We start from the raw sequence: 70,558 nt of genomic DNA, 5'->3' as shown, positions 1-70,558 counted from the left end.
CGGCTTCACTATTTTAAATTTTCGGTTTTTAGTTCTTAATTTTTTTTATATTCTTATTGATTTAACCTTTTATTTGTTTTAGATTGAGCGCCATTTCTTAGTCTTATCTAGACGAAACGTATATTATAATATACTGCATGTTCTGGTCACGGCGTCTTGCAAAATGCCAGAACTATATTGTTTTTTTTTTATCAGAATAAACAATTATTATATGTAAATTTCATTTATAAGTCAGTATTTATTTCCTATTTATAAACTTAAGCTACCCTGATCATTAAAATGATATTTCTACAGTATGTCAACCTAAAGTTAACAAAAATCCATATTATCTCACTATAAATGTCATAAATATTACACAAAAATGTTCAATGACTTGAAACAAAATATTAGAAAAATGAGATAACTTAAAGGTGTCATCATCGTCCTCTTTGCACCGGATGACCTCAATATGCTACAGTTAGGATCTGATAAATTTTCTGAACACATTAACATCTGGACATCTCTGAAAAATAGAGTGAACATATCTTCATTACGAATATGATACTCAGCTTGATATAAGTAAATTCTAACCCAACATCCTTTGAAAGGTAAAGTATTAGAATACCAATGACATTTTATCATTTGTTCTATAACGTAAATAGATCACTAAAATACCTTATATATATAAGCGTTTGGCCTATAAATTCGGCCATATTGACATATTTGTAGATCTTAACTTGCTGATATGGAAGTACACCACTAATTAATGGCCCCATTGCTTTCTATGTTAAATTCCTCAATTTCGAGTGGTCACAGCTCTTTCATCTTAAGTTCAAATAAAGTGACAATCATTGCATGTCAAAGCAACACCTTCTGGTGTCCTGTACTGAAAAAATCAACATACCTTACATGGCATATAAGAAAGAACTGGGTCCCGGAACTTCGGATGTACCAAAACAGGTACTTCCAATCTGACAAAAAGGCAAAATGTACCCTCCTTTTTAAATTTCATGCCATTTTTTTATTATTCAAATTTATCAGTCAAAAATTGTTCTGCAATAATCACCAGTCATGCAGCTTTCATTTGATACCAAAATTAATAAAATATTCTAAATATTTTGAAAGTTATGTCCATGCGTAGGAACTATTTTGTGTTAAATATGTACTACTTTCTGGTATGTGCTTTCTGGCCGGGCCTGAATTAGTGGTGTTACACCATATGTTTCGTATTAATAAAAAAATGAAAACATGAACTAAATCAAAGTACTGACGTTCTGAATATGGGGCGACCGCAACTTAAGTATGATGATGAATAAATGACTGGTGGTAATGTGATACCTGCCAGACAGATTTATACACATTACAATTATTCAATACACATATTATTAGTTACACAGTGTGCTAGTGACCTAATACGGTATATATATATGGGGTTAGTAAATTACATATGGGGTGAGAGCGAAGTTGCCAACAATAACAACTTGTTAGGTTTAAATGTGTTTTATGAATTTATTTTCATCTTAATCATCAATTTCTTCGTCTGCTGAAGATTTTTTCTCAGTACCGTTTTGTTTTTATAAAGGGACGTAACACCACTACTAACCGTGTATGAAATAAGCCCCGCCTCCCTTCTTACCTTTGTATGGAATACAAAGGGACGTACCACCACTACTAACCGTGTATGAAATAAGCCCCGCCTCCCTACTAACCTAATATGAAATATACATGGTTTCCACGCGGGGGCTTTTAACCAATCATATTCCTAGAAATGTATCGGAGGTAAGATAAAAATGACTGATTGTTTTTACTTTATATATATTAAATATATATTTCTCACGACAAAAATTTTTCATATCATTCATTTATGTTCTTTAAAAATATGTTCGTGAGTATTCATTGAAAAACTATATTTATAACAATCGATATGTAATGTTATTTTACACACGATAAAATCCGCGTATTTATACGAACAACGTTCGGTTAGGAAAAACATAAGGGACGGGTGCAAAAATTTCAGCGGCAACATAACACCGGTATGACCTATTAAGGTCAATATCGCTGAAAATATGGATAATATTAAAAAGAAGTTGTGGTATGAGTGTCAATATGACAACTCTCCACAAGAGACTAAATGAAACAGAAATTAACAACTAAAGGTCATATTACGGCCTTCAACAGTGAGCAAGGCCCATACCGAAGAGTCAGCTATAAAATGCCCCGAAATGACAAACTAAGGTAAAACGAGAAAACTAGAATATCTTAATTTGTTGTTTAAACGTTCTTTCTTTGCACCTTTGTTTGCACTAAAATAAGGGTACACATTGACTTTAACGATTAACAATTTCTACGTGGACTTGACGATTTCAACCAACTGACTAATTTGTAGATCTGGCCTAGCTGATTTGTAGAAGACAATAAAGTCTATCTTTATCTATAATGGTTTGGAAATAGTTGAATCGTCTTAAACTATATATCCAAATTATGCATGCAGCTAAGTTGGGTTCATTTTGGCCCAGTAGTTCTAGATGAGATAATTTGCGTATAAGCTCAATACTAATTTTTTACTATATGATTTTCAATAAAAAATAAAGGCAACAGTAGTATACCGCTGTTCAAACTCATAAATCCATGGACAAAAAACAAAATCGGGGTAACAAACTAAAACTGACGGAAACGCATAAATATAAGAGGAGAACAACGACACAACACTACAATGTAACTAACACACACAGAAACGGACCAAGCATCAGACAAAATCCCACGAGAACAACAAATATAACATCAAAACCAAATACATGAATTTGGGATAGACAAGTACCGTGACACGTCTTATCGCAATGTCAATTTACACTCAAAAATAAGAGAAAACAAACGACGCAACGTTAAATTGTAACACACACAGAAACGAACTATAATATAACAATGGCCATATTCCTGACTTGGTACAGGACATTTTTAAAGGAAAAAATGGTGGGTTGAACCTGGTTTTGTGGCATGCCAAACCTCGCACTTTAATGGCAATGTTAAATATAACATAGAAATGACAACATAATATTACAGGACTACAATACAAATTTATAGGAAAACGTATTAGACAAAGAAACACATGATTAATGAATAACAAAAAGCATCAGGTTTAAAATTTAATACGCCAAAAACGCGCCTCGTCCACACAAGACTTACCAGTGACGCCCAGATATAAAAGATCGAAAGCGAAAAAAAGTTATGAAGAAAATAACGCTATAAATCCTTCTTACCTCGGATTATCTATGCAAGATGGGGATATTCCCTTTGCTGTAAAACGCACCATCAGATTCTTAATTGATTCACTGGAACATGTTTCTCTGAAAAATGATCAAAAATAATGTAACACTCATTAATGTAAGAATATGCTGTTGTTTCAACTTGTTACTGTTGTCGTGGTTTGAATAGTTGTTGCCTTACTAGCGACACAGGAGTGATCACCTAAGATTGTTTACACTGATACATATTCGGGTACATACTTTTGAGCTTTAGTTCTAGTTTTTAATGTATATCGATAATTCCGTCGAACTGATCTGCAAAGCACTAGAATTATAGTTCTGAAATCTATCGACCTACATAAAGAACCCTGTACAAATAACGAATTTACTAACTTACAATACATGAAAATCAAACATGTCTTTTTTCAATTGGTTTCACGAGATTACAAAAATATACAAGAGATATTCTTTGGCGAGTACGAGGCCACAATAATAAAATGTTTGAAAATTGGTGTAAAGGTTAACTGATGTTTCTGATATCAATGTTTACCTATATGTGTCATTAAAAATTTGCTGCGATATTCCCACACCACGAAAAACGTATGAACCAATCGACATTTCGGATCATTAATACATGGACCAAGACCACAATTAATGACCCCGCTTTTCGTTGTCCATATAGTTCCTTTTAATTAGAGTGTATTTTTCCTTAATTTTTTTTCTTTCCCTTCCTCACTCATTTCTTAGATTTTTTTTTGGTGGAAATGAAAGAAGAGAGGTGAAATAAATTTTTGGATATTGTATTTTAACTTATTTTGATTTGGAATGAGTGATTAGGCCAAGTGCAAAAAGGTAATATTTACAGTTTTCGGAACATCTCTTGACTTGTCAATAGGGGTATGGATGTGTATTGGCTAAATTTGTAAAATTGATTGTTACAATCTTTCTGAATTTTGGATATATATTTGGACTAGGACTATACATTACACACACAAAAAATTGGACAAAAGTGCATGGTGCAATTTTTTGAATGATGCAAAAGGTTATAAAGAACTGATAGAGGAATTAATTGTGGTCTGTGGCCACATACTCTCATGTTTTTGTTACCACGACTTCAATACTGATACAGTTAATAATTGTGAAATACTTTGCAGTTTGATATAGGTAGTATTTACTTACAGTACAGGGTCGTCCAGAGAATGAACCATTAGGATCGTTGCTTTTTTTACTTTTGAACCATTTATATTGGGAAGTTCATTATTTCCAAAGTATCTACATAAAACAAAAGAAAGCTGTTATAGAATGAAAGATTTGGAGATGATTTAGGGAGGAGGCAGTTCGGAACCACTGTGGTGAATAATAAGTAACAGTCTTAAGTTAAGGTTATGGGATATAGCGTTTTTTTTAATTACACCTTATGTAAGAATGGTGAACACAAAATATTCAGGGAATGTTAGATCATTTAGCGACAAAAATATCATTAAGATAACGGTCAAAGTCTGCTGGAAACTAAACATTGTCAATTTAGTCGACACTTACGAGTCCTTTGGAAATGCTGGAGATATACTTGCATTCAACATCACATGGACATCTCCATGGGCACTTCTTGCATACTGCAAAGAGTTTTAAAAACTAAGTATCTAAAAATATAGATTACAACACGATTTGTATAAAAGATGAGATGCGATGTGTATTTTTATTATACATTTTAGTTTTATTTGAATGAATTAGTAAAAACAAATAATAGACATTATTTTGATTGGATAAAGCATTTCAAGACGTTAGACATTATTGATTTGTACCTGCTTATAAAGAGGGGCGAAAGGTACAAAAGTGACAGTCAAACTCATTGATCGAAAATAAACTGACAACGCCATGGCTAAAAAAGACAAAGACAAACAGACAAATAATAATACACAATGCACAACTTAGAAAACTGAAGACTGAGTAACACGAACCCCACCAAAAAAATGGGGGTGAGCTCAAATGCTCCGGAAAAGTAAGCAGATTCTGCTACACATGTGAAACCTGTCGAGTTGCTCATGTAATTAAAAAAAAATAGTCGATAGGTCACACTCATGAAAAGGGAACGGAATTGAAAGTTATGACATAGGGAATATATCCGATATCACCTCTGAAACGGATATTCCATAATGGTTAATAAACTCGTGATGGCGTCAGTAAAACGTACGAACGGATGATTTACACTTGACCTTTTGAAACTCTTGGTTTAATAGCTTCCTTTTAAGCAGCAACCCTCTATCAATGAAATCATGATAGGAAATATAAGCCGTAAAATATCGTATCAATTGGGAATATATACTCCGTATACAGGCGCTGGAAAGTTCACAATTGGGAAACTAAAAATCATCTTTTTTGTTGTAAAGTTTTGTTTTCCACTGACCTTCATTGTCAATTTCTAAATGTAAGTCAAGATATGAATAAGATTTATCTGTATCTGTTGTTTAAGGATGTATTACTCTGTGTTGTAATCTCATTGAAATCTTGTTCTGGAATAATTTTCAAAACATGTCAAAGAAGTGGAAAATATCAATGAATTTAAACATTAATTTTAATCAAACTAAACTCCGTGGAAAAATAGTTAACTAACAATAAGCATTGTTTTTGAGAAATCATATTTTCAAATTGCATAGCCGATCCGGTCAGTGTCATCCGCCATAATGGACAGAACATGGGAAAGGGGTACAAAGAAATGATTGTGTGCAACAATATGTACATCACATCTCATTTGTTTTCCCAAATGTCTTAGATATGTATTTTTTCAATCATTTATAACAAAGAAGATGAAATAATATACCTTTTGTTCTAAAAAAGAGAAAAATCCCAAAATGACAAAATTGACAGCACGGTCAATTTTACACGAAAAAAATACAACGTTTTATAAAAAATTCTAATATTAAAACTAATCTATAGTTTTTTAAACTAAATTTATTAATATTGGTCCATTTCATTTTTACTAAGATAATTAAAAGTTCAATTGTGAAAATGTTTTTTTCATGATAATTGACGAAAAATGAGAAAGGTTTGTTCACAGTACCATATACAGATAAATATGACACTTTTATATTCACCTGTATGTACATACTAACAATAGAAAACATTAGAGAATAATTTAAGTCTACATCTTTTGGTAAAATATATGGTGTAGACTTTTTAACAGTTGGCATAATAATATAAACGTAAAAAGTTTAAACTCGGGGTTATTTCGTAATTAAAACTTGTAATTACAAGTATTATTTACATAAAATAATAATAGAAATGTTATATTCTTATTCTGAAAGAATCACGATCCTGCAGTGTTAGGTGTGTCCTGTTTTTTCTGGTGATTGTAATGAAAAATCAATTACTGTTATTGTTAAGTCCTTTTTTTCAGTACGTTTTTGATCGCTTTAGTTTTCTAAGTTCTCGCATAAAGACTGTTGAAAGTCTGGAATGGTCGTTTGTGGTCTTGTTTTCTTCTAGGAATTTGAAAGACTTTCGTATATCGTTTATAGCAGGTTAAATAGAGGTAAGATTATGACTAGAAATACATACGAATTTAGATGCCGTTTCCCAAAATACAGACTGAGCAGACTTCTGGCAATCCGGACCTACTTCATACCCTGGACAAGTGCTCGGATACTTTTCTATTCCATCAGTTTCTGTTGAGTTTCCACACCATTCAATGTTGTCAAATAAATAACCTGGAATTAAAGAAAATAAAGAAAAATAAATATCTAAAAATAAGACCATTAATTGCACAATCTTAATATGAACACACTATCAGCTTCAGGTCTGTGTATATATCATAAAAGATCACTATTAAGCTGGAGTGTCAAGTACATCGAATAATAAAAAAAAACTTTAATATATATCTAGCGAATACGTTTTAGGTATTTGTATGCAAACGTGAGTAAAAAGTAGAATAAAAAAAATACTGAACTCTTAGGAAAATTCAAAACGGAAAGTCCCTAATCAAATGGCAAAATCAAAAGCTCAAACACATCAAACGAATGGATAACCACTGTCATATTCCTGACTTGGTACAGGCATTTTCTATGTAGAAAACATCAAATTCCATTATATTGACAACGTGAACAAAACAAATAGACACAATAGGTAAAAATGGCAATAATACAAGTCAACATTGTTCTATAATCCTAATCACTACAAAAAAAAAAACAACATGTAAAACGGCTGTTCATACAATCCACTCATCTCTTGTTTATATTTGATCCAAAATATGTTCTTTTTACACTCATAGTGTTATAAATGGGGTTTTTTTATCGTCGTTTTTCTATAAGTCTTAGACTAAGTGATTTCATTGTTTTCTTGGTAGTTTTGCACTTTGTTTTGTACCCTTACATTGAAAATTAGCAGACGCCTACACCCTGAAATAAGCACTGTTTCAAGCACACATCTTATGGAGCAAAATACAAGACATGCATTGGTGAGTGGCTTTTAAGTGTTAGAATTTTTCAGTAACAAGCTATGAAATGATTAAATATTTACAGTTGTTCTCATTTAAGGAAGAAGAGCCGAAATTAAGATTGTTTTCTATTAAAGAAAGCAACACCACTGAGGACATTAATTTTATAAACTTTGTTGAAGTGTGAATGAGGCAGTAATCAGGCAAACAGATGATACTCAGTGCTTTTAAATAAATGGTTTCTACAGAAGATTTTCACACTGGCATGGTAATTCTATTGTAACACTACTATACACTTTTAATTTGTTATTTGTTATTTATTGTCGTATGTATAGTGTCTTTGACCATCGATGGTTATCAATGGTCAAACGTCACAAAGATTACTTAAAATAATTAAAATGATTAAGTTAATTCATACTACTGTGGATTCATTTATTTTTGTGCGAATCAATTTTCGTGGATTAAGGAAAACTTTCATGTTCGTGGATATTTAATTTAGTGGTTTTGCTGAAGTCTGCATACAAGCCTATACAAAATTTGTCATTCGTTGAAGATTTCATTTCGTAGTTCCCCTGTACCTACGAATTCCACGAAAATTGGTATCCAACAAATACTAATGAATCTACAGTAATATGAAAAACAAATGATTTGTTATTATAACATTTATTTTAAGGCAATTCCAAGTTACCTACCTGCAAAATGTAACAACAACTATCATCAATTTGATATACAAAGATGTAAATAATAAAACAAACATCACAGATACTTTTTTTTATATTAATCAAAATAAAGGATTTTGGAAAATAAAAATGCATTAGTTTCAAATAATACCCTTCCCTTTCATGAATGTGAACTACCGAATTAGACTATTTACCGGATTTGTAATCACATAAGCAACACGACGGATGCCACATGTGGAGCAGTATCTGCTTACCCTTCCGGAGCACCCGAGATCACCCCTAGTTTTTGGTGGGGTTCGTGTTGTTTATTTAGTTTTCTATGTTGTGTCATGTGTACTATTGTTTTTCTGTTTGTCTTTTTCATTTTAGCCATGGCGTTGTCAGTTTGTTTTAGATTTTGAGTTTTATGAGTTTGACTGTCCCTTTGGTATCTTTCGTCCCTCTTTTAAGCTGAGATAACACATTCACGATTTTACAGCCGGCGTTGATATGACAATTCCCGATTATAATTTTTTAAAAGTCTGATCAAGATCCTGTGAATCGTGGCTGGCAATTCAAACTTTAATTAAATTTTTAAATTTTGTAAAAACAATTATTTCATCACAACAATTAGATATTAATCATAGAGCGTTCTAATTCAGCCGTTTCCAGCACAACTTGACCCGATTATCCACTTTCTCAATCCCATTCTAATTGGTTTTTTTTTTATCTTTCACGTGGTTGAAAACGACAGAGTCCGTCCCAACAGCGTCCCGACATCGTCCAAAATCACCAGATCGAAACCCATAAAAGAAACGACGCTGACGGAAATATCCGTTTGAAAACTATCGCCATATTTGGGATTATCAGGAACTGTCGGAACGCAATCCTATCACAGCATGCTGTACCGCATAGCAAATGGATTTTTCTGGACTCAACAATATTGTGTTCGGTAATTGTCTGGACTCTGGCGTGGGTATCATTGCCGAAATTTCGTATTGATAACGGAACTTTTTCAGAAAACATTCGGCAAAGACGGTTCGCATTCGGTAAGATCTGGATTACATATGAATTCAGTTGCAAAAAAAAATCCAGCAATGACAAATTTCTCAAGATCATGCCTGTTCTATAGGACACTGTCCAGAAAACAAAAAAATATTACGATGTTACGATTTCGATCCGATATAGCAGAATCTGTAACGACATAGTCACGATTTCAATCCGACTAGACAAAATGGGCTGAGTTTCCCCGAATGTTAAGCTAGTTTTACACTGCCGATCAGACCAACTCTATCAATCTCGATCAAGACAAATTAAGCAATCGGGAGACTGGTCTGTCTCAATCGACAAGAACGTTCGGGGTGGTCTACCTTGGTCGTTATTGATCTGAATTTCTACCCGAGAGTTTTTGACATGTCAAAAACATTCGAGTAAGGATCGAGAAACCAGCCACTCGAGAAGAGATCGAGAATTCGTCGAGTAGCGGTCGAATTGAACGGGAAAGGATCGTGTAGAGATCGAGTTTGGTCGGAATACAAATTGTTTACCGATCACTACTCGATCATTTCGATCTTTGCCCGACTAATATCCGATCATTTCCCGATCAACGACAACCTGTACGATATGTGGTTAAGATTACCTCGTCCAATTCCAGATCGCTGTAACTTCTATCTTTTTTTCATTTCAGACCAAATTGACCAATACCCGATCTCTACGCGAACACATTCTACCACTCTTTGATCTCTTCTCGGCCATACATGATTATACATGAGTGCTACCGGATTCTCTAAAAATGTGTGTAGCTGTGATTAACTCTCATGACTTTGCTTCTGCACTTGATCTGTGTTTTATGGTATTGCTTTTCATAAAATTTGGTTGAGGGAAAATAAAATTAGAGAACGGAAACTAATTGTTTGGACGTACGTATACGTACTTACGGACGGACAAAGGTGACACTTAATGCCTCCTCCGCTGCAGAGATCAGGCTGAGACCGAGTATAGTTGATTTGGTTTAGCTATTTGAGTAAAGATCGTGTAGAGATCGTGAATTGGTCGGGATTATCGATTATGTATTCAATTAGTGGTCGAGTTTGAGTCGTGATGGGGTCGTGAATGATCGGGTTAAGGTCGTGTTCAATCGGATAGCAGTCGAGTAGAAGTCGTAAACAAGCCCGATCTTGAATTTGGTCACGCTTGTTCGTGGAAATTTGGATAATCGGGATCATCGAGTTGATCTGATCGGCAGTGTGAAACTAGCTTTACGGGACGCACCTAACAGTCGGGATGCGGAGTCAACCGTTCCGGACCATTCCCGATCCGTAGCGTTCAAACAATGATAGGTCATTTCAGATCATTCAGGATAGTAATCCGACGTTTTCACTTTTCGTGTCCTATCGCAGTTTGATCTCAAACGGAAGCCATGATCGGTACTTTCTGAACGGCGCTCTAAAGAGGCACTAGGTGTCAAATTTGTGTTCACCGATTTGACTCAAATTCTATTATTTGTTCTATAACAATGAACTTTTTTTATCCCCATTATAAAAAGTATAATAAACAATTTATAGGGCATGGACACGAGAATATGTACTTCGTTTCTTGTGTTTTTTTAATCTAGACACCCTCTTATTAACAATCGAGTTGACCTCCAGATACCTCAGATGGTCATATAATCGATATAAACATAAATGTAGATATAAATAGAATGAACTTGCAATTGAACATTCTAGGTCTCTTTAATTTCATGTTATAGGTTAAAAGAATATGTTTATCATCATAATTTACCCGTATAATGAGGGGTTCACACATTGCCAATTATTGCTCCCGTTTGAGATCAGACAGCGATACGACACGAAAAGTGAAAAAGTCGGATTACTATCCTCAATTATCTGGAATGTCCTATCATTGTCTGAACGCAGTCGTTTAAGTTCTTAACAGATTCCTACGGGTCGGGAAGGGTCCGAATAGTTCGGCGAAGCACCCGACAGTTAGGTGCGTCCCGTAACATTCGGGGAATCTCAGCCGATTTTGTCTGGTCGGATTACAATCGTGCCTATGTCGTGACAGATTCTGCTGTATCGGATCAAAATCCTAACAATGTTCTGTGTATTCTGGACGGTGTCCTGTGAAACGGGAATGATCTTGAGAAATTTTTCATTGCCGTTTTTCTGCCTATTGAGTCCAGATTGCATCCAGATCTTGTCGATTGCGAACCGTTTCTGCCGAAACCGTTCCGGAACAGTCCCGTTATTAATACGAAATTCGTCAATGATACCCACGTCTGACTTCCGACAATTACAGAATACAATACGACTGAGACCAGACAAAGACGTTTGCAATGCGATAGAGCGGACCGTGATAGGATTACGTTCCGACAGTACCTGATCATCCCGAGTTTGCCGACAGTTTTCGAACGGATAACTTTTATCAGCGTCGGTTAACTGTCTGGCCACTGTCTTGTATCTGTCGAATTACATTCTGTAGAATCGGGACGCAGTCGTGACAGACTCGGCCGAATTTCACCAGGCGAAATATACAAATTGGATTAGAAGCGGATTGAGAACGGGATTATCGGGATAAATTCGCTTGGAAACGGTTGAATATCGACGCTTCCTGAACAATATCTGATTGTTGTCTTGATTAAATTATTTGTTTTACAAATTTTAATTAAAGTTTGAATTTCCATCCACGATTCACAGGATCTCGATCAGACTTTTGACAAATTTTAATCGGGAATAGTCCTGTCAAGGACGGCAGTAAAAATCGTGAATGTGTGACCCCAGCTTAAAAATTATATTTTGTGGATCGACTCATCAGTTAATCAAATGATTTACTTTTGTTTCACTATCAATGTTGACATTCTTTTCCTTCAAAAAACTTTACACGCGAAATGCATGCGTTATCTTTCTCTAGCTAAGGAGTTAAATTAAAGTTCACATGAATGCGGATTCGGCGAAGTTGAATCATTCACTTGCAAGAGAATAATTCATCATCAATGTTTCTTAGTTTAATTTGACAAATTTAACCATAATGATCACTTAAAGCGAATTATTATTTCAATATGTCAATTTCATTATAAATGATTGAACAAAAAACAATCATATTTTAGAATTTTTAAATACAAATGGATCTCGTATCTTCTGCCCCTATTACACTTTGTAGGTTTTAAAACTGTTTAGGGTTACCTGTTAATGTATCTGATATTGTATAATATTTGTGTCCGCTGTTACTGTACCACATGACAAAGGGATATACATTTTCCCAAAAAAGGAACTGCAACGAAAAAAATCAAAACAAATCAGTTGAATCATTTAAATATCCAACTTTTTTGTTTGGTATGCTATTCTGATATGTATTATGTATTATTATTATAATAGTTAGTTAATGAGAAAAAATTAAATGAAAAAAAAACCTGTAAAAACGCGAAGAACAGATCACGAATACTTCAAAGAAAAAGCATATACAAGACAGGGAAAGTCCACAAAACATGATGCCGAAAAATTAGCACTCGAAAGGTCTATCAAAATATTCCTCAGAAATGATATTAAGGTAGTATTTTGTATGACAAGCTTTAACAATGTCTAGAGTCATACAAGCATCCAAGCCTGGTCAGTATTTACAGTTATGGGATATCATTTGAAAACAAAAATAACTTTTACCTTGTTTTCCGGTACAAAATGCTGACTAGCTGTGACCAAGTCTTCATAAGCACTGTTGTTGAAATTACATTTTGGTTGATATTCTACTGCCAATTTCACCTTTGACCACAACTGACTACAAACTATAGTGCTGTAAATAAACTCATCATAGATACCAGGACTAAATTTTGTATAAACGCCAGACGCATTTTTCGTCTACAACAGACTCATCAGTGACGCTCGAATCCAAAAAAGTAAAAAAAAAAAGCAAAATAAAGTACAAAGTTGAAGAGCATTGAAAGACACATGTATTTCATTGTCTTTTCGGAAGAAAAAAACCCATTTATACTCAAAATATAGGTAGAATAATATGGTGATGATTATAATCATTAAAATGGGTATAGATATTATATATTGTCTCATTTTCTATTTTAACCAAAATTGACAGACAACTTTTTACCTGATATTTTGCTTTTACATGACGTTTGTTATAAGAAAGAAAAGCTTGACTTGTATATTGAATACTATGTTAAATAAAGAAATACGTTTTAAAGAACAAATAAAAAAAAACCCTCATAACATATACAGTTGCACACTGTTGACGGGGAAACAACAAATACCAATTTAAAGTCTATGGACTGATCAAGCCAGGGATCGAATACAAACCCTAGACTATGCTAACACTATGTGTTATAGTCTCAGTACAAACCAAAGACCCAAAGCACTCGTTGAATTAGACATGTACATTAACTGTTAGATTTGTGCAGTAATACATATTACCAGTCCTATGATATAATTCATAATATCATTTGTTTAAAACGCGTTTCGATGTTCAGTTTATGGTATTTAAAGTTTCTCTTTATATAACTAAAATTTTAAATCAGAGTGCAAAAATATGTAAACGTCATCATGTCAAGGCAACAACACCTTAAGGATGACGACTGTCAAAATGAAATCAAATTAGTACACAACAAAACTTACATGTTACACAGTAACCTTGATCCATAAACTTGTTTATATAATAAGCATTTCCCAACAAATAAATCTCGCCATTCTGCCGTTTCTCTGCGAGGAGAACGCTGATCACATGCAAATGAAGACGCATACAAAATTGCTATTAATAAAATGAACTTGAAAACGACAGCCATTATACTCAAGAATGTAAAGATATAGCAATAATACGTAAGGATGTACAAATTAAGCCGGAGTACTCAAGCATGTAAACATATAGTTATAAGGTAGAAAATTATATTTGTTATCCACGCTCATCTTCACAACTTTGGTATTCATTTGTCTGTTAATCTATAGATAATGTATGTAATGTCATTGCTGTGTCGGAAATATATGTGTGATAAAAACGTATGCCGGTATATTTCTTATTTAGTGCACACAATAGATGTTATAAAAGCTATCAAGGCTACCTTTTTAAAAATAAAGTATTAGCCATAGTCTCTTTAAATACTGTGCTAAAATTGTTTAATTTTGATTGAATTTATTCTTATATGAATACGTGTACTTTCAAAAATATAATTGCGTTTCTTTCAGTGATTGAGTTTTAAAACTGTTTTTGTTTATTTGAATGCATTTAACGGGTATTAGCTGTCAATTTCATGTTCAAATTTTCATATTTGATTTGTAACATACTAAAACGTATATTCAACTTAAAAAATGTCTAAAATAAACAATTTACAATGCACAGGGCTCGATAATAAATATCAAAATTTCATGTGTATTTTGGTCTATACGTCACCTACGTAACCATCGCCATGACCTCCGAATGATAACCGATATAAGCATAAATGTAGGTATAAATAGATAGATAACTCGTGCAATTTGATTTTTCAATGTCTAGATTATAATAATAAACATATATTTTAAGTTTTTACCTGTATTACAATGAGTTTTTGAGGATCTAATCATTCAATCAAATGATTTACCCATAATTAAACACGCCTAATTCGTGCGTTATTCATCTCTAACGAAGTGGTTATGAGGAAGGTCATATGAAAATGGGCTCAATAAGGTAAAAAATAATCACTTGAACGTGAATAATTCACCATGTTTCTAATCTTATTTTTGACAAAATTGAACCAAACTAGATGCTTAAAGTGAATTCGTATTTCCCTATTTCACTTTCATTAATGATTCATCAAAACAAATCGTTTTTTTTTTATATTTCGTAGCTATTAGAAATAAAGTTTAAAAATCAAAGAAGATTCAGTCGATTTGTGGTTCTATTGTAATGTTATATAAATTTACTGCCAGAAGTTAAAGTAATCTCAGCATCTCACAAGCTATAACTGGAATACTGTTATCCAGAGTTCATGGCACTGAAATATCATATAAAATCAACAACTGGTGTTTTAAACTTAGAGTAAAATTTGTTTCATTGAAAGCTTGTAGTATTTTTTTCTATTTGTATTTTAAGTTTGACAGTTTACTGATGCATGTCGCTACTGCTCATAGCATGCGAAGCGTTGCAGGTTTTTTACTTTTTATTACACATAACATTATCTTTCAGTCTATCGACTTCCATTAACTATTAAATCTAATTATCTTGACACATAATACAAAATACATTTTCTTTTTTACATTTATTCGTAAAAGTAAACCATCATAGACCGAATTACGGTCTTCAACACGGAGCATTGGCTCACACTGAACAACAAACTATAAAGGTCCCCAAAAACGATATCCAAGTTACTACTAGTATATATATTACAAAGAAAATTAAGTAAATTGAGGTTATACCTAAGAAAAAAATCAACCCTGCTAATATAGCTATAACCGAATATAAATATACTTCCAAAGTAAGCTCTCGTTTGAGAACTGTGTAAAGTAGGTTAGATTCAAACAAGCTACCCTTTGGCAATAAATGTATAGAATGAAGATGTTTTATTAATAAAATTATGTTCTCTCTATTCAAATTGCTACCCAAGCATCTTAAAAATACTTCATTATATTGAAATGAAAATTCAATGACTTTCTATCAAAAAATCTTGATCATATTCTGAGATTTAAAAAAAATGTTTTCTTATTAATAATTCCTTTTAAAGCAGAAAGATCATTTTGTCTATTTGACTTAGAGGTTTCACAATTGTATGGCATTATTTTTTATCTTTCAATTTTAATATGACTATATACTAAACTATATCTATTTTCTTGTTAAATTATATACTTTTCTGATGCACAAATCAGTCTTAATTTACACAGGCACTTGTTTCTATCCATAGGAAGGTCGACTATCCATATAAATAGAAGAAGGTGGCTAACGAATTTTTTAGGTCACGACAGTCTCCGCTTCGGACGCTTTTTCTACCCTTCAACTTAACGCTAAAAATCCCTACCTTATATGAATCGATTCAGTGAATATTTTCCTTTAATACTAAACTAATTTCATAATCCCCACAGTGTTCCTCTTCACGGTAATCTACTCTCAATTCATTAAATCATGTCGAAAACTTGAACTACCATCTTTTCAATGTATCTACTTCCGGTTGACATCGCAGTAAATTTATTTTGTTTTCATTGACTCAGTTTCTTTCCCCTAATTCTTATAGATCTGAATACGTTTTTTACCTCCAAAATAAAAGATCGATGAAAATCTTTAGAGTTACCATATACATTCGGAATTCTCTAGTATTATCGAATTAATTCAAATTAGTTTCTGACTTTCTGATTTTTTTAATAACAACCATAAATGTACTTATTTCGGTGAAATTCCATCTTTAAAAATATATTGATAATGAAAATACTAACCTGGTAATTTTACAGAATCATTTCGTTTTTAAAAAGATCGCATTCTGCCCACAACCGGAAGTAGATACATTGAAAAGATGGTAGTTCAAGTTTTCGACATGGTTTAGTGAATTGAGAGTAGATTACCGTGAAGAGGAACACTGTGGGGATTATGAAATTAGTTTAGTGTTAAAGGAAAATATTCACTGAATCGATTCATATAAGGTAGGGATTGTTAGCATTAAGTTGAAGGGTAGAAAAAGCGTCCGAAGCGGAGACTGTCGTGACCTAAAAAAAAATTTCGTTAGCAACCTTCTTCTATGTGTATGGATAGTCGACCTTCCTATGGATAGAAACAAGTGCCTGTGTTAATTTATGTATAATTGCACTTTAATTATTCCATTATTCCTATGCATATTTATTATAATGATTTGGCCTTGTATGTATGTTTCTTTTTTTATCTACTAGTAAATCACATCCGAAATGAATGACAGACGGACATATATACAAAACTTAATGAATAATTGAAATCAAGAGGTTTGCGTTATAACGCAAGAGGTTTGCGTTATAACGCAAAGGTTTGCGTTATAACGCAAACATAGAAAGAAAATAAAAAAAAAATGTGTGGCGCTAATACGCTTCCGTAATATAATCCCAATGAGTCACACAAACATATTACTTTGTGACAGCTTTATAAATACAAAAAAATATAGGGTACCATGGCTTATCTTCTCGAAATTTGTACCTTTTTTCTTGCTTATGTACACCGGACTTACAAATACGTGTATTGTCACAGTGTAGAACAGACTTCTCATGCCCTTTTAAGCCTTTTTCACCTCTTTTTTCATCTGTGTACAAGCTTTAGTAACCATGTAACCTCAAGTTTCAAAATTATTCTATAGAAACCACAAATAAAAAAAATAATGATGTTTTAAATACTGCAATAAAATGTAGGATTACTTACCTACAATTGTCAAATTCGAGGGAATATTTTTTCGACCTATTTTTTGTATGCAACCGGATGTGACGTACTATAATTTGGTTGAATTACACCTAAAACATTTAACAAAAAATGCTCTGACATTTGTAGTGACATATGTGCGTGAATATATATACGCTTATGGGTGACGCCCGAATTTCGGATGATTCTTTTGTAGACCAGACGCGTGTCTGGCGCACATACGTTTAAGTCTGGTATCCATGATGACTTTCCGATTGGATTCTCCTCTGAGTTCAGTATTTTTGTGATTTTACTTTTTATATCTAACACCTAAAGCTTAACTAAAGATATATACAAACTAACAGAATTTAAAAAAAAATCAAATATAATACGTTGTGTACATAAACAATAAACGAACCCTCCATAGTATCCTTTTTATTATCTAGATAATACTCAATAGATTTGCCATCCAGCAAATGTTGATCTTCCATAAGTATCGCTCCATATGTCGCCAGAATGCGTATCCAATTTGATACGTATGTACACATCATCACCCTTGTTTGCATGAATCACAACAATCGCTGAATTATGCTCGTCGTCGCCATCATGAACATACGATAACAATGAAGAATACACATCATTGTTAACTATAAGTTCAGTGGAAATACTTGTACCCGTTCTAATTCGAAGACTCCAAGCCATGACATAAATACCAGAATATGGTGGATTGAAAACTCCAGTGTATTGATGGTAGGCATTTCCCACATTTATCTTAACAACATCAAATTTGAGTATATGTTGTCCACCAGGCTTAGTCAAGGGTTGTGACATGTAGGCAAAAAATGCAACTTCGGACATTGTAGTTGTTGATATCGGTGTAGGTTGTGGCATCAAAAGTCTTCCTAAAGAGAAAGCATTTTATAAGAACCGTTTGTAATGTCACAAATTATAACATCCTGTGTACTGTAACATGTGTAGTATGCAAATATGATTATGAAATAAAACCTGGAACCAATTTTATAAAATACATCTGAAGATTCTAGTCCACGCATATAAAGTTTAAATTCCCACTTCTTTGAAGTTCATGTTTATTGTTTCACTTTAGGGTATCTTTAAGCTACAATTAAGGTAAATAAGACCACAGCAATAGTGAACTTCATGTTAAAGACAACAAAAATAGAAATAAAAAGCTGAGACCTGATATCGTTATATAAAGTCACAAAATGTCATGCTGACTTTAAAATTTTGATATATTGCATGGGCTTCCTACTAAACTGTAACCTGGTAATGTCTTGTTAATGTATAATAAAATTCCAGCCTTTGGATAAATCCTCGTAAAGACCTTACACAAAGGATACACTAGTTATTTTAGTTGTACCAATTCATTTCGTTGGTTGTTTCGATTGTGTCTGATATTTAAAAATATCCGTGCAATATCATTTTTCGATCTGCTGTTTTCAGTCTTTCTGTTATAGGTGAACATGAATCAAATCAATAAGAAAAAAGAAAAATAACAAAAGATAACGAACTTGAAGGAAAATTGAAAACCAAAAGCCTTTGTATCAAATGGCAAAATTAAAAGCCTAAACACATGAAACGAATGCAAAACAACTGTCATATTCCTGACTTGATACATTTATTATGTAGAAAATGTTGGATTAAACCTGGTTTTATAGCTAGCTAAAGCTATAATTACGTGTATGACAGGCGCAGACAATGTCATTTTATTGACAATGAGTGAGCAAAACAAACAAACAGATAAGATAGGTACAGAAGTCAAGAATTGGGGTTCAGCAGTCAACATTGTGTTATAATCTAAATCTCGGTAAATACAAATAACTATTTCAATAAAGAAAAACATATTTCATATTATAGATTAATCATCGTTTTTACCTGTATAAGAACGATTTTTTTTGTGGATCGAATCAGTCAATCAAATGATTTACCTTTGTTTCACTTTCAATGTTGACATTCTTTTCCTTTAAATAACCGAACACGCACAATTCATGCGTTATCCATCTCTAGCTAATGATTTAAATTGAAGTTCACATGAATACGGATTCAATGAGGTCAAATTGTGCACTTGTAAGTGAATTTTAAGCTTAATTTGACAAAATTGAACCATACTTGCTGCTAAATGCGAAAAATTATTTCCTTATTTCACTTTTCTGAATGATTGAACAAAAGAAATAATACTTTTATATTTAAAAAAATATCCCATAGCCTAGTGCCACTTTTAAAAGATAACCGTCTAATACAGATTTTTCAGGAAAAGTACTCAGCGAGATTCGCCCTTGATAGAAATTATGAAATCTTAGACATAACTGTTGCACTATTGAAATTTTCCAGCTTCTCATCTTATTGGAAGTAAATATCAACAAAATGATGAGTTTTGTATTTTCAGTACCTGTACTGACTGTAAACAAATTACATTAAATTTCATAATTGCGGACTTTTTTCAGTACAGTGCTTGAAAAAACTTACCTTTCCTGATTTTCGAAAGGGACCTTCGCTCTTTTCTTTCTTTATCTTTCGGCACTTTACATAATCGACAGCCATTTCCCAGAAACACTTCATTAGACCGACGACTTTGACCTATCCTTTTGCACTTTTTAAGATCTGATTGTATATTTGAGAGTCGTAGTTCCAGTTCTTTTCTTTGCTGTTCGGAGTGTTTATGTTTAGAGAACAATCGTGAAATTCGGTTAATAGCTAAAGATAATGATTTCTCAAGATTTTGTATACGCATATTTTGTTGTTTAATTGCATTTTGCATTTCGAGCATTCCATTTTTCAAAGACAAACCATCTTCATCATCAGTAATTTTACTACATGAAACATCCAACACTAATAAAACAACTACTAAAACCAAAAACTTAAACAAATGCATTGTATTGCAATGTTCGACACTGTAGGCACTAGATTATTTACCAAGTTCGTGTCATCTTATCGTTATAACTGGTATCTTTATATGTATATATTCCTTATCATATCCATTTAAACTAAATTTTGAAATGTTTATGTTAGTTTACCTATATAAGTAGATGAATTGTTTATATGTACATGCATACATTAGATGTAAGATTTTGTTTGAATAATATACTGAGAGTTTATTGGACAAGAGACCATAGTAGCCCAATACATTACCTCTTTAACAATCAGACAAACTATCGAAGGAAAACACTAATTAACAACACATGATCCAGATAACCTGACCTGAAACAAACACAACATTAGGTTGGGTTAAAGCAGTTGTACAAGCATACAAAACGACAAAAGAAACTTGGTCTCTGAAAATTATTCGCTATTACTATACATCGGATTTCTTTTAAACTGAGTTTTATTGTGCGTATTGCTGTGTGTCTGTTTAATCTCATTGGTTAGAGGTATAGGGAGGATTGAGATCTCACAAATCATGTTTAACCCCGACGCATATTTGAGCCTGTCCTAAGTCAGGAGCCTTTCGCCTTTGTTAGTCATAGATGTTTTTTTTTAAAATTTAGTTCATTTATATATTTTGGAGTTAGGTATGACATTCAATTTCACTGAACTAATACACATTTTTGTTAAGGGGCCAGCGGAATTGCTTGCTATGTTGAAAACCCTTTGGTGACCTTCGGCAGAGTTTTTGCTCTTTGGTCGGGTTTTTGTTGTCTCTTTGAAACATTCCCCATTTCCTTCTCAAATTTATATCTTTTTAACAAATGGGTTTCATTTTCAGATCTAGTCATTTATATCTAGATATAAGCAACAGCTTCACTCAAACATATAATTTGCTACATAATGCGTGTTATAAACACGCTAATGAGTGTAAAATATCTTATTTAGTATTAAAAGCTGTTGCTTATATATATATTCTAACCAAAAACTGTGCGCAAATTGTCCATTTTAAGAAAAATAAGTGAGGGTTGTAATGTTATAGAGACATCACAAGTGACTTAATGTTCTAAAATGTTAAAAAAAAAAGAGGGACGAAAGATACCAGAGGGACAGTCAAACTCATAAATCGACAATAAACTGACAACGCCATGGATAAAAATGAAAAGGAGAAACAGACAAACAATAGTGCACATAACACAACATAGAAAACTAAAGAATAAACAACACGAACCCCACCAAAAACTAGGGGTGATCTCTAGTGCTCCGGAAGGGTAAACAGATCCTGCTCCACATGTGGTACCCGTCGTGTTGCTTATGAGATAACAAATCCGGTAAATAGTCTAATTTGGTAGGTCACATTTATGAAAGGGAAGGGGACAGTAGTTACGACGTAAGGAACATATTCGATATCATTTGTGAAACGGTTATTCCATAACGGTCAACCGACTCGTGATAGCGTCCGTAAAATTTACGAAGAGATGATTTTAACTTCACCATTTGGAACTCTTGATCTAATAGCTTCCTTGTGAGCAACAACCCCCTATCAAGGAAATCATGATAGGAAATGCAAGAACGGGAATATCGTATCAATTGGGAGACATATACACCGTATGCAGGTGCTGCTGGAATGTTACTACTCAGAAATGGAAAGTTCACAATTGGAAAGCTGAAATTATCTCTTTTGTCGTAAAGTTTTGTTTTGAATCGACCCTCATTGTCAATTTCTAGATTTAAGTCAGGATAAAAGGCCGACTTAACTGTATCTGTTGTATCTTTTATCTCTAGTTCAATGGGATATATGCATTCGACAAAGTCACCAAATCATTGTCTTTCGCCTCATTTCTTTATTTATAAAATTGCGTCAAAACCGTATGAAAAAAGTGTTTGTAAACATTCAACCGTACGGTGACATATAGTTGTTATTTTTTGTGTCATTTGGTCTCCTATGGAGAGTTGTCTCATTGGCAATTATACCACATCTTCTTACTTTTATACTACAAAAATTACTTGACATACGGAAAATACGGACAGTTAAACAAAAATAGCCTAGTAAACAGGTAAAATATAATAAGGATGTTCTTAAAAACTAACTTTGAAGGCTAAATTAGTCATTTGCTGTCTAATAATGAATTTTAATGCACAATTACTTTCATATTTGAAAAATCCTCTGGGGCCAAAATGCAAGATCTACTTCCCATCCGGAACACCTTTTATTTTTATAGTACCTTGGGTTTTATTGGGTTTCGTGTTGCTAAGTTTTTAGTTTTCTATGTTGTATTTTGCAGACTGCTGTTTATCTTCTCCTCGGCTTTTTTTTCGCTATAGCTGAGTCGGTTTGTTTTCGACCTTTGAGTTCGACTGTTCCCTTGGTATCTGTTGTTTCTCTTTTAAAATTTACTCCTCCTTGCAAAAAAACAGACGTGTACTGTACATGGAGGAATTTGTGTATGGTTAAAAAATAAATAGTGACAAGATAGTTTTGCAGAAGCAAGGTTATGAGAGTTAATCAGAGCTGCACTCATTTTTAGAGAATCGTGAATGGCCGAGTAGAGATTGAATAGTGGTCGAAAGTGGTCGCGTAGAAATCGGTTATTTGGCGAGTTGGTCTGGGATGAAAAAATATAGAAGCAATTGGGCATTGGTCGAGTTAATCTGGACTTCATATCGAACAGGTTGACGTTGATCGGGAAATGATCGGATATAAGTCGAGTAAAGATAGAAATGATCGAATACTGATTGGTAAACTATTTGTATTCCGACCAAACTCGATTTCTTCCCGATCCTTTCCCGATCAATTCGACCGCTACTCGACAAATTCTCGATCTCTTCTCGAGTTACAGGCTTCTCGATCCTTACTCGAATGTTTTTGACATGTCAAAAACTCTCGGATAGAAAGTCAGACCGATGGCGACCAAGGTACCCCACCCGAACATGCATGTCGATTGAGTGACACCAGTCTCCCGATCGCTTAATTTGTCTTGATCGTGATTGATCGAGTTGGTCTGATCTGCAGTGTGAACCTAGCTTTAGATAAGTTTATGTTTTTTCAATTCAAATGGTCAAATGAGATTTTGTTTTTAGCTCGGTATTCAGTTAGAATATGAGTTATACTTAAAGGAGGCAATATTAGTGTACCGGTGTTTAGATCTGGTTAAGTTATACTCAATTTAATAAATCACTACGCATGCTTAAACAGGCATTCGAATACTGACAAAACTAGGAGTTCGACACAATCAGAACAGAAGAGAACACTCTTATCGGGGCCTATTATAGCTGACTCTGCGGTATGGGCTTTGTTCATTGTTGAAGGCCGTACGGTGATCTATAGTTGTTAATGTCTTGTCAGTTTGGTCTTTTGTGGATAGTTGTCTCATTGGCAATCATACCACATCTTCTTTTTTATACTATTTACATTTATAGAAATATCTGTAATGAAAGTGTCAAGGCTTCTTTGTTGTTTCGTGTTTTCATTTTTTTTAATATTAAAGTAAATGAATTGTATATACACTGGCATACATATAATTGCATTACAAAAAGAAACATGAGCTTTAAGGAGCCGTTACAACCGGCTATCTTAAACTTCAGCAATTTTTAATGAGCTTATGTATAAAACACAAAAAAGTATACAAACAAAACCACAAACACTTGTTTTGAGCAATGGTCAATAAATATCAGAACAAATAGTATTCCAATCCCCGTACTAATGATTGCGTACCACTTAAAACAAAACTTAAAGGCAACTGACACTATATAAAATAATCATGCAACTTACAAATGTTTCCATAAAATAAATATAATAACAGGCAACTTATATATTGTTCAATGCACCAGCTAAATATAATAATAAGGTAACGTATATATTGTTCAATGCACTTGCTAAATATAATTATAAGACAACTTACAAATTATTTCACACACTAAACATTAAGTAAATATATGTACAGAAAAATTAAACAATATAAAGAATATTTATTACCAAATAGTTATAAAAGGTAATAATGAGATACGTATATTAATTAAGCATAACTATGATACATATTAAAACCAAGACATAATAATGGGATGTCATACATGTCAGCTTAACTCCTGTCGATGTAGATAGTAAATGTTGACACCCTGATTGTTCTGGATCATCAGCACACATTAACAAGTCAACATCCCTGTAATAATTCACTACATGTATACATTATTGAGACAGATATTTAAGCATTTTGTTCTTATAAAGTAAATACTAACATATAAGTACTTATTGATGATGTTCATATCATGCATGTACTACAGTCTGTATTATATAAGACACAGTGTTCATAAACTAGTATATATCCACTATGGGAAATATCATCAATGTATACATTTCGTTAAAAAAAAATACAACACGTTATATATCTAATGCGTCCGAAGCTCTTTCCTAGATTCACCTTTATCTTGAACGCTCAAAGACGATAAATTCGGAAGCCAAAGATGTTAAGATTCGAAACAACTGACGAGCTATATAATCAAAAATAGTTATCAAAGGTACCAGGATTCTAATTTAAAACGCCAGACGCGCGTTTCGTCTACAGTGACGCTCAGATAAAAAAAGTTGTAAAGCCAAACAAATCTGAAAAGCATTGAGGACCCAAAAGATACCTTAATTAAAAGATCCTTTAAAGGCAAATTTTGCATGAGTAAGTTGAAGGCTTAGTTTCTGTATAATCTCCAATTTATAAACGGGTATATTTCTAAAGAAATATGTAGACATCTAGAGTTTTCTTATTCTTAAAAACAAATATTGTAAGCAAATAGATTTATCCATTTATATATTTTACAAACAATGTTCATGTCATGTGAACAATTAGGCAGAGTGTATTTTTTGATTGAGGGTCATGCGTTCCCTTATTAAGGTTGATCACTATTCTATTATTTTTCATGGTATAATGTTACTGTTTCTCATACCTCGGAGTATCCACGCATTCAGCAAATATTCCTTTTGCTTGAAATTTAGCTCTCAAATCAATAATTGAATCACTGAAGCAGGTTTCTCTGAAACAGATGTACGACATTAATGTCAGAGAACTGCCTAAATGGGACATTTTTTTCTCTCACATAGTTACAGTGAATTGTTGAACACAGAAAACTTTTGACTATAATAAGACCTATTACTTAAAATTTTATAAGAATGTGTGCTTCGTTGAAATCTCTTAACCAACCCATTTGTGGCATTCGTTGTGTTTTTGTTGTTGTTGTAATCTCCCCATCTCAATTCTCTATTTCATAGTTGGCTCTCCATCTTAAATACTGCATGTTTATGGACAGTGACATAATATTCATGAAATTAGTTATTGATGAAAGGTTGATATCACAAAATATGCGTCATTTCCGTCTGCGTACGTCGCTTTGTCTTAACAAGAATCTTTTTTCAATTAGTTTTTGTTTGTATTACTTAGCATGTTTTGCCCGCGTCACACTGTCCCGATTTTTACGCCGATGGCAACACGATAATGGAAATTTTCAAAATCGGGACTGATCGTATCCAGATCGGGCTATTCGTAGTGCCATCTTTAACCATCGTAGAACCATCGGCCACTTTTTCTAGGCTTCGGGGACAACTTCGGGAAGGGTTCTAAATTTTTTAACATGTTAAAAAATCCCCGAAGGTGCGTCCGATGTTGAGGGTTCGTATTGAGTTCGTATCACCATCCTCACCATCGTAATGTCACCGGGAATGCATCTTTGCACATCGTATTGCATTCGTGTTTCCATCGTTTCCATCGGGCAGTTTTGACATTACGATGTCTACACGAATGAATCACGAAGATACCCGAAGGTCTTACGATGGCAACACGACTTCGTGAAGACGTCGTAATCCCGTCGTGTTGCCATCGAATAAAAGTACGAAGGCGACAAGTTGGAACTACGACGATAATAAATCCAGCTAAATGTAAGTTAATTTTCGCGCTAAAATACATTTAAAGTGCCATGCGCGATATGCACTGGTCAGTCTAATACGACAATTAAGAAAGACGTTCACAAAACATGGAGCTCATATCATATGATTCTATGAGAACAAGAAAGGCAACAGCGTTGTTTCTATTAATTCAAATGCAAAGAGCAGCTATTACAGGCTCAGGATTTACTTTTACAAGTAAAATATTATTTTTTGTCAATTTTTTATATCAAGTAACATAATGAAAATCATAAACGCGCCTCGTACACCAACACTGCGGGTACACGTATATAGGGAAACCAACTTTTTCTTCATTATTCTGATTTTTTATGTATCGTCTGAGTTGTTGTCACACGAATGTTTACTCCATTTTGTTTTCTATATGTCATATTTTGCCGCATTTGTTGCTTTCCCCACATCCTTCCTTTTGTCTATATTATTATGATATTCTCCTGGAAAGAGCTCTTTTTGAATAAAAGGGATCAACGAACCCATTACCTTAACTTTAAGATAGATCAGTAAACAAGGGCATAATTATGGGTGATTATTCAGACTAGTGCACTCATTTTACAGTTCAAACAAGGCAATGCCGAGCGTGGCATCCCCTCGTATGTAACATATTGGGGACAAAAATGGACACTATATTTGTATATGACACATGCAGAAAATGGTAAATTGAATATGCATATTTGATACATAAACTATTTTTTTAGAAATCAACCAAAACATTCAGTAACTGGATATACCTTTAATATTGTCTTTAGAACCAGCAGGTAAAAAAATGAGCAACCAATTTCGTGTGTATTATGCTATTTCAAGGAGAAAAAAACAAGTCAATCTGCATGACCTTGACCTTTGGCCTTGAACGTAAAAAATGTCAGATCATTACAAGGAGGAACAATATACCAAATGTGGTTAAAATCTTTTGAAGCATATTGGTTTTAGAGTGTCCACAAGGGTGATATTGCCTTGTATTACAACTGCCACTGTGACCTTGACCTTTGAACTTTAAAGTCAATAGCGCTTAAGATATTCTTAACGAGTAACACCATACCAAGTTTTGAGCATTTTGGTTCTAGAGTGTCCATAACAACTTTATCTACACGTAACTTACATGTAGTAGGCGAGGGGATAATAAACTAAGTTTTATACGAATTAGACAAAAAGATCGATTTCCCGCCATGCATGGCAGACTTGCACAAAAACGATATGTTGTCGAAATTCTGTTCGTATCTTTTAGACATCGTATGGCCATCGCGACATCATCGTAATCCATCGTGTAGCCTTCGTAATCCATCGTGTAGCCTTCGTGATCCATCGTGAAGGTTTCGGCTGAGATATGAAGCTTTAATACCCGCCTTCGGTTAACCTTCGTATGTCCATCTTTTGCTATCGTATATAATTTCGGCACCATCGTATAGACTTCGTTATTCATCGTACTTACTTCGGTAACTTTTTGGTATTTTAACGAGATCGGGACCAACTTCGTACGAACTTACAATTTTCGCATTCGGGTGTCCATCGTATATAAAAATCGGGACAGTGTGACGCAACTTCGAACGAACTTACAATTTTCGCATTCGGGTGGACATCCGAATGCGAAAATTGTAAGTTCGTACGAAGTTGGTCCCGATCTCGTTAAAATACAAAAAAGTTACCGAAGCAAGTACGATGAATAACGAAGTCTATACGATGGTGCCGAAATTATATACGATAGCAAAAGATGGACATACGAAGGTTAACCGAAGGCGGGTATTAAAGCTTCATATCTCAGCCGAAACCTACACGATGGATCACGAAGGCTACACGATGGATTACGAAGGCTACACGATGGATTACGATGATGGCGCGATGGCCATACGATGTCTAAAAGATACGAACAGAATTTCGTCAACATATCGTTTCTGTACAAGTCTGCCATGCATGGCGGGAAATCGATCTTTTTGTCTAATTCGTATAAAACTTAGTTTATTATCGCCTCGCCTACTACATGTAAGTTACGTGAAGATAAAATTGTTATGGACACTCTAGAACCAAAATGCTCAAAACTTGGTATGGTGTTACTCGTTAAGAATATCTTAAGCGCTATTGACTTTAAAGTTCAAAGGTCAAGGTCACAGTGGCAGTTGTAATACAAGGCAATATCACCCTTGTGGACACTCTAAAACCAATATGCTAAAAAAGATTTTAACCACATTTGGTAAATTGTTCCTCCTTGTAATGATCTGACATTTTTTACGTTCAAAGCCAAAGGTCAAGGTCATGCAGATTGACTTGTTTTTTCTCCTTGAAATAGCATAATACACAGGAAATTGGTTGCTCATTTTTTTTCCTGCTGGTTCTAAAGACAATATTAAATGTATTTCCAGTTACTGAATGTTTTGGTTGATTTCTAAAAAAATAGTTTATGTATCAAATATGCATATTCAATTTACCATGTTCTGCATGTGTCATATACAAATTTAGTGTCCATTTTTGTCCCCAATATGTTACATACGAGGGGATGCCACGCTCGGCATTGCCTTGTTTGAACTGTAAAATGAGTGCACTAGTCTGAATAATCACCCATAATTATGCCCATGTTTACTAATCTATCTTAAAGGTAAGGTAATGGGTTCGTTGATCCCTTTTATTAAAAAAGAGCTCTTTCCAGGAGAATATCATAATAATATAGACAAAAGGAAGGATGTGGGGAAAGCAACAAATGCGGTAAAATATGACATATAGAAAACAAAATGGAGTAAACATTCGTGTGACAACAACTCAGACGATACATAAAAAATCAGAATAATGAAGAAAAAGTTGGTTTCCCTATATACGTGTACCTGCAGTATTGGTGTACGAGGCGCGTTTATGATTTTCATTATATTACTTGATATAAAAAATTGACAAAAAATAATATTTTACTTGTAAAAGTAAATCCTGAGCCTGTAATAGCTGCTCTTTGCATTTGAATTAATAGAAACAACGCTGTCGTCTTTCTTGTTCTCATAGAATCATATGATATGAGCTCCATGTTTTGTGAAAGTCTTTCTTAACTGTCGTATTAGACTGACCAGTGCATATCGCGCGTGGCACTTTAAATGTATTTTAGCGCGAAGACTAACTTACATTTAGCTGGATTTAATATCGTCGTAGTTCCATCTTGTCGCCTTCGTACTTTTATTCGATGGCAACACGACGGGATTATGAGGTCTTCACGAAGTCGTGTTGCCATCGTAAGACCTTCGGGTATCTTCGTGATTCATTCGTGTAGACATCGTAATGTCAAAACTGCCCGATGGAAACGATGGAAACACGAATGCAATACGATGTGCAAAGATGCATTCCCGGTGACATTACGATAGTGAGGATGGTGATACGAACTCAATACGAACCCTCAACATCGGACGCACCTTCGGGGATTTTTTAACATGTTAAAAAATTTAGAACCCTTCCAGAAGTTGTCCCCGAAGCCTAGAAAAAGTGGCCGATGGTTCTACGATGGTTAAAGATGGCACTACGAATAGCCCGATCTGGATACGATCAGTCCCGATTTTGAAAATTTCCATTATCGTGTTTCCATCGGCGTAAAAATCGGGACAGTGTGACGCGGGCATAAGAAAAAACAACTAAAGTGATGGTTTTCTTACTCATAGATTTGGTCTTTCAAATCTTAGATTTTAAACTGCGATGATTAGAAAACATATTATGTTAAACCGTCTTTTTTCAATGAAAAGTTTTTGAACAATGGCGTCATGATCATAAGTGATGTATTTGTGCATTCTCAACTTGTGAATCAATGGTTACAACCAAACTATATCCAAGTAAATAATCCATTTCATTTTCTACTAGGTTCTTACAGTAATGAGTCTGCCTTAATAATATTTCATTCATTTCAAAAGAATCAGTACTTCCAGGAATGGATCCCCTTAAGTTCTTATCCCATTCCTTTCCCACAAATAGGTACTTACAGGGTCGGATGACCGCACCAAACTAAATAATTCATTTTCCTACCTGTCAAGCAGTATTTCAAGTAATTAATCCCCCTAAAGAAAATAATCTTTTCATTTTCTACAAATCAGTCTTACAGTAATGAAGCCCCTAAAGTAAATAATTAATTCTTTCCTTACAAAGAAGTACTAACATTAATCGATCCCCCTGAAGTAAATAATTAATTCTTTCCTTACAAAGAAGTACTAACATTAATCGATCCCCCTGAAGTAAATAATTTATTCCGTTCTTCAAAGCAGACGTACTTACAGTATTGGATCACTCAAATAATGCACCATAAGTATTGTTGCTTTCTTCACTTTTGTTGCATTAATATTTGGTAGTTCTTTTGTAGTAAAGTACCTAAATTGCAAACATATGTCAGTTATACAACGGTATAAAAAAATGTATACTATAAAACTAGCTAAAGTCCTTTCCGTCGATTTTGTGAAACATTGGTAGCCGACACTGATGATCAGACTTCCGATTTCAAGTTCGTAATTTGTGATTGATATCAAAAATATCAAAGCAACATTTCTACTTCAATTGGATGACTTTAAAATATCGACTTTGAATATACGTTTATATAGCGGAAACAAAGGTGTTCAGTTTTCTTACAAAGGATTCAGATGATTTTCATTTTATATCCTCAGCCCATATTTGTTTTCACAGAAAGGTATTCTAAAAAGATTGTTAATGTTAAAACGATAAATTTGATGTAAGTTTTCATTCATGAGTTGTAGACGAATTTAAGCAATATAACTTTGGTGGTAAATTTCGATTTTTCAACCCCTTTTTTTTGTGCTATTGTTTGAATTTTTGAGTCGATATGTTTGATATAAACTACAAATAATGGACTCCAATTTGGAAGTTCGATTTTCAGTGGCAGCGAACAAAAGTTACAAAAATCCTCAGAAAGTTTTTTTTTTGTAATTTCCGTTAATGTGAATTTTTAGTAAAAATGACAGAAACAATGTAATTAAATATAATTTAGTGGATGTCCCTCTGGTATTTTTCTCCTCTCTTTTTTGAATTTTTGCATTGATAGAAATATTTGTTTTAAATTTCAGTACAGTACCGTCATTATGACTTTAAAATTCACGTTTGAATCTTCTGTGTTTATGCTATACATTAAGAACCAAGTCAGGAGTTGGGTATTTTTGTTATTTAACTTTTTAATAGTTTTGGTTTCAACAACAAAATTCAAAACAAATTAAGGGTTTTTTACGGAAGCCGATTAGGGCAATTAAAAAAGAATATGTCGTAATTACGACATAGCATGTCGTGCTAATTACGACATAGCATATCGTTATAATGACATCTGTGGCCCCGTTAAAGTCCACAATTCCTCTAAAGTCCACAACACCGCTAAAATCCACAACGCCGTTAAAGTCCACAAACTTTCCAGCTTAAGTCCACAAGAAAACGCCGTTAAAGTCCACAATAAAAAGTTCCGCTAAAGTCCACACAAAAGCACCGTTAAAGTCCAAAAAAAATTTTAATTGATAAAAAAATCAATTCTTTTTTTTTATTACTTCCGATAGTAAAGATCTAATAAAAAGCATGGACTTTTGTTCTTGGAAAGTATTTCTTATCAGCTTGAATTGTATTTTTTAATAAATGAAAAGATTACAGTATCTGATTTTGATACCAATAAATTTGATCTTTGAATTGCGATTTTCTATCTAACAAACAGACAACATTTCTAAAAAGTTATCTAGCTATGGTGCGCTTTTTGTATTCTTTAATAAACAATTGTACATCCACAAGAAACTCCAACAATGCGTTCTTTTTATGTATTTGCTGGAGACACTGACATATCTTAAAGCTATATTTGACATTGAAATTTCCTTTGCAAATATATAAAACATAAGAAAGAAATCCATTCAGTGTCTGTAGGCTCCACAGCAGCCAAAACGGTCCGTAAATCACAAAAATAGACTTTGAACCATAATGTTTTTGTTTGAAATCAACATAATGATACATAATTCCTCACATTCATGCATTTTGTGGAGCTAAGCAGATTTCCATCACTCATTGGTTTGCATGTTTGTTTTGTTTTCTAAAAGGAAAATGTACTTGTAAGTTGTTTCAAAATGCGTTGAAGGTGAATTGAATAAATTATACGCGGATGCAGTTCTGTATTGTGTATTACCCATGGTGAGTACAAGTATAAAAAAAACATTTCAACAAAATTAATGCTACATGTATATATATATATATATGTTCCAGACAAAATGAGTACGCGCACGGTCCGGACCGTATAAGTAAACTCGAACGTATGCTCGGACCGTTTGAGTATACTCGTACGGTCTAGGTACGAGCTCGACCATATATGTGTATTTTGACCATATGGGGTGATTTGTCAAATTTATCAATAGTCAAAAAATTAAATAAAAAGCTTAACTGAATACAAAAGTGACGCTACATTGTAACTTTATCAGTTAAGATGACATTGAGTTCAAATGCTCACTGAAATTGAAATTATTGGAAGTACATACATGTATAATGTTGGAAGATACGTATTTAGAATATCCAGAACTTTACTATAAAAACCGTCAAGCCAGATGGATTTGTCACCTACAATTTGTTGTTTTATATATATATATATCTATACATCATTGTATCATGAAAATTATAAAAAAATATTTAGGGACTATTTCATGCAGGATTTTAATCAAAATTGGTACCAATGGAAGCAGAATTCGCATAGGTTTATTTGTTTTTTTTTAAGTAATATAATTATTTTGAAGCGTTAATTATCAATTTCTGATGATTTTTTTGTAAATATATTTATTTTGAAGCATTAGTTATCAATTTCTGATGATATAACACAAAGTTTATATTTTATCCCAAAATTTGATTTGTATCAGGGGAAAAACAAAAATAACCGAAGAAAATTATGACTTAATTAAAGAAATATATATTCAGACAATTTTGTGTCTTTCAACAAATGGTATATGAAAATCCAACTTTAAATACCGTCATATGTAGTTTTTAATATTTTTTTTAATGATTTTTACATTCACTGACCGATTTATTTGTGTGTTGAGAAATCCAGTACTAATAAAAAATATATGTATATGAGCATTGGAGGTGTTGATATAGGATAAAGGCAATAGTAACATTCATCTTACATTGAGCCCGAACACCAACAATTGTGGAACTATCATAATATAATCATTATGATTGATAACATTTACGTCACATCAAAGTTCACGGTATCGCATTCAGAGTTAATTTCCTTTCTTCATTCTCTTTTAAAGATACTTTTTTAGTATTTTGAAAAGCCTACATGAAAGTCTAGTATGAAGATTTGAGCTGAAACTTTTACAAATTATAAACTTTTAAGGAAAGTTTCCGTTCTAATACAATTTTATTGGTAATATTATAACAAGAAATTGATTGATAATCGTGTACTGTATCTTGGTTTGCTTTCCCTTAGCCTCTCGACACACGAACTACATGCGTGAGAGCTGATGTAGGGATCTTTACATGTTGTGGGGAAAACTAGCTGTGACAATGCCTATGATGGTGCATGGCATTTCTGCCGTTATAGAGGCAGGCCGGGATCGTCTGACACCTAGAATATCAAGAAACTCGCTATTGATATTATAGCGGCTTGATCAGTTTATATACTAAGTTCTGAATGTCCTAGTAACCCTTAACTGACCGTAACACACAAAAGAAGTTATGGTTAATGAGTTATGGACAAAATGTATAAATGTATAATACACAAATACAGTTGCTGACGTAGGTTGACCGTTGTCCGAACGTTGAAGATGTTTTATTAACCTTTGCTAGACATATTAATCGAAGGTCCATTTTGCCACAGGTGAAGTTTTATTGTACTGACAAGTTCAATAGTTTATAAAAGTGCTTATTTGACATATTTCAAATATCCTACGCTTTGAAATTTATAGAACAGTTAAACAATAACTTCATATAAAATTGTTTACAGAGTAGAACTTCATACATTAACTAATAAACTATATGAAATAAAATAAACTGCATTTTTCTATTACAATAGTTACCGTAGAACATATTTAGCGTTTTGTGAGTTCATACATATTAATCTTTGAGTAATTTTGCATGTGATTTAAACACTCTCCCAAGTTAAACAACTATTGTATGCATTTTTTTTTATCGAAAACAAATGCATAGTACACAGTACACAGTACGGAATAAGTAAACAGTCAATATAAAAATAAGGAGATGTGGTATAATTGCCAATGGGACAACTCTCAACCAAAAGTCAGATGAAGTGAGTGTAAGGAATTAGATAACAATTTATTGTATCAAATAAGGGAGTGCGGGACAATAAAAAAGTAGTAAGGATTGGAGTCGAACGCATTTGCCTCGAGCGGGGTTCATCGAATTTACAACCTCAGTGTTGACATCCTAGTGATTACTGTAGATATACTTCTTAGATCGCTCCGCAAACCAGACCTCGGAAATTATTTAACTGATAATGAAAAAAAGATATGTGTATAATTGCCGATGAGGCAATTTCGTCTATACCAGAGAATTTATAACTATTTTAGTTCACCGTACGTCCCTTAATAATGAGCAAATTCGATACTTCACAGTAAGGGACGACATCAAAAGATCGATGTAGGATAAAAAAAAAAAAAAAAAACTTAAATTAAATAGTTTAGGGGTGGGTTAAAATTCTGCAAGTTTTGTTTATGCAAAATCGATTTTACACATATATCCCTATATTGGTCAATCATTAAGAGCGGGGGTAGGGGGTGGGGGGTCAGTGAAAAAACTATGTGAATTGAGTTTTTTTTTATCCTACATTGAACTTTTGATGTCGAAATAAAAAAAAAATTAAAAAAAGGTTAAACAATTCAACCGAGAAAAGTAACGGTCTAATATATTTACATAACATTAAACGGGAAAATAATATAATATACAGAAACAAATGACAGCCAACGAGTTACATGTTCCGGACTTGGGACAGGTACATACAGAATGTGGCGAAGTTAAACACATTGCTGGCGCCAAACCCTTCCCTAACCTGAAACAGTATTACATAATAGTACAACACATACACTTTTGTGCCAAAGTTTGCGTAAATTCATTATACATGTAAGTCAAAAACTAAACTATATTCTATTTACTGATATTAATGTTATACAAGTACATTGTACATATACGATGCAAGTAATATTAAAGTTTCCTCTTTGGTCTCCGGTAGAGTGGTTTAGATATGTATTATATTTATTACTGAATTGCTGTCTCATTGAAATGTACTCAAATCAGGTTTTATTGAAAAAATAATGTTATATTGATAAGAGCAACGCAGTCAACGTAGGTAAATAAAAAATATAATATAAATTCATATTTTATGAATCTCTCCGTAAAATTGATGCGTTTTAAAATCACCCTAACGCAAAAAAAGTTACGTTGCCTATACTATTATAGTGAACACAAAATAGCGATGCTGTGACATTTTGATAGACCAACATGCGATCGCTTTATTTTGACGATTTGTACATTACTTTTTGCTTTATAGTTATATATATCAAAATGTTTCTTTTGCAAAGAAAACAGATATTTGTTTTTAACTCTTTTTGAAGGTTTTTAACTACTTGTCCTTATATAATAGTAGACACCCATGCATTCAACGCATCGGTATCCGATATTAATCGATAAAAATATAATTTAAAGCATAGAATATTTTCTTTTCTTTTTTATTTGGAATTTATCATACTGGCTTCATTATCCGTTCTGAAAATAATAGCACATTACTTGTCGATGTTTTCTATAACCAACACCGAAATTAATAACGTAAAACGTTGGTTAAAAGTTGGTTTTTCTAATGTTATAATTAAGATTTGCGTCAAAATGAATGCCTTTCAAATGTTATAGATTAGGAGGCACGTTTGATTTGTACGCTAGTTACGTCAAAAAATGATTATGAATAAAGAATAATAAGAAGAAAAAATACAGCACTTGAAGAATGCAATAATAATGTAATTATAAGCATGGTGCCTAATGAGGTAATTTTTCACAATGCAGTCTTTTTAAACACAATCCATACAAATACACACAAAAAATGTAGCTTCCTCAAATTTTTAACATTACGTTTAACACCTGCTGAAATTTCCATTGACAAATAAACATTTAAAGTTGAAAAAGACAAGATCTGTTCTTCAAAAACTCCTTTTTAATAAAGAATCATTAAATTAATAATCATAGACAATATGGACATCTTGCATAATTTATTTTACTTATTTTCATTCTAAATATAAACAAAGTAGAAATGATGGCCATTAGGGTAAAAATGTGTTTCTGGTTTATTCTTTGATGAACTATTTAGAATTGACCTGGTTATTTGAGGAAACTATCTGCTAAACAATTATTATATAAGTTGGAGATCACCTTAAATTTGTTGACTTTCATAAATCTTGAACATAAATGTAATCAATTATATAAGATCCATAAAGCAACGGAAATCAACTTTGTATATTTATATGAACGATAATACTTGTAATGTTATAAATTAATAGATCACCCCTAGTTTTTGGTGGGGTTCGTGTCGTTTATTCTTTAGTTTTCTATGTTGTGTCATGTGTACTATTGTTTTTCTGTTTGTCTTTTTCATTTTTAGCCATTGCGTTGTCAGTTTGTTTTAGAATTATGAGTTTGACTGTCACTTTGGTATCTTTCGTCCCTCTTTTAATAACTAATGAATTGTACGAATTTTTTAGAAATGTTTCCAAAATTGGCCATCATCATAATACAAAGATCAAATTTAATTCAATGGAACTAAATCATTTTCATATACTGTACTTATTTTCATTTATCAAACTTGTAAACAAATAACTACTGAGAAGAAAAGTCCATGCTTTGTATTGTACTAACGGGATTAAAAAAAAATTGATGTTTCTATCAATAAAAACGGCGTTTACTTGTGGACTTTAGCGGAGGTTATTTTTTGGACTTTAGCGGAAAGTTTGTGGACTTTAGCGGGGTTGTGGACTTTAGCGGTGATTTGTTGTGGACTTTAGTCTTGTTGTGAACTCTAGAGGAATTGTGGACTTTAACGGTGCCACAACATCACTATGTCGTAATTTCGACATAACATGTCGTTATTACGACATCGCTATGTCGTAATTTGAACATAACATTTGGAAATAACGACATCGCTATATCATTATAACAACATTAGCCTTGTTACTTTGTGAGCATTGAAACATTATGGGAAACAACTTGTTCATCTTTATTTTAAGAACCACTTATCAGATTTGAATCAAACTTGATATACGTCTGCACTATAAGGTCCTATTCAAGTGTTGTAACTTGTAACTTATAGGTACAGATTGGTTAAAACACATGACCGCCAAGGGACTTTGAAAATGTTCAAAGTATTCTTCTCAAGAACACTAAAATGACTGAGTTTAAACTTAGTATAAAAAAACAATGTGTACCTAGAATCCAATTAATGTCTTTAAAAAGAGCTGTTGCGTTTGACATGATCCGAAGTTAAATATGGCCGCTAGTGAGGACAAAGTTTGTATCAAAACCCTATAGTAAACATATTCATTTTCTTTTTGAGAATGATGAACTCTGAATTCAATCAAGCTTGATTGATATTAAAGTTATTTACTCTATATGTCTGCACATGATAGAACTTTATTTCATAATCAATTCAATTGGAACCGTATAAATAGTGAACAATTCAGGCTCATTGGAGCCTCTATTATATTTAGCATGTATGTAGCAAGAAGATGTGTTAAGAACTCGAAGGGTAATGTGTCATAGTCTGTAGTTACCGTTTACTTTTATTTCTATTTATACTACTATTGCCTTTACTATAAGTATCAGTCTCCATATTGTTGGTTGCCGTTCATAAACGACGGACGCCAAGTGATGACAATACATGTAGCTATCCAAAAAATGTTTTAGAGGACACAATTCAGATATGGGTCAAACTGATCATTCTGAAATTTCGGCATAGGTCTATTTTGTCATGAGGAACCCTCGACAGATTTGGGATAAATGTAACGGTTTTCGAGATATTATCAAACTGTGCTTTTAAGGAGTCACGCCTTATGTAAAGGAAACATTCAATACGAAAAAATCAAACTAATTTTGAAAGAATTTTTCACAGTAGTTTCGAAGGAGATTTAAAAATACACTTACGGCAGACGACGACGGACATCAAGCGATAGCAATCGCTCGCATATCACTTCGGGTACTAGACACAACTTCCTTAGGTGATAGGCGAAGGTCAGGGGATTCATTAGGATCCAGTATTTGGAGTCCAAAGTTAAATATAGGCTCCAATGGAAAAAGCTTTGAAAATCTTCTCAATAAGAACTATCTGGCCATATTGGACCAATCTTAGAGAATGGATGATCCTTATATAATGAGGAGTAAATATAAGAAAGAAGATGTGGTATGATTTCAACTCACAACTCTCCACAAGAAACCAAATGACGCAGAAATTGACAATTATAGGTCCCCGTACGGCCTTCAACGATGATCACACCCCATACCGCATAATCAGCTATAAAAGGCCCCGAAATGACAAATGTAATAGCATTCAAAGGAGAAAAACTAACGGCCTACTTTATGTACAAATATAAACGAAAAACAAATATGTAACACATAAACAAACGACAACCACTGAATTAAAGACTTGGGACAGACGCATACATAAAGAATATGGCGGGAGTAAACATGTTAGCAGGATCCAAACCCTCCCCCTAAGTTTGTAGGAATAGTTGTCCTGGGGAACAGTGGATAAAAGAACTTTTGGTACAAAGTTTTAATAAGGCTTCAATGGGGAGGACGCTTGAAGAATCTCATTTAAAACCAACAAAAGCAATGCAGTTATAAAAAAAGTTTCAGTAGTAAATTATGATTCAATTGTGTACAAATGAAGGACAGGGGTCCGTTGGTCTGAGCACTATGAGTCGCAACTTAAAACTTAAAAAGCTTAAAATTCACTTATTAAGAACCTTCAATGGACTTCATAATTTATGTACATGTCAAACATAATTTGAGGCTTCAAGGAGCTTGAATTGCTCTCCTATTCAACTGGGTCTCATTTGACTTGATTATAAAATAAATTTCTAGTATGTGAAAGACTCGAGGTGCAAGTAAATAACTTTAATTAAGCTTGATTGTATATAGTGTTCATTATTCTCTAAAAAAAGAGAAAATTGTTTACGCTACAAACTTTGCCTTTACTGACGACCATTTTGAATTTCCTATCGCTTCAAAAAGTGAAAAGTTAAACACCAAGGTTGTCGTTATTATCACATAGCGGTCAGGAATCTGTAATTCAGTGGTTGTCGTTTGTTGCTGTGTTTCATAGTTTTTCGTTCTGTGTTTGTACATTATTAAAACCGTTTTTTATTCTCGTTTGAATTAAATAGTTAAACATCTGTCATTTTGGGGACTCTCCCTCTGGTATCTTTCGTCCCTCTTTTATAGCTGACTATACGGGGGCTTTTATCATTATTGACGGCATTTTGATGACCTATAGCTGTTAATTTCTGTGTCATTTAGTCTTGTTATGTCGAACTTACGACATAGCGATGTCGAAATTACGACATAATTATTTGTTTTGGAATGGCCCTTATCGGCTTTTGATTTGTCAATATTTTTTGTAAACGAAAACCAATTTTATCAAATTCTTTCTGAAATATAGAAACAACAAGTTGAATCACTTTGTGAGTTTCTTGAATTGTTTGGGATAATTTAATTATTATATTCCCATCAATCTCTTTTTTCATCATCCTTTTTTTCAATGCCAATTCTCTACATCTAAACACTTATGTACCACGTTGTCTTTGTTTCCTAAGGGGCCCTGTACCTCTTAGTCTTTCTTTCTAGCGAAGTCTTGTGTTTTTCTCTTCAGTTTAGATTACCACAAACAAAAGCATGTTAGTAATATTCTGCAGCACATTTAAACATTCAAAATAACGTGAAGACTGGTGTTAAATCTAGTTAAAATTATATAAAGTGGTACATACGAATCGGGCCGAAAAGCTGGCGTTCTGCTTGCATTGATCATGACATGGATATTCCCCTCTGCATGTCTTGCAAACTACAAACAAAACAACAATACATATTTGCGTCAGATAAAGACGTGTTGCAAAAAGTTTGAATAGATCATTTTGAATCTTGCGTTTGATACACATCTTGTATAGTGGTGCTCTTATGTAAATTTGGCAACAGCTGTTAACCTATGTTCAAAGCACATAGATCGATTGAAAAGATACAGATGATTGCAAAAACAAACAACAAGAAAAGCCGAAGGAATTGCAATCAATTCAAACATGAGCAAAACTGGCGCGTCGACAGGGTAAGAATCTTATGCTTTACAAACATTTCCCGAAATAGAAACACAAAATCACCTAATATATCAGTAAATTTACATAGCAGACAACTATTCCTGCTTCTGAAGATATAAGACAGCGACATCTCATTTTTGAGTTAAACACAGACACATCGTTTCAATCAACCAAATCATGTTTGTATGTTTACCTGTGGTGCGCTCCTTACACGGAAGGTGCTTCAACATGGTTATAAGATGTACGACTGTAATCGAAAAACCACTGAGATCGACATTACCAGTTTTACGGTCCAAATAACGAATTGGTTGACAAATACGATATTTCTATGACTTAACGCACTAGTGTCATGTTTTTTTTTTGTTGTTGTCTTATATTTGATAATATGTCTTGCAAGACAAAATCAGTCACTATTGGGATAGCAATACCTTCGAGGACAAACATCAGACAGAAGTTACGTCTACCAATTAGTTATAAAACATAACCAAAGATACCAATCTTTCAACTTAAGTTTGTATCAGCATCATCATTTTAGTTCGATACAAAATAGTTTAAAATCAATTACGTTATTTTTAGCAAGCATTCAGACTCTAATCGTATGTACTCTAATGGATCTTTGGATTTAAATCTGGTCATATCACCTAACAGTATGTAGTGTTACTTTTATAGTAACTATGAAGCAGAATTTTGGAAAATGATGGTTTATACTTCAGTAATTTCGACAGTATTTGATAGCAATACAACGTTTTATATAAGGAAATATATTTGTTGTAATCTTGGTAGATATATCTTACACGTATACATTGTCTTTATTAAACTCTTAAGGTTGTAGAGCTTCATAAATGGTTGAGGTGCTTGTAAATTATTGAAGTAAAACATTGATCTCTAGGTATATGTGTTTGTACTCTTGCGCATGTTCATTACTGTCCTATTTAGGCTTTAGACATTAGTACACATCCTTGTTTGGATAATTCTTTGTAATTATAAAATTTGAGAAAAAAATATTTTCTAATACCTACATTTTGCGAGGCTGCAGACCAAAATACTGTTGCTGCAGTTTGTGAACACTGAGAACTTGTATGAAATCCTGGACAGGTTTCCAAATCTTTCTCAATACCGTCCGATTCTGTTGCATTACCACACCATACCATATTATCCAGTAAATACCCTATGCATAATTTAACATACATGTACAGGTATCAATGTAATGTGAATGTTTATATAATTGTAAAATGTAATATTAGATATTCAAGTAGATAAAATTGTCGTAGTATACTATAGTTAAGTTATGCCTTTGTCTTTTGGATACAACTAAATAATGATGTTGGTTACAACTAAATAATGATGTTGGTTTAAAATGTCTTTCCATGCAAGATTTTTCAAATACAAGTGGAATTTGAAGGGAAAAAAAACAAAACAAAAACGATTGGTTTAAAATTGTATCGTATCGTTCTAAACAGCATTTTGATTCACTTTTATCTGGTATTTTTATTAAACTCAAGGTATTAATGTGATTATTTTTATTCCTGTCACTTTTTTTGTACCTTCTCGACAGTATGATAGTCATGCAATGTAATATAAAGCTAAAGATACAAACTTTACTGTACCACATGTTCATCTTATACAATTATTGTCTCTTTATTGATGCATAATACCAAATGTTTTTAAAATCCAAATTATGATACAAATGGTAAAGATCTGATATAACCGAAAAGGACAAACACTATAGCCAATCACAGTAAAGAATCAGTACCCATTACTTAATTAAGATATATTCCTTAATATGAAATAATTTTAAGAATCTTTTCCACAGTTATTAGTCTCGGGCAGGCAAAAATGAATCGCAGTTAAACCTGTCAGATCGAATATTTTTTCTTACGCCAAACTTTTATACTCCATATTAAGAAGAGACGAGTAGTCCCCAACACTGATAATTCGAACCAATTGAAATTATTGAATATTAATAAGGAAATGTTGCAGGACCGCCAATATTCGACTTTAAGTTTCGTGTCGACTTATCATTGGTTTTAGAAAACGAAGAATCGAATGACGGACTGATATCCAGGTGAGCAAAACAAATTTAATTTACAAGAGATTCAAAATCACTGAATAACAAAATATACAAATGAAAGATTAAAAAAACCCTGAATTTGTGTATTAACAATATGCTCACCTGTTAATGTGTCTGCAATAGTGAAATATCGTCGGCCTTTATTGCTATAGCGCATGACAAGGGAATATACTCCTGACCAAAACATAAACTAAAATAGATCTTCAACGTTATTCAATCCTCTAAATGTTTAAACATAATGTGAACGTTGTGTATTATATGATTATACAAGACTGAATAATATTTTGAATAAACTGCAGTCTAAGACTCTCGATCTTTTTTTAAATCTGCAATAATTTGTATACTATTTGGACATTTTATTTGCTTTCCTGTTTTTCATTACAGTTTATTAAATCAAACCAAAACATCATTGTTGAAGGCTGTACGGTGACCTATAGTTGTTAATTTCTGTGTCATTTTGGTCTATTGTGAAGAGTTGTCTCATTGGCAATCATACCACATCTTCATTTTTTATATATTATTTATATTGTTTCAGGAATAGACTACCCTAGCTGTATTTGGCAAAACTTTTCGGAATTTTGGTCCTCAATGCTCTTCAACTTCGTACTTTATTTGGCCTTTTTACTTTTGTGGATTCGACCGTCACTGGTGAATCTTTTGTAGAAGAAACGCTCGTTTGGCATAAATACAAAATGTAATCCTGGTCTCTTTGGTGAGATTCTTTACACATCTCCAACTTTATAAAATTACATATTCATTTAAATCAATTAAGCATACACGACCAAAACAAATCAAACCATTTTCCCGCTTACCTGTTTAACATAATTTTCATAAATAGGGAAATAAATCAAGCATTTTTTTTTATCCAATGAAAAATACATTACAATGAGTTTCTGAAGTAATGTGCAGCATATACTCTCAATATCAAATGTATCACACTAAAGATTGTAAACAAAGGTAAACAAAACCGAAAGGGATGCATTTAAAAATTATCATGAAACTTAAAACAAAATGGCCTACCTTATTTCCCGGAACAGCATGTTCACTTGCACGTAGAAAATCGTCGTAGCTACTTTGATTGAAATTACATTTCGATTGAAATTCTACTCCTCTGATGAATTTCAGCCACAAATCGTGGCAGTCAATATTCCTGTAAACAATAATAATAATTTTTTTTCATAAAGTTTTATGATTTTTTAAAGTCCTTTACAATTATTTATTTCATATCGGTTGAGAATAAGATTCTCTTATTGGATTAAAAGGGGTCACATGACATTCATTATTCTTCAGTAATAAATTCCATCGGTCATTAACAGAAAAAAACGGACCAGAAACCGGTCGTTAACAAACTTTTACATGATAATGACCGGTGGGCGTGGTTTCCGTCTGATAATGACCGTTGGGGCGTGGTTTCCATCTGATAATGACCGTTGGGGCGTGGTTTCCGTCTGATAATGACCGTTGGGGCGTGACTTCTCTGTTAATGACCGGTGGGTGTGGTTTCTCTTTTTAGGTTAATGTACCTTTTATAAAACATGTTCCTGTTTTAAATATATGATTATATTTAAGTTGTTGAATTGTTTATTATATGTTTTCGTTAATTATAAAACTAGATTAATAAGTATTTATATACTGAGAAATTGCACTTAAATGAATGGCAGTATTACTGCGACTGGTCTTCACTCTTTGCCATAGAAATCGTACAACTACTCGAGTTCGCTGTAGGCATTTTGAATTTATGAGAATTTTCCAAAACATGGTTTCTCAATGAAATACACATAATAGTTCTTGAAAAACTGTAGGGCAGTCCATATATCACGATAATGACCAGTTTTTCAAGAACTATTATATAAGTAATGTCTATAATAATTGTTGAGAATTATAAATTTTCATGTATGGGCCTTATCAGCCCTTCCCCATTGTAGTTGTGAACTTCCCATTGACGAATTATGATTAAAAGATGACAGCAGCAGAAGCAAAAAATGTAACCTTAATACCATTTACAAAATGAGATTGTCCTGTAATCTTTGTAAGCCAGACATTTGCAAATGAATAAGGCAGGATTTCTGTGCATTTTTTGCAGATTAAACTATTTCTGTGATTACACTTACAGTTTCCTTGACCTCGGACAGAAGAGCGTCTATAGACATGTTAAAAAATGGACTTCATTCGTATTTAAGTCATTAATAGACTTTTGTTATATACTTTAATTACCTCAAATATAATGAATCAAATATTAAAACATATCGGCTCGAGTCATTTAAGTTATCAAATTTCATTTTATGTAGTCGTTAACTCCCAACTAATGATGAAAGTTTAAAAGATGCGCGCATTAGAAGAAAAAAAAACGTAACTTTACCTTTTACAAAATGAGATTGTCCCGTAATCAGATTTGTAAGCCAGACATTTGCCAATGAATAAGGTTTCCCATTCTGTATAATTTCTATGCATATTATTACATCCATATGATAATACATATCCAAAAGAACAAATAAGCGTTATAGTAAAATATTTATCCATTACTTAACAAGACGATTGTATGATACTGATTAACGGTTATATTTTGATAACGTCTTAGATCACCAAAATAAACCTGTTATCGAGGTAAGAAAATATACTAAGTAAATCTCAAGGTTTAGTTACAGGTCAACGTAAATGTTTGATTGATAGTATATACAGCCCATGAATGATGTAACCCTCTCATTTACACAGTTCTCCACCCCCATGTAATATACACAATCAAACCATGTACCATCACATTCAGTATGGAAATATGGAATGTGTCAAAGAACTACAACCCGACCAAAGAGCTGAAAACTGCATAAGGCCAACAATTGGTCTTCAATACAGCGAGAAAATCCCGCATCCGAATATATAGCTTCAGAATATATACCAACCAAATAAATAAATAAATATAATTATGTCTCTGTCATATAATCTTTTTATTTTGTATGTATTTACACGACATTTCATGTTGAATTGATTAAAAAAAAAATACTGCAATCATTCTGCATCCCTTCAATTTTATGATTATGTGAGCCTTTCACCAAATATTTGCCGCACGCCAATAACGGTAAATTTGTTGGTGTAATTGGTTTTATGAAATTTTTCAAAATTTATGAAAAATAATTACTGGACTGTCCGTCCGTCCGTATCACACATGTGAACACGAAAAACTTGGTGTTTTTTAAACGATCTTCACCTTAGTTGATGTACATACATATTCAATTTCTAGAGGGTTAATCACATAATGATTATTAAGGGAGTTCGCTTGTCATGTTTTGGAATTTTTGTCAGATTTGCGGAATCCTCTGGTTTTATCTATTTGAATGCCTTAAACAATTTTGCCAATTGACCCCCATTTTTCTTTTTATAAATCTTATACATGTATAATTATAAGCCATCTGTAAAAGTCTTATAAAATTTTAACTATTTTATAATAGTTTTGAGAACTTAAACTAGTCAAATTGAATGATAAAGCTATGAAAAGTCAAGAGAGAATATTTTCCCGCCAAAACTTGCTAATATCTCGAAAACAAGCACATTGACATATATATACGTGTATATATATATATTTTTTCTCTTTTGATTAATTTATTTATCCCCTATCAATATAAACTAGTGTTTTGAAAAGTTAATTATTTTGAAACTGAGAATCGAACTCCCTTATTTTTTTCAACGACGGACTTCTCCGCTTCATGATATATTATTAGAGTTGATGTTTTTCATGATGAATTTTGAAAAAAAAAACAATATAATTGATTTCTCGTTTCTATGTTTCAACATTTACGCAGTGCATTTTTTTTGTACATACCTGCGTGTGGAATTAAATTTATATTTCAAGTTGTTAGCTTATACTATAGAGCTTGTTGACATTGCAAAATCTTTATGGACCCCAAAAAACAACATACCTTGTCCCTTCGTCGTAGTGTCCTTCCCCCGTTCCTGAAAATGACCTTTGGGTTTCTTACAAGGAGTTGATCAATTTTCGTTGATTTCATTTATACACTGTCATTGCTACATTATGTTTTGTTTTCACCGGGTCACAATTTGTTTCTCTATATCCAAATTCCGGTACATAGTTTGGTTTTGTACCTGTTTCAATTTTTTTCGTACTTAAGATCATTTTTTTTTTATCTCATCTATGTTCACACATATTAAGGGAGGTTTTGGAGCTAGAAGCTCAACTTCTAAAAAGATGAAATGTGACTTAAAGTACATCGTTTTCTTTATAATAAATTAAAATATACATGTCATTTGGACTCTGTAGGAAAGTTGTATCATTGTCAATGAAAGGAAAAAATCAATAATGATCTCACTTTTTTATTTTGTGAGACGACCCCTCAAATTTTACCTGTCGTAGTCGTTCTCAACTGTAGGTGTAGAGAGTTGTTGAAAAGGTCTAGTAGTAGACCTTTTCAACATCTCTCGACACCTACAGTTGAGAACGACTACGACAGGTAAAATGTGAAGGGTCGTCTCAAAAATAAAAATAAATGAAATCATTATTGATTTTACTACTTTCATTGACAATGATACAACTTTCCTACCTAGTCCAAATAACATGATTTTTTTATAGTTTATCTTTTGATATGTTGACGTTCTAGCTGTCCTGGTGGAATTTGGAAAATGAAAAGAACAAAGCATGCCTAATTGTAGTTAAAATTCAATTAAACAATGTATTATGTCCGTTGACAAAGGCGGCACATGTTTCCAAAGTGTCTGTTAGTTTTGGCCTTTGGTGCCTCCATAATGTACTCAATACTTTGTATATTTTTAATTCACCAATTTGGTGTTCCACTCGAATTATTCTGTATTCACCAATCACGCTATTAAATTTGCTTTTTTTTTTAAATGTTATGGCTTACGACTAATTTGAGGTGTTGTAAAGGGTGTAACTAAAGGATGACGATTTGGATAAACTTTGTCTCTAAGGAGAACACAGTCCTCCGGGAAATGCATTTCTCCTTATTTTGATCCAAAACATCCCTTCTGTATGGTCATGGATGAGATAAAAAAAAAAAATATAAAGTACGAAAAAAAAGAACTGAAAAAGGTACAAAACTTTGTTCCGCAAATTGGATATAGAGAAACACATTCTGACCCGGTGAAAATAAAACAAAATACAGCAATGACAGTGTATCAACTTTTTGTAAGAATCCAAAAGGTCATTTTCAGGAACAGGGGAAGCACACTATGACGAAGGGACAAGGTATGTTGTTTTCGGGACATCAGCCGTTGGTCTCCAAGCCCCTGCTTAGCACTGACCATATTGATTTTGCAATGTCAACGAGCTTTATAGTGTTAACTAACAACTTGAAATATAAATTCCATATACGCATGTATGTAAAAAAAAAATATGTACTGCTTAGATGTTGTAACATTAAAACGAGAATTCAATTATATTTTTTTTTCTTCAAAATTCATCATGAAAACATCAACTCTAATAAAATATCTTGAGGCGGAGAAGTCCGCCGTTGATAAAAAAAATCAAAATAGATGTGATATTTTCCTTAAACCTTCAAAATCTATATGTGATTATCCATCCAGAAATTGAATATGTACATCAACTAAGGTGAAGACCGGTTGAAAAATGCCAATTTGGTCGTGTTCACAAGTGTTGTACGGACATACGGACAGTCCAGTATTTACTTCTTTTTTTTATAAATTTTGGAAAATTTCATCAAAGCTTTAAATTTTACACCAACAAATTAATCGTTATTAACTTGCGGCAAATATTTGGTAAAAGACTCACATAATCATAAAATTGAAGAGAAGCGGACCAGGATGCAGAATGGTTGCTGTACGTATTTGTTTTAATCAATTCAACATGAAATGTCGTGTAAATACATACAAAATAAGAAAACTTTATGACAGATACATATATTTATTTATCTATTTGGTTGACATGTATTATGAAGCTATATAGTCAAGACAGTATATAACCGCGGCGGGCGCCAATCCAATATGTAACGTATTGATAATCATGAAGGTTTTTGTCTTTGAGACGACCCATCCATTTTACCTGTAAACTGTAGGTGTCATTAGTCGGTGTCGAGAGATGTTGAAAAGGTCTAGTAATAGACATTTGCGGAAACTAGGTCTATACCTATGATTACACTTAGACTTACGATTAAAGTTGACGAAAAACAAGGGGTCCTCTCAAAATAAAAAAAAAAATCCCAATTGAGATACATAGTAAAATAAAAAAATAATATTTTCATCATGTAAAGTCTTTTTGACGACACACAAATGCAGAAACGTATGGTCACAACAAATGTGAATCCAGGGAAAAGCATATAATGCGTGAAATACACTTATAATTTATTCATTTTCCGTATTAATAGTTTAAATCGCTTTAAAAAATCAAGCGGTATATTGTAAAAAGGTGTCGTTCGTCTTTTATACGATAACACTTTTGTATCTACAAACAAATGCTTCCTAAACGACTTAAACAGCGAATGTTTGTTTTAACAAAAACGTTCAAATCTTGCCAAATAATATAAACGGTATTTTTATACTGTTTTTGACGTGTTTTTGACGTAGTAAATAACGCGTTGGCGATTTTTTTTTAAATATCAGCTTATAATTTATTCCTAATGAAATATGAAAATATCTCGTTATAAATGATGTGTTATGTGTTTGATTAAGATTCGGATCCACTTAATATTCGTGTGCATTCAAATATCTATACAAGCAAAGAGCATTTAAGTCAAGAATGAAGTAACATAATTTTATGTGATAACAAATTACTAATTTATCATGTTTATATTTAAAGAAATATAAAAAAAAATCATCGTTTAAGAAAAATCTTGAATTGCATGGGTTCACATACATCCGTGTACTTTAAAAAAACAACTTGGATGCTTTGATTTGCAATAAATCTAAAATTGGGTTCACAGCTAGCATCCGTGTACTTTAAAAGACAACTTACGTGCTTTGACTTGCAATAAATCTAAATTTGGGTTCACAGACATCCGCGTACTTTAAAAGACAACTTGGGTGCTTTAAGAATATTTAAACGAAATTCTTGGGGATCTATACTTTGAAATGCTTGATATATGTTTAATGCAACTCAAGTTACTTTTTTTTTTTTTTTTTTTTTTTTTTAAAGAAAACGATGAAAAGGGGCATTTAGAACCCATAAATCAGGGGGGAAAAAGACCCCACCGTGGACAAAATTAAAACGACGAAAATACAAATAAAAGTCCACAAAAACTCCGCAAAGAAACATATTGTTCATTTCTCGATGACGATAAAAAAAAAATCAACTGATTTTGACGAATCATGATATATGTTTTCCAATTATTATAACGGTAACGTTTTAAATTAAATGATTGACACCTCTGACAAATAAGGATAATTTGACAAACCACAATAAGGCATTTCAACCATCTTGAAAGATTTCAAGGATCATTTATTACAACACGGGCTCGTAAATGTAAAGAAGAATATACTATATATATATATATATATATATATACGTCTGAGTCAGTGACAACCCTACAACAGATGTATCCATCGGATCGCCATCAATGATGGTGATACATGGCTGTGTACATAATGTATATACAACTCGTCTAAACATCAACCCAACAATGTTAGATCTGTAAATTTGCCTTCGCAAATTTTTGGTTCTTCCCTCGCCGGGATTCGAACCCATGCTTCTGTGATATCGTGACACCAAATCGCCTGCACTGCAGCCGTCCCGCTAGACCACACGACCACCTGGGCTCTCAAAAAAAGAGCTTTCGGTGGCCATATGTTACCTTTCCACGTCAGTTTTAATCTAGCGGCGTACTACAGTACATGATATATAAGGCATGAAGATGTTATTGTTACAGATCAGCTAAATTATCTATAGTAAAGGATCCTACAAATTAATGTAAGATACAGTCACAGAAAATAATTATATTCATAAGTACGTCTGAGTCAGTGACAACCCTACAACAGATGTATCCATCGGATCGCCATCAATGATGGTGATACATGGCTGTGTACATAATGTATATACAACTCGTCTAAACATCAACCCAACAATGTTAGATCTGTAAATTTGCCTTCGCAAATTTTTGGTTCTTCCCTCGCCGGGATTCGAACCCATGCTTCTGTGATATCGTGACACCAAATCGCCTGCACTGCAGCCGTCCCGCTAGACCACACGACCACCTGGGCTCTCAAAAAAAGAGCTTTCGGTGGCCATATGTTACCTTTCCACGTCAGTTTTAATCTAGCGGCGTACTACAGTACATGATATATAAGGCATGAAGATGTTATTGTTACAGATCAGCTAAATTATCTATAGTAAAGGATCCTACAAATTAATGTAAGATACAGTCACAGAAAATAATTATATTCATAAGTACGTCTGAGTCAGTGACAACCCTACAACAGATGTATCCATCGGATCGCCATCAATGATGGTGATACATGGCTGTGTACATAATGTATATACAACTCGTCTAAACATCAACCCAACAATGTTAGATCTGTAAATTTGCCTTCGCAAATTTTTGGTTCTTCCCTCGCCGGGATTCGAACCCATGCTTCTGTGATATCGTGACACCAAATCGCCTGCACTGCAGCCGTCCCGCTAGACCACACGACCACCTGGGCTCTCAAAAAAAGAGCTTTCGGTGGCCATATGTTACCTTTCCACGTCAGTTTTAATCTAGCGGCGTACTACAGTACATGATATATAAGGCATGAAGATGTTATTGTTACAGATCAGCTAAATTATCTATAGTAAAGGATCCTACAAATTAATGTAAGATACAGTCACAGAAAATAATTATATTCATAAGTACGTCTGAGTCAGTGACAACCCTACAACAGATGTATCCATCGGATCGCCATCAATGATGGTGATACATGGCTGTGTACATAATGTATATACAACTCGTCTAAACATCAACCCAACAATGTTAGATCTGTAAATTTGCCTTCGCAAATTTTTGGTTCTTCCCTCGCCGGGATTCGAACCCATGCTTCTGTGATATCGTGACACCAAATCGCCTGCACTGCAGCCGTCCCGCTAGACCACACGACCACCTGGGCTCTCAAAAAAAGAGCTTTCGGTGGCCATATGTTACCTTTCCACGTCAGTTTTAATCTAGCGGCGGAAGAACCAAAAATTTGCGAAGGCAAATTTACAGATCTAACATTGTTGGGTTGATGTTTAGACGAGTTGTATATACATTATGTACACAGCCATGTATCACCATCATTGATGGCGATCCGATGGATACATCTGTTGTAGGGTTGTCACTGACTCAGACGTACTTATGAATATAATTATTTTCTGTGACTGTATCTTACATTAATTTGTAGGATCCTTTACTATAGATAATTTAGCTGATCTGTAACAATAACATCTTCATGCCTTATATATCATGTACTGTAGTACGCCGCTAGATTAAAACTGACGTGGAAAGGTAACATATGGCCACCGAAAGCTCTTTTTTTGAGAGCCCAGGTGGTCGTGTGGTCTAGCGGGACGGCTGCAGTGCAGGCGATTTGGTGTCACGATATCACAGAAGCATGGGTTCGAATCCCGGCGAGGGAAGAACCAAAAATTTGCGAAGGCAAATTTACAGATCTAACATTGTTGGGTTGATGTTTAGACGAGTTGTATATACATTATGTACACAGCCATGTATCACCATCATTGATGGCGATCCGATGGATACATCTGTTGTAGGGTTGTCACTGACTCAGACGTACTTATGAATATAATTATTTTCTGTGACTGTATCTTACATTAATTTGTAGGATCCTTTACTATAGATAATTTAGCTGATCTGTAACAATAACATCTTCATGCCTTATATATCATGTACTGTAGTACGCCGCTAGATTAAAACTGACGTGGAAAGGTAACATATGGCCACCGAAAGCTCTTTTTTTGAGAGCCCAGGTGGTCGTGTGGTCTAGCGGGACGGCTGCAGTGCAGGCGATTTGGTGTCACGATATCACAGAAGCATGGGTTCGAATCCCGGCGAGGGAAGAACCAAAAATTTGCGAAGGCAAATTTACAGATCTAACATTGTTGGGTTGATGTTTAGACGAGTTGTATATACATTATGTACACAGCCATGTATCACCATCATTGATGGCGATCCGATGGATACATCTGTTGTAGGGTTGTCACTGACTCAGACGTACTTATGAATATAATTATTTTCTGTGACTGTATCTTACATTAATTTGTAGGATCCTTTACTATAGATAATTTAGCTGATCTGTAACAATAACATCTTCATGCCTTATATATCATGTACTGTAGTACGCCGCTAGATTAAAACTGACGTGGAAAGGTAACATATGGCCACCGAAAGCTCTTTTTTTGAGAGCCCAGGTGGTCGTGTGGTCTAGCGGGACGGCTGCAGTGCAGGCGATTTGGTGTCACGATATCACAGAAGCATGGGTTCGAATCCCGGCGAGGGAAGAACCAAAAATTTGCGAAGGCAAATTTACAGATCTAACATTGTTGGGTTGATGTTTAGACGAGTTGTATATACATTATGTACACAGCCATGTATCACCATCATTGATGGCGATCCGATGGATACATCTGTTGTAGGGTTGTCACTGACTCAGACGTACTTATGAATATAATTATTTTCTGTGACTGTATCTTACATTAATTTGTAGGATCCTTTACTATAGATAATTTAGCTGATCTGTAACAATAACATCTTCATGCCTTATATATCATGTACTGTAGTACGCCGCTAGATTAAAACTGACGTGGAAAGGTAACATATGGCCACCGAAAGCTCTTTTTTTGAGAGCCCAGGTGGTCGTGTGGTCTAGCGGGACGGCTGCAGTGCAGGCGATTTGGTGTCACGATATCACAGAAGCATGGGTTCGAATCCCGGCGAGGGAAGAACCAAAAATTTGCGAAGGCAAATTTACAGATCTAACATTGTTGGGTTGATGTTTAGACGAGTTGTATATACATTATGTACACAGCCATGTATCACCATCATTGATGGCGATCCGATGGATACATCTGTTGTAGGGTTGTCACTGACTCAGACGTACTTATGAATATAATTATTTTCTGTGACTGTATCTTACATTAATTTGTAGGATCCTTTACTATAGATAATTTAGCTGATCTGTAACAATAACATCTTCATGCCTTATATATCATGTACTGTAGTACGCCGCTAGATTAAAACTGACGTGGAAAGGTAACATATGGCCACCGAAAGCTCTTTTTTTGAGAGCCCAGGTGGTCGTGTGGTCTAGCGGGACGGCTGCAGTGCAGGCGATTTGGTGTCACGATATCACAGAAGCATGGGTTCGAATCCCGGCGAGGGAAGAACCAAAAATTTGCGAAGGCAAATTTACAGATCTAACATTGTTGGGTTGATGTTTAGACGAGTTGTATATACATTATGTACACAGCCATGTATCACCATCATTGATGGCGATCCGATGGATACATCTGTTGTAGGGTTGTCACTGACTCAGACGTACTTATGAATATAATTATTTTCTGTGACTGTATCTTACATTAATTTGTAGGATCCTTTACTATAGATAATTTAGCTGATCTGTAACAATAACATCTTCATGCCTTATATATCATGTACTGTAGTACGCCGCTAGATTAAAACTGACGTGGAAAGGTAACATATGGCCACCGAAAGCTCTTTTTTTGAGAGCCCAGGTGGTCGTGTGGTCTAGCGGGACGGCTGCAGTGCAGGCGATTTGGTGTCACGATATCACAGAAGCATGGGTTCGAATCCCGGCGAGGGAAGAACCAAAAATTTGCGAAGGCAAATTTACAGATCTAACATTGTTGGGTTGATGTTTAGACGAGTTGTATATACATTATGTACACAGCCATGTATCACCATCATTGATGGCGATCCGATGGATACATCTGTTGTAGGGTTGTCACTGACTCAGACGTACTTATGAATATAATTATTTTCTGTGACTGTATCTTACATTAATTTGTAGGATCCTTTACTATAGATAATTTAGCTGATCTGTAACAATAACATCTTCATGCCTTATATATCATGTACTGTAGTACGCCGCTAGATTAAAACTGACGTGGAAAGGTAACATATGGCCACCGAAAGCTCTTTTTTTGAGAGCCCAGGTGGTCGTGTGGTCTAGCGGGACGGCTGCAGTGCAGGCGATTTGGTGTCACGATATCACAGAAGCATGGGTTCGAATCCCGGCGAGGGAAGAACCAAAAATTTGCGAAGGCAAATTTACAGATCTAACATTGTTGGGTTGATGTTTAGACGAGTTGTATATACATTATGTACACAGCCATGTATCACCATCATTGATGGCGATCCGATGGATACATCTGTTGTAGGGTTGTCACTGACTCAGACGTACTTATGAATATAATTATTTTCTGTGACTGTATCTTACATTAATTTGTAGGATCCTTTACTATAGATAATTTAGCTGATCTGTAACAATAACATCTTCATGCCTTATATATCATGTACTGTAGTACGCCGCTAGATTAAAACTGACGTGGAAAGGTAACATATGGCCACCGAAAGCTCTTTTTTTGAGAGCCCAGGTGGTCGTGTGGTCTAGCGGGACGGCTGCAGTGCAGGCGATTTGGTGTCACGATATCACAGAAGCATGGGTTCGAATCCCGGCGAGGGAAGAACCAAAAATTTGCGAAGGCAAATTTACAGATCTAACATTGTTGGGTTGATGTTTAGACGAGTTGTATATACATTATGTACACAGCCATGTATCACCATCATTGATGGCGATCCGATGGATACATCTGTTGTAGGGTTGTCACTGACTCAGACGTACTTATGAATATAATTATTTTCTGTGACTGTATCTTACATTAATTTGTAGGATCCTTTACTATAGATAATTTAGCTGATCTGTAACAATAACATCTTCATGCCTTATATATCATGTACTGTAGTACGCCGCTAGATTAAAACTGACGTGGAAAGGTAACATATGGCCACCGAAAGCTCTTTTTTTGAGAGCCCAGGTGGTCGTGTGGTCTAGCGGGACGGCTGCAGTGCAGGCGATTTGGTGTCACGATATCACAGAAGCATGGGTTCGAATCCCGGCGAGGGAAGAACCAAAAATTTGCGAAGGCAAATTTACAGATCTAACATTGTTGGGTTGATGTTTAGACGAGTTGTATATACATTATGTACACAGCCATGTATCACCATCATTGATGGCGATCCGATGGATACATCTGTTGTAGGGTTGTCACTGACTCAGACGTACTTATGAATATAATTATTTTCTGTGACTGTATCTTACATTAATTTGTAGGATCCTTTACTATAGATAATTTAGCTGATCTGTAACAATAACATCTTCATGCCTTATATATCATGTACTGTAGTACGCCGCTAGATTAAAACTGACGTGGAAAGGTAACATATGGCCACCGAAAGCTCTTTTTTTGAGAGCCCAGGTGGTCGTGTGGTCTAGCGGGACGGCTGCAGTGCAGGCGATTTGGTGTCACGATATCACAGAAGCATGGGTTCGAATCCCGGCGAGGGAAGAACCAAAAATTTGCGAAGGCAAATTTACAGATCTAACATTGTTGGGTTGATGTTTAGACGAGTTGTATATATATATATATATATATATATATATATATATATATGCTTTATATTTTAATTGCATTGAAAGATATCTGTTGTTTTATATTTCTTATTGATCTCGTTAGGCCGTCATAAAACAATTTATAGTAACAGAACTTAATGAAATTCATCAAACTGACAAGTTGTCACAGTTAGCTAAGATGGTAGGTTAGGGGAAACTGAGAGGAAAACAAATCCAGACAAAAACAAACAAAAATTATATTAAACGTAAAAACCACGAAAAGCTACTGGTCTGACAAGTGTTTCAAACTGGTCCGAGTTGTCTAGATTCCACCTCAAGCTGCCAAGAAGCCATTTTTACAGATATTTCGTAGAAATCCCGTTGTTCAGCTATAGAAAACATCACAGGAGTTAGTCTTTGTTTTGAAACGACCCAAGATTTAAATGGTACCTGTAAGTGTAATTGTAATCCTAATCGTAGGTGTATAACAGTTTCCGCAAATGTCTAATAACGATAAATCAAATAAGAACACGTGGTTTGAAGTGACAAATCTTTAAAAAAAAAATTGAATAATTAAAATCTGGAAAAAGGCAAATTCACTCGGAATACTTGGTACAATTGACGGAACGTTTAAGAATAAGAATAAAAAAGGACGATAGTAAACATCGATTACTATCTCATTCATTTATAGAGCTGTCTAAGAGGAAGACTTTAACCGTGACAAATTACTTTCTGCCGAAAACGTTATATTGTTTATAATTTTGAAGTTAACTGATCCTAACTTGTATCATTCTAAATTGTAGGCCTGGCAAGGGTAATAAGAGTAATGTTAAACAGATTTTGTTACAGTTCTAACGCACACAAAGGAGAGTAGAGAAGTAAACGAATTTAAAATAATAATGATAAAAAAGAAAGAAAGAACACAAAACATTGAAGTAAAACAAAAAAAGAAAAAAATGGATAAAAAACAATGTAAAAATTATAAAAATCTGGTAGAATTTAAACAATCAAATCCGATCTTATATAATCAAATATATAATAATAAAAAAAGAAGTATAAACATGTGTAATATTAACTTTATAACAACCATGTTAGTTTTGATTCACTATAATAGTTTAATAACTTAAAGAGAGAGAGAGAGAGAGAGAGAGAGAGAGAGAGAGAGAGAGAGAGAGAGAGAGAGAGAGAGTATTTCTTTTATTCCCTTACATATGGAGTATATAAGACACAGATCTCCATATGACTTATTTTCGCGTGTTGGAGTACATCCAAAGACAGATCTCTAATGTTTTACAGGTGCACTTTTGTTCTGCAGAAGAGGATTGGCACCGTTTGATTGATTGTTATATTATTATTTTTATTGTGCCATCTTCATATATTTTTGTGTATGTATATGTATTCTTATTTCATTTATTGTAAAAACAATTAATAGGAAATATAGAATTAATCACAATTGATAAGATTCAAAGATTAAATTTAGATTCAAAGATTAAATTTAGATTCAAACCAAACATGCAGAACAAAATGAAATCAGGAGATTTCAAACTTAAAAAGGGGGTAATGTTATGAAAGGATTTAGGACGTTTTTAGAAATAATTAGAAATTGAAATAGAGTAGATCTTAGTAAAACAATAGTATATATTTATTGTTTATAAAGATAATTAAAAGTAAATTGGATATAAATTTCAAATAAATCAGAAGAGAATAAACAAGTAAAATAAATACAGATTCGTAGGAATAACGAACTTTATCATAGCTGCAAGATGGTCAATAATAATACAAGTAAAGTATCTCATGAAATAAGTTATTTGGCACGCTTAGAGAAAGTTGTTATGAGGTCAGTAAATTGTCGGACAGATGTATGAGAAATTGCTATTAAATCTAAGGTTATAACCATATTCACAGAATTTGTAGATACTACAGCATCATGAATATTCAGTAAAATAAAATGGAGAATGGAAATGGGGAATGTGCCAAAGAGACAACAACCCGACCATAGAAAAAAACAACAACAGAAGGTCACCAACAGGTCTTCAATGTAGCGAGAAATTCCCGCACCCGGAGGCGTCCTTCAACTGGCCCCTAAACAAATATATACTAGTTCAGTGATAATGAACGCCATACTAATTTCCAAATTGTACAGAAGAAACTAAAATTAAAATAATACAAGACTAATAAAGGCCAGAGGATCCTGACTTGGGACAGGCGCAAAGTACATACATTACCAATCAAAAAGTTTAGATACGAAGATTGACGTATACAAGATACAAATTAAAATTTAACAAATCTTTAATTATCAATTATATTAAAGATCAGAAAATATTATTCTATTTGATTTAAGAAATAATAATCCTAACGTTTTTCAAAAACAAATAAATTTTGCATATTATGAAGCAATTAATATTTTGGCATAAAATTGCATTGTTTGCAAAAGAAGCTCAATCTCGGCTGGGAACATGAATGTCGGGTAATGAATAGTAACTATAAAAGAAAATATAAGTCTACTGCCCGTACATTACAATCCTTGTTCCTACCAGCAAATTGAGTTGTCTTTTTTATTTCATTAAAAAGGGTAAGAAGGCGCGAGTCCCACTCTCGCTGCCAAGCCAGTCCATAACAACGACATGTAGTCCCCAGAGGTCCAGACATCATTCTATTTACAAGAACCGTAGGAGAACGTAGCAAACGAGAGAAGGTAAATCAACATCATGTTCATCAATAAAGAAACCCTCGAAGACAACCATAGTACTAACATTAACAAGTGATCCCTCCTGGGAAGTATCCACCAACAAAAAAAAGTATAAAAATCCACGCCAACTGCCCTCCCCTGACACAAGGTAAGGTGTACCGTTCAGCCGGCGGATTTCATTTGGTGGGGACAACCCGATATAGTAATGCTGGGAAAATAAATGATAAGATTAATGCTTGATGAATAAAAGTTTACCCCCCCCCTTTTCCCCTTTACGAAATATATGTTACAACTTCAGTGCGACAATTGTACCGTAAGCTTGTAGCTATGCATAAAATGTATTATACATGTATCATTGATCAAAGTGGATTTTAGATACAATTGATAAATAAAAGGGGCAATACTTATATACATCCTATCGCTGCATACCTTAATTAATACCATATAATTTTAGCCCTCCACGTTTTAAGCTGATAGAATTTTTATCCGTCGAATTCTAAAAATTATTACACAAATAAAGGCAACAGTAGTATACAAGAGGACGGAAGAGTGGTCCTGATCCCAAAATCCCGGACTTTAAAACATGAAATCCCGAGGTCCCGAATTTAAAGAAAATGAAATCAGACAACCCAAAATTCGATTAAAGAATTCCCAGATCCTGAAAGGATCAATCCCGAAATTCCGAGCTTGAAATAAACGTATTCTAAAAGGTAACCAATTCAAAATCGTCATCAGATCTTTGAACATTGTTTTTATTGTTATTTATGTTGATTTTGTGGTCAGTAAATTAAAAGAAAACGAAATATTATTGTCAAATACATCTACCCTTTCATGGATCTTCAATCTGTCGATTTCTGTACAATACAAGGTCATGATTTTCTCGGACTGTTCATGATGTCTTTACATTAAATCTATGTTGGATGTGAAATGATTGATAATCATTAAAGTCTTAGATGTATGCTTTTTTTGTTAGTTGTTATTGGCTTTGAACTAGCTGTCAGTAGCTGCGAGTACTCTAAGAACTGTACTTAGTGTCTTTTTGTTGTTGGGATGTACAAGTATATCCGTCCACGATTACTCTATGTTTTTTTGTTACATGTATTTCTATTTATATTCATTCGATGAGTTTAGCCTTACACAAATGATTTTTATAGTTCGTTCTTATGTTGCACTGTTTCACCACTGTCCTAGGTTGGGGAAGGTTTGGGTCCCGCTAATATGGTCCGAGACCACAACTATTTCGAAGTGCATTTCTTTTAGAACATAAATGAAAATTAAAAAAATCCCACCTGCGCTTTCTCAATGAAATTTTTACAGTGTGTTGTACTACTTTTGGGACAAATTATATCAAAATTATTGAAAACTTCATCGGCTCTAACTCAAAATATGGACAATTTTATGTTTAGGGCGTCTTGAAATCTTTTGACAGCTTCCGAAATGCTAATTTTAAACGTTTTCCAGCAGGATCAAATCACTACTTTCCTTTAAAATTCTGGACCCAATTCTTTTTACAGTGTAATTTCACCCCTACTTGCAATTTGAGGCATTAAACATGGAGAAATAAATTTGGAAGGGGTAAAAAAAATTAATGGCATGTTAAATAAAAAAATAAATAAATTAATAACCCACTATCAACACTAGGGAATATGTTCGAAAATCAAGGGACGACAATTATGGTCTCGGACCATATGTTTAACCCCCGCCACATTCTGTATACATGTATGTACATGTACCTTTCCCAAGTAAGGAGCGTGTAACCAAGTGGTTGTCGGTTTTTGCTGTGTTAAATACCTTATTGTTTTTCGTTCATTTTTTGTAAATTAATTAGGCCGTTAGTATTCGGTGACTAACTATGTGGTATGAGCTGTGCTCATAGTTGAAGGCTGTACAATGACCTGTAGCTGGTAATTTCTGTGTAATTTACTCTATTGTGGAGTGTTGTCTCAATGGCAATCATACAACATCTTCTTTTTATATAGTCAGGACATACAATGAAAGATATTAAAGTTATTCAATTTGAATAAACTTAAATAGTGAATAGTGCAAAAAACACCACTATTCTCTGTTCATCTATTTTGAATAGTAAAAAGTGAAAAGTGAATAGTGAACGTACTTCAGCCCGGTGTGGATCAAACACTTAGGAAACTGTCAATACAAACATTGACCTCATCATGTTTAAACATAGTGATGATAAAGTGCTTACAATACTACCTCAGAAGAAGTGGAATTTACATAATTACTGTACTGTGTATGAAGGTAATGATGTTTACCTTTACTTTCAATGTTTTCTATATTTAATTGTTAGTAAATATATCAGACTCTAACAACAACGCTTATCATAAGGACTCGGTTAGCAGATTGAAATTTCAAAATCAATGTTTTTCAATTTCAATTAAATACTCCCGGTTTATTTGTATAATATCATTAACGTATCTGATGTTGGCATCAATATTGTTTAGTTTTCAAACGACGTGCAGTGTATTTTTCGTATCTATATATGACAATGCTTAAGGGTCTCCTAAAAATAAATCAACGAAACGTTCACGTGTCCTTTTTCAACAACATAGGAGTTAATTCAGTCAGTCTTTCTAAAATTGTATTTTCCAAAAAAAAGGTTGCAGTGACATCAAAATAGGACAAAATGAAAAAATCCGTCATTGTGATTAATTTTAAGTGAATAGATTTGGGATTAGAACTATGGAATGTGCCAAAGCGACAACAACCCGACAAACAAGCAGAACAGGGCACAAGGCCACCAATGGGTCTTTAAAGAAGCGAACATCGCAAAAAGAGTGGGCTACAGCTGGTTTCTGAACAATAATGTATACTAGTTCAACAAAATGACAAAAAACTAAATCCGAAACATAGAAAATAACACAAATTAAAATCACACAGACCCAAATGTCAGAGGTTACCGAATTGGGACATGAACAAGAATGCGACCGGGCAAGACATGGTTTGTAAGATTTAACCCTCTTTAAAAATCACTAGCCAATATGGAATAAAAAAATAAACACATCAATATGCATAGTGAAACTCTTTTTTTTGTAATATATATTTTATTATTTTCATATCATTTTCAAATCTCATCTACAAATAAAGATGTACAAACAAATTATTCTGCTATAAATCCTAAACATATGGTTAACCATACTTGTTATAAATTATAAAATACATTGTACAAAGTCAAATAACAGAATACAGAGTACATCTGCATTGAGCTCAATTTTTTAATAATATTATTAATGTTTGACCATTTTTCTTTTATTCTTTTTGCTTTATTGGTAGAGCACAAATTCATAGAGACCATGTCAACCCTATAATAATAGTTAAGCCATTCAATTGCTTCAGCAACAGATGGGACTGTAAATCTAACTCTACATAAATAAACATATCTCTTCAATATCAGAATACATGTATTAAGAATATCTTTAAATAGGTGATATTTAACACCCAAGATTATACTTGATAAGGTTGGGAGAAAGATTACATTACATATATCTTCTAACTTTTGAAAAAAATTAAGCCAGAATGTTCGAACGTATCTACATTCAAAAAAGAGGTGTATGTATGTTTCTTGAGTTTCTGTACAAAAAGTGCACAGTTCTGTTTCACTATATTTACACTTCATAAGTAAAATATTTGTTCCTAGAATTCTATGGAGTAATCTGTATTGAAATGCCCTTAATGTGGGAGCTTCAGTTATAAGTAAAGGAAGACTAAAAAAATAATTCCATTCTTCGGCCACAATATCTATTCCCAATTTTATTTTCCATTTCTCTTGTATGCGTGATGGGGTTTCCTTTATTTTATCTAGAAAAATTTTATACAAATGTTTTGATACTTTATCAACTGTTTTTATGGCGGTAACAATTTTGTGACTGACAGTATTTAGTTTGAGAAATACTTGAGAATGAATAATATTCTTCCATTCCTTTGGAAGAGCCAACATTAGTCCATAGAACTCCAAGAAAGTTGTTTTTATATTATAATTTCTAATAAATTCATCATAATTGTAAAATTCTCCATTTTCCTTAATGAGATCATTTATGAAAAATACATTATTCTGTATCCAACTTTTATAAAAAGCTGTTTTTCCATCAATCATAATATTTTCATTTAAAAACAATGGTTGAGACAAGATATCACTTGGGGCTGTGGTCAGAGGTTCACACAGTGAGGCCCATGATGAAATTACATTTTGCCAAAAAGGGTTAAATTCTTTTTTAATTTCATTGAGTGCTGATTTTGATAAATGCCACATATTTTCTCCACCATTCATTTCAAGGTGATCTGCCAATAGAACTTTCCATGAGGAATAATTTGTGGGGTCTAAAACTTTTTTAACCCAGGATAACTTAATGCATAGTGAAACTCAGTTGAAAAAGTCCGAGTCAGATGCTAGGAATTGTAACAGATGAAACTAAGCAAAAAGACAATAATTAGAATTTAATTTACAAAGGACATATAGCAGTCACTGACATGCGAAGCGCCAGACTTCAATTAAACTGGTCGAAAGATTATATCTTCATCATATGAAATCATGCACAGCATCATGCAATCTTAAAAGTATACGATAACAACATACCCCGTGTAATGCCAAAACTTGCTTTAGAATACTATACAATTACTGTATTTTAGTGAGGTAAATATGTGGTTTTATTGACTTTAAAAAAACTGATATTCACTAAGGCCGACGGCCGAAGTGAATATCAGTTTTTCAAAAGTCAATTAATCCACATATTTACCGTAACAAAAGACAGTAATTGTTTTATTCCATAATCCGGGAAAAACGTAAGTAGTGGAAATTATTCACCAAAACCAATTGTAAATCAAAAATTTAGTACCAATATTATACACGTAAAAGCACGCAACGTTTTGCGCGGTGAATGTACTTTTTCCGCCTCAGGTGAATATGCTTATTTATTGAAATTCCCATTTATATAGAAAAACTTACTAAAATTTTATCAATATGGAATAGTATGAAATTCAAAACAGTGTAGCTGTGGCCATTGATTGACCCATCAAAATCATCCATTGACTGGGACAATTTACGTGAACGTTTGTCTGTAACAACCACTGTTCATGACGTACCTACGATAGACATTTAAACTGTGGGGTCAACAAAGGTTTCTTAACGCCTTTAATTATAAAATAATTCGAAAAATTAATCAGGAATAACCTTTGTATTTTGATTTATATAATTGATATAAATCAAAATATCGTGTTATTTCTGATTAATTTTTCGAATTACTTTATTTAGGTGTTGAGAACCTTTGGTGACCCCATAGTTTAAGTGTCTTTAAAAAGTACATAGTGAGCATTGGTCGTTACATACAAACGTTCACCTAAATTGTCCCAGTCAATGAATGATTTTAATGTGTCAATCAATGGCCACAGCTACACTGTTTTGAATTTCATACTAAATGTGTTTATTTCTGATCTAAAGACCTTTAAAATCAAATTTATTAAAAACATCTTCAGATTCTAGTCCGAACATATTAAGTTTATATTTCAAACTTCTTTGAAGTTCGTGTTTAATGTTTCACGTTAGGGTATCTTTAAGGATTTATCACTTTTGTGGTTATGATGCCAAATACGATTGAACATAATAAGACTATAGTAAAAATGAACCTCCTGTTAAAGACAACAAAAAATAGAAAGAAAAAGTTTCGATCAGATGTTGTTTAATAAAGTCATAAATATCAAGCTGAATTATAAAATCGATATAATGCATGGTATTCATGCTACACTGTAACCCGACAGATATAATGCATGGTATTCATGTTACACTGTAACCCGACAATGGACAATGCATGGCATTCATGCTACACTGTAACCCGACAATGGACAATGTTTTATTAATGCATGGTATTCATGCTACACTGTAACCCGACAATGGACAATGTCTTATTAGTGTATTCTCTAAATATCTGTCAGTTGTCCATTTTGACTGTTGATCGGAGAATGGCAAAACATTGTTACTGAGTGCCGGTTGATGAGACATTGGGTTTGGTTCAAAATAAGAGAAACAATTGAGACAAATTCAATGTGGCCTGGTCTGACATAGAAATAGAAATAGTAGTTGTAATCGAACTGTCTTCACACCAAGAAAAGAGGCATGTTTAAAGGTTAACCAAAGCAACACGAATAGCATACCAATGAAAAAGAAATACAAAATAATGAACAACTCCGAACTTATGATTATCGATCTACCAGAAATATTTTCATCTCTTTTACATGTCATCGTTAGAACGGCGAAAATAGAGATGAATAAATGTATGCACAAACTAAACAGAGCGTGATGTTCATACTTCTAATGTAACGGAAAGATTCGGTTCATCATCATCTAAAGAAACCTGCTTGAATACAATAAAAAAAGTATCAACGATACAGTTTTTATTGCAGGAGTAGATTGTAAACTGCCTGGATATCACCTGAGATTTTCTAGGAAAGACAATATAATCATTTTCAGGGAATAGGGAATCGGTATAGATTATCGGGTTTTCTACACATTAATATAGTAAAATCTCATCCGCGAGTCAAACTGTGAGCTTTTTCTGGCGAGTGAGCACAAATAACGTGATTAAAAGCTTTCCATCATGTCGAGCGCCTGATATTTTACGATATTTTTACGAATGAAATCTGATTATCTGTTAATCGTTCTATTACTGGTCTTTTTCGTCTTTTAAGACAGTTTTACGCAGGACGGAAGCAAGCTTGGTATCATCTCCTCACACATTGTCGCTTGTGTGATGTTTTCTTCTCTGTAGTCGCTGGTAATGCCTGCTCTCGTCGCAGAAGTACAAAGCGACTGAGCCAGGTGATATAGGCGTAGAGAAGGACGATAAAGGTGAGTTATAGGTCCATTAAACAGCAATACATTGTACAACGACACAACCAAATGTATGTTAGAACGCGATTCTAAATATGTCAAGCTCTAATTCACTCTTATCTCAAATCAGTGGAAATAATTTGACTAAGACTATAAAAGATGCTTTGAAAGATCTGCAGTGAACATCAAAGTCCCGTAATGAAAAAAAAAGAGAAACAAATAAAGAGTGCAACCAACAAGGTTTGGTCAATGAAAGTATATGCCCATGACGGTGTTGTATGAATGGCAGAGGACAAATACCCTATTGACACCTTTTTCACAAAAAATCTTCAGTGTAAAATTCATCGTAAGTTTAAAACATTCCTTAACAATTTAACTAAATATTTGTATCGTAAGATTAATTTTACCCTTAAGATTATTTGTGTAAATGGTATCTGGTCTCGCTACTTTTGGAAGTCATGCCTTTCCCTCAGTTTTAGTTTGCTAATTTGGTTTGTCATCTTAAGCGATTTATAAGATTTGAACATCGGTAAACTATTGTTGCCTATACGTAATCGATACATTTGCATATTAGAATTCTAACGTAAAATTCAATGAATATTGCTGAACATTGCTCAAAACACAATATCTGATGCATAAGTGGAAAAACTACGAAAACAAATCATTACTTGTATGCCAAATGTATAACCATGTTTTAAGCCGACAATTCTACAACTGTTTTTGTCTAAACCAAAAGCTTAACGTACGATAGGACAAGATAATTTGTTAAACAGCATTTAGTGCAACAAAGATGATTTAATTGTTTTAAGTATAAATATATATATTAAGTTATTTAAATGAAAAATGAAGGAACCTCAATTACATTTACTTTATTATCTACAACTCAATATATTTTCCATCCAGCAAATGTTGATCTTCCATAAGCATCGCTCCATATGTCGCCAACATGCTTGTCCATTTTGATACGCACATAGATATCATCACCCTTGTTCGCATGAACTACAACAATTCCTGTGTTGTGTTGGTCGTCGTTATTATGTGAATATGAATACATTGACGAATACACATCACTGTTAACAACAAGTTCAGTGGAATGTCTTTCTGTAATTCTTGACCGCAAACTCCAAGCCATGACGTAAATACCCGAAGTTGGTGGATTAAAAACCCCAGTGTGTGGATGGTAGGAGTTTCCAACATTAAGCATTAAAACATCAAATTTGATTATATGTTCTCCACTTGGGTTTGTCAATGGTTGTGACATGTAGGCAAAAAATGCTACTTCGGAAATTGTAGTCGCTGGTGTCGGTGTGGGCATTGGTATTAAGAGTCGTTCTAAAAAGAAAGCATTTAATAACTTTTAGATGTTGATACTCTAAATAAAACAAATACTGCAGTAATTTGCTTTGTCCTCTAAAAATTTGGAAAACAACTGTTGCACTTTTGCCATTCTAGTCACTCCTTTTATAAATTAATATTTAGACATGCTTGATTAATTTTCAAATCTATCGATATTTTGTGCAGAAAAAACGTTACCTTTTCTGATTGCTGATAGCGAACTTCGCTGTTTGCTGGCATTATTAAATTTTCTTAATTGATCACCATGTTCGGAGAACACATCTACAGATTGTTGGCTCTGGTCTATCCTTTGGCAGTTTTTAAGATCGTATTGTATTTTTGAGAGTCGAAGTTCCAGTGCTTCTGTATGCTGTTTGGAATTTTTCTGTTCCTGGAACAAACGGTTCTCAGTTAAAGATAGTGATTTCTCAAGATTGTTTATTCGCAAATTTTGATGTTCCATTGCATTTTGCAGTTGCAAAACTATATCTTTGAAAGTCAAACCGTCATTATAATCAGTAGCTTCACTGCTAGAAATATCACACGTTAATAAAATAACTACAAAACCTAGCAAATGAAACAAATGCATTGTCTTGTAAAGTACTACTCGGTATTAGGTTATTCAATCGGTTTGTGTCATCTTATCTGTATTATTGGTATCTATATACAATACATACGTATACATTCCTTATCATATACATTCACACTAAAGCTTGAACTCTCTCAAGGCACTTTGACATACATAGATTATTCAAATGTTCTACACTAATTTGTACACAACATTCCGATCAAGGATACCAGGCTAATAATTATAACATGTTGTTCCTTTAAATTCATATAAACTTTAAGTATGACAGGAATCCCTGCATCATATTGTAATATATCTAACCAGTTACTAAATATGTCATCTTCTAAAATAGACATACATGGGAAGGCAAAACGTAAATGAACAACACATGGTCCAGATAACCTGACTTCAAAAAAACACAATGTAAAAAAATGATAAGATATGGTTTGATTGGGGAACAAAAATTCGTTTTAATTTATCGTGAAATATTGTGGAAAGTTTACCAAGTGTAATGCCCGCGTCACACTGTCCCGATTTTTATATACGATGGACACCCGAATGCGAAAATTGTAAGTTCGTACGAAGTTGGTCCCGATCTCGTTAAAATACCAAAAAGTGACCGAAGCAAGTACGATGAATAACGAAGTCTATACGATGGGGCCGAAATTATATACGATAGCAAAAGATGGACATACGAAGGTTAACCGAAGACGGGTATTTAAGGTTCATATCTCAGCCGTAGCCTACACGATGGACCACGAAGGCTACACGATGGATTACGAAGGCTACACTATGGATTACGATGGTGGCGCGATGGCCATACGATGTCTAAAAGACGTCGTGTACAGCTTACGATGCATTTAAATGATATGCCGTAAGTTGCGTGTAGATAAAATTGTTATGGACACTCTAGAACCAAAATGCTCAAAACTTGGTATGGTGTTACTCGTTAAGAATATCTTAAGCGCTATTGACTTTAAAGTTCAAAGGTCAAGGTCACAGTGGCAGTTGTAATACAAGACAATATCACCCTTGTGGACATTCTAAAACCAATATGCTTCAAAAGATTTTAACCACATTTGGTATATTGTTCCTCCGAGTAATGATCTGACATTTTTTACGTTCAAGGCCAAAGGTCAAGGTCATGCAGATGGACTTGTTTTTTCTCCTTGAAATAGCATAATACACAGGAAATTGATTCCTCATTTTTTTACCTGCTGGTTCTAAAGACAATATTAAAGGTATTTTCAGTTACTAAATGTTTTGGTTGATTTCTAAAAAAAATAGTTTATGTATCAAATACGCATATTCAATTTACCATTTTCTGCATGTGTCATATGCAAATATAGTGTCCATATTTGTCCTCAATATGTTACATACGAGGGGATGCCACACTCGGCATTGCCTTGTTTGAACTGTAAAATGTGTTCAATAGTCTGAATAATCACCCATAATTATGCCCCTGTTTACTGATCTATCTTAAAGGTAAGGTAATGGGTTTCCAGGAGAATATCATAATAATATAGACAAAAGGAAGGATGTGGGGAAAGCAACAAATGCGGCAAAATATGACATATAGAAAACAAAATGGTTATGGAGTAAACATTCGTGTGACAACAACTCAGACGGTACATAAAAAATCAGAATAATGAAGAAAAATTTGGTTTCTCTATATACGTGTACCTGCAGTGTTGGTGTACGAGGCGCGTTTATGATTTTCATTATGCTACTTGATATGAAAAATTGACAAAAAATAATATTTTACTTGTATAGGTAAACCCGGAGCCTGTAATATAGCTGCTCTTCTTGTTCCATTTGAATTAATAGAAACAACGCTGTCGCCTTTCTTGTTCTCATAGAATCATATGATATGAGCTCCATGTTTTGTGAACGTCTTTCTTAACTGTCGTATTAGACTGACCAGTGCATATCGCGCATGGCATTTTAAATGTATTTTAGCGCGAAAATTAACTTACATTTAGCTGGATTTATTGCCGTCGTAGTTCCATCTTGTCGCCTTCGTACTTTTATTCGATGGCAACACGACGGGATTACGAGGTCTTCACGAAGTCGTGTTGCCATCGTTAGACCTTCGGGTAGCTTCGTGATTCATTCGTGTAGACATCGTAATGCCAAAACTGCCCGATGGAAACGATGGAAACACGAATGCAATACGATGTTCAAAGATGCATTCCGGGTGACATTACGATGGTGAGGATGGTGATACGAACTCAATACGAACCCTCAACATCGGACGCACCTTCGGGGATTTTTTAACATGTTAAAAAATTTAGAACCCTTCCCGAAGTTGTCCCCGAAGGTTAGAAAAAGTGGCCGATGGTTCTACGATGGTTAAAGATGGCAATACGAATAGCCCGATCTGGATACAATCAGTCCCGATTTTGAAAACTCAATCGTGTTGCCATCGGCGTAAAAATCGGGACAGTGTGACGCGGGCATGACTGAAATATCCAAATCTAGAAAAGTACAATCATTACTTTCTGTTTAATTTCAGATCTGCCTTCCAATGTAAGGTAAGTGTTTGGAATTTATCAATAAAAAATAATTAAGACAGATCTTTACTGATTTTGGTCATAGACTGTGATTCGTAACAGTAAATATTATTCATCGAAGATCAACTTGAAGGTAATTTTGTCTCTGTTTTTATTAGGCTGTTATATTTAAATCACACGTGTAACTTGGAAAAATTTAAATAATTCTTTATTCTGATGTCATTTACAAATATGGTACACATCCAAGTCGGAAC

The 70,558-nt window shown here is 33.7% G+C and overlaps 4 protein-coding genes across 5 annotated transcripts in view; all 4 read right to left on the bottom strand.

Annotated features, from left to right (window-relative positions):
* Nucleotides 1-14,159, bottom strand: part of LOC139517178 (ADP-ribosyl cyclase/cyclic ADP-ribose hydrolase-like) — a 14,851-nt gene extending 692 nt beyond the window's left edge. The window contains exons 1-8 of the mRNA XM_071307899.1: nucleotides 13,925-14,159; nucleotides 12,965-13,094; nucleotides 12,491-12,578; nucleotides 6,777-6,925; nucleotides 4,761-4,834; nucleotides 4,401-4,493; nucleotides 3,237-3,323; nucleotides 1-502 (exon numbers count right to left, since the gene is read on the bottom strand). The exon at nucleotides 1-502 is cut by the window's left edge and continues 692 nt beyond it. Coding sequence (XP_071164000.1) covers nucleotides 352-502; nucleotides 3,237-3,323; nucleotides 4,401-4,493; nucleotides 4,761-4,834; nucleotides 6,777-6,925; nucleotides 12,491-12,578; nucleotides 12,965-13,094; nucleotides 13,925-14,091 — 939 coding nt within the window. The 5' untranslated portion in view covers nucleotides 14,092-14,159 and the 3' untranslated portion in view covers nucleotides 1-351. The remainder of the gene's footprint in view (nucleotides 503-3,236; nucleotides 3,324-4,400; nucleotides 4,494-4,760; nucleotides 4,835-6,776; nucleotides 6,926-12,490; nucleotides 12,579-12,964; nucleotides 13,095-13,924) is intronic.
* A 3,882-nt stretch (nucleotides 14,160-18,041) lies between these two features.
* LOC139514926 (uncharacterized) lies at nucleotides 18,042-20,535 on the bottom strand. Its single transcript, XM_071304510.1, has 2 exons — nucleotides 20,106-20,535; nucleotides 18,042-18,523 (listed from the first exon to the last, which is right to left on the bottom strand). The coding sequence occupies exons 1-2, from the start codon at nucleotides 20,509-20,511 to the stop codon at nucleotides 18,075-18,077; spliced, it is 855 nt and encodes a 284-aa protein (XP_071160611.1). The 5' UTR covers nucleotides 20,512-20,535; the 3' UTR covers nucleotides 18,042-18,074.
* Nucleotides 20,536-24,455: 3,920 nt separating this feature from the next.
* Nucleotides 24,456-45,401, bottom strand: LOC139517181 (ADP-ribosyl cyclase/cyclic ADP-ribose hydrolase-like). 2 transcript variants are annotated; one of them, XM_071307902.1, is made up of 8 exons: nucleotides 45,146-45,399; nucleotides 43,807-43,936; nucleotides 42,889-42,976; nucleotides 41,735-41,883; nucleotides 40,395-40,468; nucleotides 30,670-30,762; nucleotides 25,437-25,523; nucleotides 24,456-24,661 (listed from the first exon to the last, which is right to left on the bottom strand). In XM_071307902.1, exons 1-8 carry the CDS (start codon nucleotides 45,304-45,306, stop codon nucleotides 24,514-24,516), a joined length of 930 nt encoding a protein of 309 aa, XP_071164003.1. In that variant the 5' UTR covers nucleotides 45,307-45,399; the 3' UTR covers nucleotides 24,456-24,513. The 2 variants fall into 2 exon arrangements, with proteins under 2 accessions (XP_071164003.1, XP_071164004.1); XM_071307903.1 differs by lacking the exon at nucleotides 25,437-25,523 and having other exon boundaries at nucleotides 45,146-45,401.
* Nucleotides 45,402-66,771: 21,370 nt separating this feature from the next.
* On the bottom strand, nucleotides 66,772-67,686 carry LOC139515396 (complement C1q-like protein 4). Its single transcript, XM_071304966.1, has 2 exons — nucleotides 67,422-67,686; nucleotides 66,772-67,220 (listed from the first exon to the last, which is right to left on the bottom strand). Exons 1-2 carry the CDS (start codon nucleotides 67,684-67,686, stop codon nucleotides 66,772-66,774), a joined length of 714 nt encoding a protein of 237 aa, XP_071161067.1.
* Nucleotides 67,687-70,558: the final 2,872 nt, after the last annotated feature.

This window comes from Mytilus edulis, chromosome 3 (genome assembly GCF_963676685.1).
Source record: "Mytilus edulis chromosome 3, xbMytEdul2.2, whole genome shotgun sequence".
Taxonomy (NCBI): Eukaryota; Metazoa; Mollusca; class Bivalvia; order Mytilida; family Mytilidae; genus Mytilus; species Mytilus edulis.
Note: the sequence above shows the minus strand (reverse complement) of the source record. Positions and strands in the feature narration are given on the sequence as shown.

Bases quoted from the DNA above. Each gene is read 5' to 3' on its own strand.
- LOC139517181 (XM_071307902.1), bottom strand. From the start codon at position 45,306: ATGGATAAATATTTTACTATAACGCTTATTTGTTCTTTTGGATATGTA. The intron at 43,937-45,145 runs GTAAAGTTACGT...TATTGTTTACAG, and splicing joins ACAATCTCATTTTGTAAAAG to GAATATTGACTGCCACGATT. The intron at 25,524-30,669 runs GTAAGTACGTCT...CATCTGTTTCAG, and splicing joins TATTTGAGTGATCCAATACT to AGAAACCTGCTTCAGTGATT.
- LOC139514926 (XM_071304510.1), bottom strand. From the start codon at position 20,511: ATGCATTTGTTTAAGTTTTTGGTTTTAGTAGTTGTTTTATTAGTGTTG. The intron at 18,524-20,105 runs GTAAGTTTTTTC...CTTTCTCTTTAG, and splicing joins CCTTTCGAAAATCAGGAAAG to GAAGACTTTTGATGCCACAA.
- LOC139515396 (XM_071304966.1), bottom strand. From the start codon at position 67,686: ATGGAACATCAAAATTTGCGAATAAACAATCTTGAGAAATCACTATCT. The intron at 67,221-67,421 runs GTAACGTTTTTT...CTTTCTTTTTAG, and splicing joins GCTATCAGCAATCAGAAAAG to AACGACTCTTAATACCAATG.